The sequence below is a fragment of the Micromesistius poutassou genome, assembly GCF_964030765.1.
Source record: "Micromesistius poutassou genome assembly, contig: SCAFFOLD_2873, whole genome shotgun sequence".
NCBI classification, from domain to species: domain Eukaryota; kingdom Metazoa; phylum Chordata; class Actinopteri; order Gadiformes; family Gadidae; genus Micromesistius; species Micromesistius poutassou.
The window spans coordinates 1-53,194 of record NW_028178317.1 but is presented as its reverse complement, the minus strand read 5'-3'; the positions used below and the strand labels follow the sequence as shown (position 1 = coordinate 53,194).

The 53,194-nt window shown below is 45.8% G+C and overlaps 1 protein-coding gene across 2 annotated transcripts; it reads right to left on the bottom strand.

The window, feature by feature from the left end:
- Positions 1 to 13,418: 13,418 nt before the first annotated feature.
- On the bottom strand, positions 13,419 to 39,684 carry LOC311374626 (protein NLRC3-like; the record flags this gene model as incomplete). Of its 2 annotated transcripts, none has more annotated exons than XM_084490428.1 (7): positions 39,639 to 39,684; positions 33,555 to 35,334; positions 29,889 to 30,062; positions 28,099 to 28,272; positions 19,418 to 19,591; positions 19,197 to 19,243; positions 13,419 to 13,975 (listed from the first exon to the last, which is right to left on the bottom strand). In XM_084490428.1, exons 1-7 carry the CDS (start codon positions 39,673 to 39,675, stop codon positions 13,419 to 13,421), a joined length of 2,943 nt encoding a protein of 980 aa, XP_084346554.1. In that variant the 5' UTR covers positions 39,676 to 39,684. The 2 variants fall into 2 exon arrangements, with proteins under 2 accessions (XP_084346554.1, XP_084346553.1); XM_084490427.1 differs by lacking the exon at positions 39,639 to 39,684 and adding an exon at positions 32,958 to 33,131 and having other exon boundaries at positions 33,555 to 35,293.
- Between the last annotated feature and the right edge of the window lie 13,510 nt (positions 39,685 to 53,194).

The following is a 53,194-nucleotide window of genomic DNA, read 5'->3' as shown; positions in this document are numbered from 1 at the left end:
AGCAAGCTCGTACCTATTTGAATCCAATATAGGCTACAATGTTGTAATGATTGCAAGCAATTGCTAGAAAGTAATCATAAACGTATGCTGTGTTTGTTTCAGATTGTACTCGCTTCGCAACGTCGCCGCACGCCGTTGGTCTGGGCATACAACCGAGCCTCCGAATGGTGGGATTCTATTGTTCCCGGTTTCTCAAACGAGCAGTGGCTAGAGAACTTCCGAATGTCCGAAGAAACGTTCATCTTCCTGTGCAACAAACTGCGTCCAGTAATGCAGCGGGAAGACACAAATTTCCGCGGGTGTGTGTCCCTGAAGAAGAGAGTGGCTATTGCGGTGTGGAAGCTTGCTACCGGCTCAGAGTATAGATCTATTGGACATCTTTTTGGAGTCAGCATCACCACCGTGTGCCGGTGTGTGCAGGAGATGTGTGCTGCAGCAGAGACATTGTTGGTGCCGGAACAAATCCGTTTTCCAACGGAGGAGAAGTTCAGAGAAATGGCGGCCTACATTGAGAACAGATGGGGGCTCCCAAACTGTATTGGTGCAATCGATGGTTCTCATATTCCAATCATTGCACCACAGCAATATCACTGTGACTATTTCAATCGCAAAGGCTGGCACTCCATCCTACTTCAAGCTGCTGTTGATGGAAAGGGAATATTTTGGAATGTGTTTACTGGGGTGCCAGGGAGCTTGCATGATGCCAGGGTTCTGAGACTGTCCAACCTGTGGGAGTTAGCTAGCCGGGGGAGCCACTTCCCAGCTCACAACAGAAACATTGGTGGGGTGACCTCTGGCTATTACATCTTGGGAGACTCTGCATATCCCTTGCAGAGCTGGCTCCTGAAACCATTCCATGACACCGGAAGACTCACAGCTGATCAACAAATGTTCAACCGAAAATTCAGTAGAACACGGGTGGTTGTAGAGAATGCTTTCGGCAGGCTGAAGGGAAGGTGGCGTTGCCTTATGAAGAGAAATGACTCTGATATTTCACTGGTGAAAACTATGGTGATGACTTGCTGTGCTCTGCACAACCTTTGTGAAAGTCATGGAGAGACGTACGAAACGGAATGGGATGTACCTGCAGCAAGAGAAGCTGAGCCTGCAGAGACAGTGGCACAGGGTGTTGAGGAGGAGGGCAGAGATGTACGAGAGGGCCTGATGCATCATTTATTGTTGAATGATTAAATATTCTGCCTTGAACATGTTCATTTTGTATTTGATAGAGATTAAAGTTGTACTTTTCCAGATCTGATGTCTGATGTTTTCTATTTTGACTTTTCCAAACAGTACTGAAAGATGAAACGGGAAATTATGAAATGAATCACAAGTACAGAAATGATTTATTAAAACAAGTATACAAATCAAAAGTGCAAAATCGAAACAACAAATAGTGCAAATATAAAAATAGTGCAAATCCAAACATAAAAGGTGCAAAATGCAGTCAGTGCAAATTCTTCTTCAGATACGCCGGTCCCGCATAGCCTCCACTAGCTGCCCCAGCACGCCTACGAACGACTGGTTCAGTGCAGCGGCATGTGCATTCTCCTCCCTCCTCAGTGCAGCATCCATTTGACGATGCCTCTCCGAGCTCTCCATCATGCGGTTGAATTGGTCCAACCGCATGGCCCGGGTCAGCTCCTCCTGTTTCACATCTTCGTCGTGCATCATTTTCAGGATGCACGCCAGATCATCCGGCTGACTCCTTCTTCTCTTGCCTGGTTAAGCAAAGCAAAGTTAGAATAAAAAAAACACTGAGAAAATACATGTGTACCTTAAAGCTACATGATGTGAAATTACTTCTTACCTGTGGTACCACCCTGCCGTGTGCTGGATGTTCCTGCTGTGTCTGGTGCCACAGTGGGTTCAGCTGGTGGGGCATCTTCTGTTGTTGACTCCTCGTCACTAAAGGACGTGGATTCTTGAACACAAGTATACACACACGACTTTTAGTACAATGTGAAACAGTAAAAAAAAAAATAAGTTAGCCAGAGTTAACGTTTATTCCTACGAAGTAGCTAGCTCACTAGGCCTACAGGCTCCTACAGGCTACTGGCTGTTTGTTCAAACTTTCTAACCAATGGGATATGTAACGTTTAGTGTTTAGTGTTGCTTTTGAGCAGACTACGGACTAAAGTCACAAAACACTTACCATCAAGAGTAGTCTCCAAAATGGAAGTGGCTGAGTCGATGCCACCATCCCTGGCGTTGATGGCCGGTCGGTGGCCGTAGATGCCGTCCATCTTGTCAAACCACTTCCAATTGCGGCGATTCGCACCACTGCGGCCGTTCGAGTCCTTGATTTGTTTGTAGTCTGACTTTAATTTTTTAAGTTTTTCCCTACATTGCTGATATGTGCGGTGGTACCCGCTTTCCAAAAGTTTCTGGGCGATCTCTTTGTACACCTTCTCGTTCCGCGTCGACCCATCCAGTTCTTTCTGGATGTGGTCGTCGCCGACCACACACAAAAGCGTCTCCACCTCGGCCACGGTCCACGGCGTGTTCTTCTTGGTCACTCCTTCCATTTTAGAAAATCAATCGCTATTATGGAGTGACCGCAGATATTAGTGGTCTTTAAAGATGCCGGCCGGGTGTCGGGTTTCACGTTCGGACGTCGCGCTCATCATGACTCATCCAGTGGCGTCACTCTCTGGCCAATCAGTTACCAGCAGCCTGTTTACGTCACACAAAAGTACCTACTCCGCTGGCATGGAACCTCGACGGAGGTAGTACTAAAAAAAAGTACCCGGTACTAGGTACCGGGTACTTTTTTTGCCAGTGGAAACGCAAATAAGGCGTGGCGAGTCGAGTCGAGTCGAGTCGAGTCGAGTAGGTACCGGCGGTGGAAAAGCGGCATAAGTGACGGACTATTGGTTGCAATGGTATTGAAAGGTTTGCCGGAGTCCTTTAAACCATTTACAATCCATGTCACACAACGAGATGAGACGATGCAATTCTCTGAATTCAAAACAAAGCTACGAAGCTACGAGGACACAGAGAAGATGCGGGCTGCAGATGACAACGTGATGAACGTGCAGCAGCGGAGAGCGAGACCCGCCGGAGCAGGTGACCGGGGAGCTGAGAGAACCGCCGCTGTGACATTTTTTAATTGTAATATTCCCTAGCGATACATTTTTACTGTAATACTCTCACATAGCCATATCCAGTAGCACCAAGCATAGTTTAGAGGTAATTTCCCCTCCTAATCGCCTGAGGGCAGCACTGAACACATTTGACAAAGTTATAAAACATTTACACTAGGGGCAGCAACGGACACACACAGGAAGTGAGAAAACCCAAAGAAGAACACCTGGGATACATAAACTCAGACTCCGCCTTTGGAAGACAGAATCTCTCAGCAGCGTATCCTGCATGCTAAGCTCTGAGATGCTCCGCGCGTGTTATTTACGATCCCTCTCCTTTTGTTTCATAGACGATAGACAATAGACCAATAACCTTAACCAAATAAAGTGAGTTAAAAGCGATCCTGTCTCGGCGGCCTTTCCTGGACCAAAATCCACAACACCGCGGAAGTGGTGTGCTTCAGATGCGGCCTGAGGGGACACCTGGCCAGATGCTGCCAGCGCAGACTGTGGTGCAGCCACTGCAAGAGCACCACACACCGGGACACGACCTGCAGGCGGAAACAGCGTGGGGACCGAGACGACGCACGAAAGGTCTCCGGTGAGACAGAGGACCAGGAGGACAAGGAGTACTTCTTCCGAGTGAGCGAGGGAGCAGCAGACGTCGACGTGAGGGGCCTGATGGTTGACTGCGGGGCAACCTCGCACATCGTCACAGACCTGGCGAAGTTCAAGAGGTTTGATGACGGGTTCCAGGCCAAGTCACACTGCGTGGAGCTGGCGGACGGCACGCGGTGCAAGGGCGTCGCAGAGCGCCGAGGTGATGCAGAAGTCTGTCTGATCGACAGTAAAGGAAGACACCTGAACACAACACTGAGGCAGGCGCTGTACATCCCATCCTATCCACAAGACATTCTGTCTGTGAAAGCAGCTACTGCAAATGGAGCCACCGTGGTCTTCAAGAAGGGGAAGGACGTTCTGATCCACAGAGACGGTACCAAATTTCACATACACGTACACGATAGACTTTATTATTTGCACACATTGAACAATGATGATGATGAAGGTGATGATGATCAATGCAAGGGGTGTCATGATATGCAGACCTGGCATGAAATTTTGGGGCACTGTAATTATAATGACATTCAGAAGTTACAAGATGTTGTGGATGGTATGAAAATCAAGGGTTCCACACAGAAACCTCCACATTGTGAAGTGTGCACTCAAGGGACGTTTTTCCAAACTAGAAACAGAGACCCTGATGTAAGAGCTAAGACCCCTCTAGAACTAGTACACACAGACTTGGCAGGGCCAATTCACCCAGAGTCTAGAGATGGTTACAGATATGCACTTTCATTCACTGATGATTTTTCCAGTACTGTGTTTGTGTATTTCTTGAAGAACAAAAGTGACACTGTTCTAGCTACAGAGAAGTTTTTGGCCGATACTGCCCCATACGGCAAAGTGAAATGTTTCAGATCTGATAATGGTACAGAATTTACAGGTAAAGATTACCAGACATTGCTTATTAAAAATGTGATCAAACATCAGACATCAGCACCTTACTCTCCTCACCAAAATGGTACTGCTGAGCGCAACTGGCGCACACTTTTTGACATGGCAAGGTGCATGCTAATTGAAAGTGGTCTGCCGAAACAATGCAGTCCAAACTGCTGCTGTGGTCAGGAATAGGTGTTTCAACAGACGCACAGGGCAGACACCAGTCCAGATGTTGACAGGAAGACGACCCAATTTGTCTAGAATGCAGAGGTTCGGGTCAGAGTGTTTTGCTTATAACCGAGACAAAAGAAAACTTGATCCAAGGTCTGAAAAATGTGTTTTCATTGGGTATGATAAAAACAGTCCTGCATACATGGTCTACTTACCTGTCAGTAAGAAAGTGCAGAAGCACAGGTTGGTAAAGTTTGTGACTAAATCTGGTGTAGAGCAACAGACACAGACTCATTTTACACCTGAAGATGATGACTTCATAAAACCTAGATCTAGAAGTCCAGATCATGTGATAGAACAGAAAGCTGAAGTCAGCCATCACCAACCACAAAGAGTTGAAGTCAAGTGTGAACCTGAGTCAAGCCGTTATCCTTCCAGAGAGAGAAGGAGGCCAGACAGATACACTGATCTAGCCCAGAGTAACATTGATTATTGTTACCGTGTGATATGTAACCTACCTGTGTCGTTTACAGAAGCTGTAACCTCAGACAAATCAAAAGAGTGGGTGAAAGCCATGGATGAGGAAATGCATTCACTTAAAGAGAACAACACATTTACACTGACCAATTTGCCTGAGGGTAAGAAAGCAGTGGGGGGTAGATGGGTGTATGCTATTAAAACTGATGTTGATGGATCTGAGAAATACAAGGCCCGATATGTTGCTAAAGGGTACAGTCAAAAGATGGGTGTGGATTATGAGAAGACATTTTCTCCTACAGCTAACATGACTAGTGTTAGAGTTTTGGTGCAGAAAGCAGCACAAGAAAATTTGATCTTACACCAGATGGATGTGAAAACTGCCTACTTAAATGCACCCATAGACTGTGAGATCTACATGGAACAGCCAGAAGGGTACGAGGTGAGATCTCACACAGACAAGAAGTTAGTCTGCAAACTAGAGAGGTCATTGTATGGGCTCAAACAATCGGGCAGGAATTGGAATAAGTTGTTACATGACCAAGCCTGCAACAAAATTTAAGTTAGCAAGATTTGCTGAATTTATGTTTGGGTATAACTGAAAGAAAATAGACTGTATTGATGTTTTCTGACTGAATGTAAATGAAATGTTTTTTTTTTGTAATGTGAGAGCAAGTGGGGGTGTTGAGTGGTGCTCTCAATTATTCTCACTTATTGATTGTTTATTGTTTATTGATTTATGTTTATTTGTCAGAACATTGATGTGATTATGATTTGATTGTGAAGGTGAAGCCACCTGTCAGGTGGGCGTGGTTGAATAAAAGAGCCCTCCTGCACGCAGCTGAGAGCAGTTGCTGTGCTGAGTGCCATGTGAGGCAAACTGAGCGTCTCTCGTCCTCCTTCCTTCTCCTCCGCGTTCGGTGCCGACTAAGTGGGTTTTTACAGCAGTAGCCGCTGTATGGCTGCTCTGCCAACAGTAACTCCTAGTCTTTTCAGGTCATTAAAATGTTCAATAGTCATCGTCATCGATCAATATGATCAAGTTATATCGTTATATCGTGATATGTCTTTCGGCCATATCACCCAGGCCTAGTCTGTAGCTTTAGACGCTGATGAGGAGGAGAGAGGCGGGTCAAGGTGGAGGCTGGGGGCGTGGCCCTGAGCAGCTAGCGGCCACGGTACAGCGCTAGTGTTTACAGCGGACCTATTGCAACGGCCCGGGTTCATAACGTCACCCAGAGGCACACACAGCTCTTTGGTCTGTGTTCTGTAAATCTTCTAGAACACTCCGGGTTCTCCGGCGGGAGTCCTGGAGCTCTGTGTCTAAATGATATGGTATTATATATAGATATAATATATATTATCACGGACAAAAGCTGTGTATGCCTCCGGATGATATGAAGGACTTTGTGGGGTTCTCTGACGTCTCTGGCCGAGATAACCCCCACTACGAGTCTTGTTGTGGAAGTGCCAGAGACCTCAGAGAAAGAGTCTTTCCACTGAATGGGAGCTTTACGCAAGCTTGCGTTATTGTGTTGTGTGTTATGCGGCAAAACACCAACAGCAGAACGGTTATCCAAATAACAAAGGAGTGTACAACACTTGCGTTACAGTGTGTGTATCCACACACACACACACACACACACATGTGACGCTCGCTACGGTCGTAGCTCATTGTCTCATTGGCGGGGCCGAATTCTGTGGGCGGGCCGAGCAGAGAAAGGGGAGGTAACCTGGCCCCTTATGACGTCATACGGGGCAGATTCCAGACCGGCCCGTCTGAGCTTTCATTTTCTTCAGAGGTGGAGCAGGATACCTGGTGCTCGTTTTACACCTAACGCCATTTCTAGCCACTGGGGGACCCTAGGCAGGCGAGGGGAACTCATATTAACGTCAGAAAACCTCATGAAGTCACTTTTTCTTTTTCATGCCATGGGACCTTTAATGTAAAGGCTATAATCCCTTAAAACTCCCGTAAGAGTTATTTATATTTATGATGATGTAGATATGGTTATCTATCCAGTTTCTAAAGCCAATAGGGCTGTCAAAGAATGTTCTAAATTCGAATATATATTCGAATCGTTTTTAAAAACAAGACATTCAAAGGTGAAAGTTAATATTCAAATGTGTAAACACACACACACCCGCGGCCGCCGCGGTACGGCTGTCTGCTCTGTGAGTGGGCGACCAGAACACGAGAGAGAGAGAGAGAGAGAGAGAGAGAGAGAGAGAGAGAGAGAGAGAGAGAGAGAGAGAGAGAGAGAGAGAGAGAGAGAGAGAGAGAGAGAGAGAGAGAGAGAGAGAGAGAGAGAGAGAGAGAGAGAGAGAGAGAGAGAGAGAGAGAGAGAGAGAGAGATGGCTGTCTGCTTTGTGAGTGGGCGACCAGAACACTGCAAGACAACAGACTAGAGTCAAGAGGGTCGGAGAGAGAGAGAGAGAGAGAGGTCTGCGGTCTTGGCCATTAGTTTATTTACTTATGTTTGTGTAGGTAATATGTTGTCAAATATGTTTCAACTTAAATAAACGACCTATACAAGTAGTTATGTCTCGTCGTATTAGTTTGTCCTGTTATTGACGTAATGCACGTCTTTGACATAACGCGCAAACAGATATTCAAATAGTTTGAATATATGTGTTGTTTTTTTTAGGGAATATTCAAACGTCATTTTTGAGCAATTTGGACAGCCCTAGTGTGTGTGTGTCTCTATTGTAACCACCACAGCTTCTTGATTTGGCCGTGGACTATCTGATAATAAATAAACACTATGGAAACCCCGCCCCATCCGACTCTCCCTCTCGTTGATCTGATCCTCTTTTTAAAGACGTACACAAAGCGGACCCGACCCCCCCCCCGCGGGGCGTCTGGTCCCGTTAAAACGGCCAACGGTGTTGACGTTCTCCACGGTAAAGCGTTAGCCCAGACGTTAGCCACCGGGGGGGCTAACGCCGCGGGGCCACGCCGTGCGTACGGTCTCCGACCTCGCGAGTGTCGTTTGTTTTTACTCTCGTATCGACGGTCGGAAACGACGTCGATCTTCTCCGACGCGGGAGACGGACGCTGAGTTTTTGTGACGTGAGGATGTGGAGGAAAACTGAAACCCAAGAGTCCCCGGCCCTCAGCCAATCGGGCGGCCGTGTCGGCGGCGGGCGGCGGCGGGGGGTCCGCGCACACGCACACCGGGACGCAGCGGTCCGAGAGCAGGACGTGCTCCTCCGCCCGTGACCTTATTAGGACGTGTGTACCTGACTCATCGTGGACGGTTGTTGACGTTGAATCGATTCCATTTATTTCATGCATTCAAAACGTCACGCCACGCCCGTCACGTTACTTTGAGATCTATACTATACTGCTTCTTACTCAAATGTACTAAAAGCCTCACTGAATCGTTTAGAGAGGTATGTCATTAACACGTGTAATTAATGCGCCCCTCCGGATGATATTGTGTTCCTAAACACCTGCGTTGTGTTCTCAGACGTCTCTGGCACTTCAACGACAAGTAAAGACTCGTAGTGACGTTTGTTTTCTTCAGAGTTCATCTGGACTCTGCATAGCCCCCCCCCCCCCCCCCCTTACACCCCTCCTACTTATTGTAAATGGACCTCATTTATATACACACATGCTCTACAGCGTTGACTGACATTCACCCGCTCACGCACACACACACACAGACAAACACGCACACGCACACAAACTCACACACACAGACAAACACGTACACGCACGCACACACACACTCACACACACAGACAAACACGCACGCACACACACACTCACACACACAGACAAACACACACACGCACGCACACACACACACACACGCGCACACACACACACAAGCGCACGCACACACACACAGACAAACACACACATAAACACACAAACATGCGCACACACACACAAACATGCGCACACACACACACACACACACGTGTACACACACACACACACACACATGTACACACACATGTACACACACACACACACACACACACACACGTGTCGACCACTCAGAGCGACAGCCGGCGGGTCGGGAGCGATTCACCTTAACCTGGTTACCAGCCCGGTTACCAGCCGTCGGTTACCAGCCGTCGGTTACCAGCCCGGTTACCAGCCGTCGGTTACCAGCCGTCGGTTACCAGCCCGGTTACCAGCCGTCGGTTACCAGCCCGGTTACCAGCCCGGTTACCAGCCGTCGGTTACCAGTCGTCGGTTACCAGCCCGGTTACCAGCCTGGTTACCAGCCCGGTTACCAGCCTGGTTACCAGCCCGGTTACCAGCCGTCGGTTACCAGCCCGGTTACCAGCCGTCGGTTACCAGCCCGGTTACCAGCCGTCGGTTACCAGCCTGGTTACCAGCCCGGTTACCAGCCTGGTTACCAGCCCGGTTACCAGCCGTCGGTTACCAGCCCGGTTACCAGCCGTCGGTTACCAGCCCGGTTACCAGCCGTCGGTTACCAGCCGTCGGTTACCAGCCCGGTTACCAGCCGTCGGTTACCAGCCGACGCGCTCTACCTCCTGAGCTAACGGCGGCCCCGCCGCTTACTGTATGTTTGGATGTCCTGGCACTGAATGAACCCAGCCGGCCAGGTGACCCACACACCAGGCCACTGCACCGCCTGCAGACAGCCGGCCAGGTGACCCACACACCAGGCCACTGCACCGCCTGCAGACAGGTGGACCACACACACACACAGCGCTCCGTGGCTCCACGTCGCCGTCGTCTCCTTGTCCTTCTCCGCTGACTCCGCCTCCTCCCGGGTCCACCGGTCGACCCCCCCCCCCCCCCCCCTCGCTACTCTCGGCTGCCGACGCCCCCCCCCCCCCCCCCCCCGGTCGAAAACACGTCTTTGACATGAACGCAACTCGCCGCGGCGACGCGTGACGGCCCCGCCCTCACGCCTACACCGCTGGGACGGCTGCTTTTGTCCCCCCCCCCCCCCCCACCTGTGGGAGGGGGGGCGGTTCTGGACTCTGTTTTGTTTCCGCCGTGTTGGGGGGGGGGGGGGGTCACGCCCATCTCCTTTTTTGGGCTGATTCCTGCCCTTTGTTCTTTTTTCCCGCCGTTTTTCTCCGTTCACCTTGTTTGTCGTTCGGGGCGTCGTTGGTTTGAGGATTTAAAGCCGGCCTTTTCAGTGGACCTGGTCACATGGTCACAGCGTTGTGCGTCACCTGACCGCCGCGCGAGCGCCACCAGCTGGAAGCTCTTACTGAAGACGGTTAGAAGGTGAACCTTTTCACCGCTTCTGGACCCCGCCTGTTGTTGACAAAGGCTTTGGCCTGTCGTCTTTGGATCGTCTGCCTGTACCTGTCTGCCTGTACCTGTCTGCCTGTACCTGTCTGTACCTGTCTGCCTGTACCTGTCTGCCTGTACCTGTCTGCCTGTACCTGTCTGTACCTGTCTGCCTGTACCTGTCTGCCTGTACCTGTCTGCCTGTACCTGTCTGTACCTGTCTGTACCTGTCTGCCTGTACCAGTCTGCCTGTACCTGTCTGTACCTGTCTGCCTGTACCTGTCTGCCTGTACCTGTCTGCCTGTACCTGTCTGCCTGTACCTGTCTGCCTGTACCTGTCTGTACCTGTCTGCCTGTACCTGTCTGCCTGTACCTGTCTGTACCTGTCTGCCTGTACCTGTCTGCCTGTACCTGTCTGTACCTGTCTGCCTGTACCTGTCTGCCTGTACCTGTCTGCCTGTACCTGTCTGTACCTGTCTGCCTGTACCTGTCTGTACCTGTCTGCCTGTACCTGTCTGCCTGTACCTGTCTGTACCTGTCTGCCTGTACCTGTCTGTACCTGTCTGCCTGTACCTGTCTGCCTGTACCTGGACTCTGCTCTGCCTGCTGGACTGTTCTGTGAATACATTTCAATCACTCCAAAAGTCATTCTGATTCTGCGCTTGACTCCCGCTCCGAGTCATGACAGATACGTGCTGTCGGGCGCCCCACCAGCCCCACTCAGGGCTCCTAACCTCCTCTGACTCAGCACTCCGTCTCCACGGTAACCTCCTCTGACTCAGCACTCCGTCTCCACGGTAACCTCCTCTGACTCAGCGCCCCGTCTCCACGGTAACCTCCTCTGACTCAGCTCCCCGTCTCCACGGTAACCTCCTCTGACTCAGCTCCCCGTCTCCACGGTAACCTCCTCTGACTCAGCGCCCCGTCTCCACGGTAACCTCCTCTGACTCAGCTCCCCGTCTCCACGGTAACCTCCTGTGACTCAGTGCTTCGTCTCCACGGTAACCTCCTCTGACTCAGCTCCCCGTCTCCACGGTAACCTCCTCTGACTCAGCACTCCGTCTCCACGGTAACCTCCTCTGACTCAGCGCTCCGTTTCCACGGTAACCTCCTCTGACTCAGCGCTCCGTCTCCACGGTAACCTCCTCCTCCAGCAGGGGGACCTCCTCTCTCAGACCTCTCCTCCACAGAGGTACCGTATCTGGACTCAGGGCCGGTCGCTATGGAGACAGGAGTGACGTACGGTCATGAGGTCACGAGGACGCTCCGCGTCATTTATCGGAGTCTGATCCTGTTCAATAATCAATCACTATTGTTGGCTGAACACTGAGGCTAGTGTTTAAACGATGCCGGGGGTCGGGTGTCAGGCTCGGACGTCACGCTCATCATCATCATCCAGTAGCGTCACTCTCTGGCCAATCAGTGGCCAGCCTGTTGACGTCTCACTAAAGTATCAGATTGGCTCTACTGGAACCTGTATCTGTATTTTAGAAAAACTGAAGTTTATATATAAACTAGACTCAGGATTTTCTAAAATACCTAACTATGAAGGCTTGTTGGAATCTGTAACCTGACACCATCAACCTGGTCTCAGTAAGAATCAGATCAGTAGCATTCTGAGCCCTTAGGACTGAGGCTGTACTGTTCAGTTTGGCCGCCAGAGGGCGCCGCTGGCTCTGTGGTTGGTCGGTCAATTAAAGAGGACGGCGTTAGTCGAGATGTCCATTCAAAGGTCAAAAGGAAAAGGAGGGAGATGGAGGGGGGAGAGGGAGACGGAGGGAGACTGGGGGGGAGAGAGGGAGACGGGGGGGAGAGAGAGAGACGGGGGGAGAGAGAGAGACGCAGAGAAAGAGAGAGAGTGGGGAGAGAGAGAGAGAGAGAGAGACGGGGAGAGAAAGAGACAGACAGACAGACAGAGACGGAGAGAGAGAGACAGAGTGTGTGTCCGGCCGTCTGTCTGTGGTTTCTTTCTACAACTGACAGAGACACTGAGGCACCGGCCCCTCCCCCTAACCAAAACCCAGGGAGGAGGTCCCAGAATAATATCAGAACAACATTATTACTATTATTATTATATTCTTATTATTCTTAAGGCACTTATGTAACATTATTTAGTAATAAAAGGAGAATGATGATGGGCTGAACACACGAGAACATTCAGTTGATCCACTGAGTTGTTTATTAAAATTATGCTTCATTCACAAATACAACAGAAAAATAGTCCCTTACATGTACACAATAAAGACAAGGACTGAAACAATAGAAGCAGGAGACTTTACTAATCATAAAGAGGTGTGCACGTATCTTTAATAACTGAACATGTTCTGCTGCTGTTTGGTTCCCAACAGAACACCAGGAATCAATACTCAGTTTAAAGTATTTTACAACATAGACCTCCTGGTTATTATGAATGAAATATAAAATCTGCTTTAAATCAGGTTCCTTGTTAGGACACAAATAATGATATCAGAGTCCTTAAGAACAAAACTGTTCATGCCTGAAAATGTACAAAATTTGTAGCATAAAAAACATGTGATTTACATTCAATAGGTATTTAATATACATTTCAAATAAAAAATTAATTAATTAATTAAATTAATTAATTAAATTAATTAATAAATCTTAATAAAACCTGCTCAGGTAAGCCTATGGAAGATCTTAAAAGTCTCTTCCTTTCATGGTTTATCAGGATCAACTTTTCAGAAGCCCCACATGCCCCGTGTGTGTGTGTGTGTGTGTGTCTGTCTGTCTGTGCTTGTCTGTGTGTGTTGGTTTGTCTGTGTGTGTGCTTGTGTGTGTGTGTGTGTGTGCATGTGTTTGTGTGTGTTTGTCTGTGTGTGTGTGTGTGTGTGTCTGTGTGTGTGCGCGCATGTGTGTGTGTGTGTGTGTGCTCGCATGTGTGTGTGTGTGTGTGCGTGCGTGCGTGTCCGTCCGTCCGTCTGTCTGTTTTTTATCTACAGCCGACACAGAGACACTGATCCCCTTCCCCCTACACCAAACCTAAACCCAGGGAGGAGGTCCTCCTGGGTGAAGGAGGTCCTGAAGGTGTGGATGTGTGTCAGTGTGTCTGAGGACCCTCCTCCACCTGGGGACACTCTGTAGAAGGACAGAGTGCCAGCAGGCCGGTCCAGATACACTCCTACTCTGGTAGAGCCAGCGGGGGGGAGACGTATGACTGTCTGTCTACAGTTGTACCGGGCAGAGTAACGACTATCACGACAATCAAGACTCCAGGACTTGTTGTTCCCTCCAAGTGCGCTGTCATAACCCCGTCCTCTCCTTGTGATTCCTCTGTATGTCACTCCTATATGAACATCTCCTTCCCACTCTACCTCCCAGTAACAGCGGCCAGTCAGAGCCTCTCTACACAACACCTGGAGGGAGGAGTCAAATCTCTCTGGGTGATCCGGATACGACTGGTCCTCTCCAACCTCTGTCACCTTTCTGTTGTCCTCAGACAGAGAGAGGAGTCTGCCGGCTGTGTTTGGGTCCAGTGTGAGTTCACAGGCATCTGACGGAGAACAAGACATGATTATCTGCTCAACCATTCTTCATCATCATCATCATCATCATCATCATCATCACTAGTACTGCTCTCCTGCATTCTTCTTCTTTTTATTCTCTTTCAGACTCTTTTTTGGATCGCTCTCTCCTCTTCAAACATTAATATAGAAAGACAAAAAATATATCCTGTGATAGGTACTATAGTGGAATCATGTGCTGTCGATTTTCTAAGCAATAGTACACATTGTGTTTAAGATAATTAAAGTTAAATTTTGAAAATGAGAAATCCCAATGAAAACATTGAAACCAAGACTAATGTATAAAGTGCATTTACTCTCACAATATGTACACTACATAAACATAATATACATCAAAATGTTTGGTATGATGAGCTTATTACTCACATGTGAACAGTGCTTTAAGTGGGCCGGTACGGAGTACCGGCACTTCTCAATTTTAGCCTCTGGCGTACCGGGACTTTTTACGGCGTACCGGGACTTCCCATGGGCTCACAGTACGCTGTCCTTTTCTATTTCTCTCTTTGCGGTTCACACTCCTATGGCTATAACTACATTTCCCAGTGTGCACTGGTACGCACCGCACTCCCCCCTCGCGAGAACAAAGACGGGTTTCTATGGTGAGAGCAAGTCTCGCGAGTCGAGTTTGCTGGTCGGAAAGGACGTGACGTAAAATCTCATGGACGGCGGCGCTGAATGCAAACAACAACGCTAGTCATTTGCCGGCTGAGTCAGATGGTGTAGCGAACCTCGTTATGTTGGCGTGGCTCCAAAAAGGCCAAAAGAGAACCCGGACTGGTGACGGCGAGGATGACACAGGAGGACAGACAGGCGTTAATTTTGCAAGTGAAGAGCAGCCAGTTAGCAGTGACGTTAGCGCTTCTGCTAACACAGAGGGGGCTTCTGACTCACCTGTTGCTAGTGATGTCAACAATAACCCCACAAGACAAGAATGGCCAGACTGCTGGTCACAGGACCAAATAATGTATTTTTGCTCACAGAATGAGTGGCTTATAAGTAAAGACAAAAAGCTTGGATGCAAGGTATGTAGTAAAGTTAACTCTCTTGCTACCCAAACACAACAGGGACTGAGGTTGTCACATGAATGGAGTGGATGTTTAATCTCTACATTTGGAGCTGACAAGGCAAAACAACTGACATCTTTGCGTAAGAAGATTAAAGAACACAGAATCTAAGTCACACATAAAAGCAGCAGAGATAGAAAAAATCTCATCACGCAATGAGATACAAAAACACATTCAAGATATGCACAAGACTGAGTATGATACCAGTTGCAGAGTGTTCCGAACAGCGTACAAAATTGCTAAGCATGGACGTCCTTTTACGGATATGCCAGTTGATGTGAGATTGCAGGAGCTGAATGGAGTCAACATGGGTCGTGTTCTTCACTCAAATAACACATGTGCTGATATCATCGATCATATTTCAACAGAGATGAAGAAAAAAGTAGCAGATGACATAGTCAAGAACAGCCGAAAATTGTGTGTGTTGATTGATGAATCCACCACAATCAATGGAAAGTCTGTGTTGGTGGTGTGTTTGTGGTCAGCTATTGCCAACGCAGAGCCAGACACAATATTTTTTGACCTGCTGGAGTTGGATGGGACCACAGCAAATGACATAACAGAGACACTCCTAGCATGTCTTCATAAAAATGGCTTTGATGACCACTTCTTGAATGAGTGTTTTGTGGCATTTGGATGTGATGGAGCTTCAGTAATGCTGGGCAGAAGAGCCGGAGTTGCTACACAACTTCACACCAGATTTCCACACCTGTATGTGTGGCACTGCTCAAATCATCGCCTGGAATTGGCAGTTGGTGATGTTGTCAAGGAGGTCAGTGGACTTAACCATTTTAAGATTTTTTTTGACAAGCTCTACACTCTCTATCACGCCTCACCCAAAAACAAAAGAGAACTGTGTCATTGTGCACAGAGTGTTGGACAACATCTCCTTACAATTGGACGAGTTCTATCAGTAAGATGGGTTGCTTCAAGTGAGAGGACTGTGAAAGCTGTATGGGAAAGCTACAGAGCTCTTCAGACCCATTTTTCCAGTGCTGCCAGTGATGTTACAAGGGATTCAACAGAGAGAGCGAAATACAAGGGACTCAATGATGTTTTCACCTCAAAGTCCTTTGTTTTCAATCTTGGTGTGATGTACGATGCCCTCACAGAACTCAGTGATCTGTCAAGGTTGCTCCAAAAGAGAGACATGACGCTGCCTGAAGCAGACAAGCTTCTGGCTCGACAGGTTCGAGTTTTTGAGTCAATGGTTTCCTTACCAGGCCCATACACAAAAAGTGTTCTTCAAGCTCAAACAGAGGGGTCCTTCAAGAATGTAGCCCTGCATGAAAATCAGAGAATTGTGAAGATCAACGCAGGACAGTTCTTCCGCAGCATGGCTGAAAATATTAAATGCAGGATGTCTTCCTCTCATGTCAGCACACAAAAGAGCTCCTCCCACAAAGATGACAGTCAACTGACAACAGACATAAAGGTTCTACAGCCAGACGCTTGGTCGGAGGGAGAACTAAACGTCCTATATGGTGAAGAAGAGGTGCTCCGGTTGTGTGACAGGTTGAAAGTGGAAAAGAGAAGAAGTATTCAAGGATTTAGGGAGTACAAGGAGCTGAGGGGAACCAAGACCCCCGAAGCGCTTGAGCCTCTCCTCAAAGCGGTCAACACCATTGCTGTGTCGACGAGCGAGTGTGAGCGAGCCTTCAGCTGCATGAATAACATTCTAACTGATAAAAGAAACTCCCTGGCTGTCAACAGACTTTCACACTTGATCTTCCTGAAATCTAATGGCCCACCATTAGATCAATTCAGCCCTCAAAGTTATGTGATGTCATGGCTGGCAAAGGGGAGACGCAGCGCAAATGACAGGGAATGTGAAGCTCCAAGCCGTTTAAGGAAAGATGACCCCAAGACCTGCTGGAGCCTTTTTTGAGTAAGTTGAAATATAATCACAATTGTCTTATATACTTATAGTCCACTTCTTTTGACACATCTATACAATATAATGCCGTCCAGAACAGCAACATTGTCATGAATTCTGCTTCAAAAAAGCTCATTAATTTCTAACCATTGTTGTCTGGAAAAAATAATATATATTGTCATGACAGAAACACATGAGTATGTCATGTAATTGATTTACTTGCCAAATGCATAGCTTCTCTAATTTTCTCCATCTCTTCTCCATGTCCATCTTTGATGTGTGTGTCCACAGGCAGGGTATGTTCAGTACCAGACCAGTTGCCTTGAATGTCAACCTCCTTTGCAGGATTTGTTTGTGTAAGTATATGAAGAAGTTATTCATCAATCATATCAGTGTTGTTGGTCCTCCTAAATCTGTGAATTTGTTCATAGTCACACTGCAATTAAATTTAGGTCTAAAATAATAGACAGTTATTGTCTGCTTATTAATTATGATAGAAACAAACACAGGAGTATGTCATTAATTGATTTTCTCCATCTCTTCTCCATGTCCATGATCTTTGATGTGTGTCCACAGGCAGGGTATGTTCAGTACCAGACCAGTTGCCTTGAATGTCAACCTCCTTAGCAGGATTTGTTTGCATTTGTGTAAGTATATGAAGAAGTTATTCATCAATCATATCAGTGTTGTTGGTCCTCCTAAATCTGTGAATTTGCTCATAGTCACACTGCAATTAAATTTAGGTCTAAAATAATAGACAGTTATTGTCTGCTTATTAATTATGATAGAAACAAACACAGGAGTATGTCATTTAATTGATTTACTTGCAACTGCATAGCTTCTCTAATTTTCTCCATCTTTGATGTGTGTGTCCACAGCCAGGGTATGTTCAGTACCAGACCAGTTGCCTTGAATGTCAACCTCCTTTGTGGGATTTGTTTGCATTTGTGTAAGTATATGAATATCTTATTCATCAATCATATCAGTGTTGTTGGTCCTCCTAAATCTGTGAATTTGTTCATAGTCACACTGCAATTAAATTTAGGTCTAAAATAATATACAGTTATTGTCTGCTTATTAATTATGATAGAAACAAACACAGGAGTATGTCATTTAATTGATTTTCTCCATCTCTTCTCCATGTCCATGATCTTTGATGTGTGTCCACAGGCAGGGTATGTTCAGTACCAGACCAGTTGCCTTGAATGTCAACCTCCTTAGCAGGATTTGTTTGCATTTGTGTAAGTATATGAAGAAGTTATTCATCAATCATATCAGTGTTGTTGGTCCTCCTAAATCTGTGAATTTGCTCATAGTCACACTGCAATTAAATTTAGGTCTAAAATAATAGACAGTTATTGTCTGCTTATTAGTTATGATAGAAACAAACACATGAGTATGTCATTTAATTGATTTACTTGCAACTGCATAGCTTCTCTAATTTTCTCCATCTTTAATGTGTGTGTCCACAGCCAGGGTATGTTCAGTACCAGACCAGTTGCCTTGAATGTCAACCTCCTTTGTGGGATTTGTTTGCATTTGTGTAAGTATATGAAGATCTTATTCATCAATCATATCAGTGTTGTTGGTCCTCCTAAATCTGTGAATTTGCTCATAGTCACACTGCAATCAAATTTAGGTAACTGCATAGCTTCTCTAATTTTCTCCATGTCTGTTCTCCATCTCTTCTCCATGTCTGTCTTTGATGTGTGTGTCCACAGGAAATGGTAGGTGCCAGTTAGTTACCTTGTGCATCAGCCTGTATGCTACTTGAGGACTGCTCCCCTGAAAACCTCCCTTGGGCCACATGCAAGTGAACAAATATAATTTGTCTGGAAAGTTGAAAGTTCAATAAAATAATTTTCTTTTTAAAAATCAGCATCATGTTTTAGTATTTGAATATATCACTTAATGATCTGCCGGAACCGACCGCCCACTGCCCACCGCCCACCGCCCAATTTACCTGGCAACAGTTGTATAAGGGGAGTACCGGCACTTATTTCTTTCCACTTAAAGCACTGCATGTGAATATCTAAGCAATATATTGTAATACCTTCCAAGATATGAAACTTTTGGATTTCCAATTTCTACACACACATTACACTCAACCTTCAAAGGGAGTACAGGCTGGAGATGAACTGATGAACCATAGAACTGGTTATTGTATGTATGTATGTATGTATGTATGTATGTATGTATGTATGTATGTATGTATATGTATGTATGTACATGAAGTAAACAGACACTTACACTTGTTTAGAGCTGGTTTCAGCCTCCGCACTCCGCCGTGCTCCACACTGGGGGGAACAAAGTGAGAGCAGCATGTTGAAACATTCACCTTCATCATCTGCTGTCTCATCACTCTCTACACAACATGAGTGACAGCTGCCTTTTCAAACCGCTTCATCTAGCAGCGGCTTGAACCCTTGTAGGAGACTTTGTCCCTGAGTGGTGAGCTGTCCTCTCCATACCTGAGAGTGTCCAGTGTACAGCATGGATCCTCCAGTCCAGCAGAGAGCAGCGCAGCTCCAGAGTCTCCTGGGTGATTGTAGCTCAGGTCCAGCTCTCTCAGATGGGAGGGGTTGGAGCTCAGAGCTGAGGCCAGAGAAGCACAGCCTTCCTGTGTGACCAGGCAGCCAGACAACCTACACACACACACACACACACACACACACACACACACACACACACACACACGCACACACACACACACACACACACACCATTTATTCTATCTAGCAGTTTGTACCAAAGTAAACACATTTAGAAAGTGTATTCATTCCATATGGAGGACAAGTAAAAGCTTTATTGATACTTTGGACTTGAAACAGGATCTTGGACTTGAAACAAATGATTTTTTCTCAATAGCTACTGTAGTGACTTGTTCTTAAATAAAACAACAAAACGAACCTAAGCCACTGAGGGGCTGCTGACTGGAACTTAGTAATTGACGCGTCCGTCGTCTTCCGGGTCCAATGAATCCAACACGTTTTTGCTTTGCAATCATCAACATTTATTCAGCCTTGCGCTCTTGACATGATACGCGCCCTTAACGTACTGTGCATACGAATAACAAAAGGCTCACATATTTGCCACAACACAAACCAAAGTCGACAAAAGACGACGACGGTGACGGTCGAAAAACTGTGTGCTCTTCCCGTCAACAGCACACCTGCTGAGTGATTACCTGTGCCTGTATTTCACACTTCCTGCACACACAGTACAGAGCGCCACCTACTGTGGACTGCAGGCAATAAACAAAAAATAAACAAAACACAAATAACCCCAAAATGGCTCTAACACGCCGGCCCCTAATTGTAAACGGCGGCTGACATTACAATTACCTTCAAAATTAAATTAAAGAGCCATTACACCAAAAAATACATAGAAATTGTATCAAACAATACCCAATATTTGTAGTACCAACACCAAATACTTTGTACCAACAATACCCAATATTTGTACTAGCAATACCCAATATTTGTACTAATGACCTGGGTTCATTCAGAGGTCACCATAAAGTCAACACTAACAACTTGCAGCTTCTTGTAATAGACATAGCTTTGTGACAGGTCTTTCCAAGATGTTTGAACTCAGGAGCATGCAGTTCCTTTCTCCTTTGTCTCAACTGCAGAAGGATCCTCTTCCATTTGAGAAACCACGCAACTGCCACCTTAAGTTTCCTCCAATCTGAGAAGTATGACAGGAGCTGGTCTGTAGCATCAAGAGAGTCCTGGGTGATGATTGCGTTTACTGTGGCATCCCTTTTGACCTCTACATCATCAACTGAAATTGTGGCCGCTGTGATGTCTGTAGGTCAATCCTTTTCTGGGTCAAAGAGAAACCTTGGTCCTTCAATCCAGTTACCACCATTCAGCAGGTCTCCAACCTTCATACCTCTAGAGGCGTAATCAGCAGGGTTGTCTTTGGTATTGATGTACCTCCACTGAGAGACATGAGTTGCATCTCTGATGGTCGACACCCGATTCGCCACAAATGTGTGGAAACGTCTGTCCTCATTTTTTATGTACTTGAGCACTGAAGTACTGTCCGTCCAGAAAGTTGACTGATCCAATGGCAGCTCCAATTCTGCTCTCAACATCTGATCAACTCGAACAGCTAGGACAGCAGCTGTAAGCTCAAGACGGGGAATAGTTATGTTTCAGGGGGGTGACTCTCGCCTTTCCCAACAAGAAGGAGACATGGACCTCACTCTTGCTGTTTTCGATCCTGAGGTAGGTGACAGTACCAAATCCACCTTCACTGGCGTCTGAAAAGTTATGTAGCTGCGCTTGAATGGGCTGTCCAAAGTGCCTGGGCTTGATGCATCTCTCAACTTTGAATGAAGACAACCCTTTCAGATCCTCCAGCCATCCTGTCCACTGATGGCTAATATCTGCAGGTATGTTGTCGTCCCACCCACAACGTCTCCGACAGAGCTCTTGCAGAATAACCTTTGCTGGCAGTGTCACTGGTGCAAGGAACCCCAGGGGATCATAAACTGAACAGATTATGGACAACAATCCTCTTCTACTCTGTGGTTGCTCCTTCACCATCATTTTGAACTTGAATGTATCCGACTCCACGCACCACTGTAGTCCAAGGGCTCTCTCAACTGGAAGCTCGTCTCTATCCAGATCCAGCTCTTTCCAGTCTTTAGCTCTGTGCTCCTCTTCAATGTTTTGCAGCACTGTCCGGCTGTTACTGATCCACTTTGTCAAAGTGAAACCTCCCTTTAGGCAGAGGTCATTGAGAGCTTTAACCATCACAACCGACTCCTCTTCTGAGGGCAGGCTCTTTAAACAGTCATCAACGTAAAAATTTTGCTTGACTGTTTTCACCACTTCTGATGAAAAGTGAGCTTGATTGTCCTCTGCTGTCTTCCTAAGTGCGTAACTGGCACAACTTGGAGATGAGACGGCTCCAAACAAATGAACTGACATCCGATACTCCACAATCCCTGTGCTCACGTTACCATCAGGCCACCACAAGAAGCGAAGGAAGTCTTTGTCCTCTTCGGCCACTTTAACCTGGTAGAACATAGACTGAATGTCTCCCATGAACGCTACTGGCTCCTGCCTGAATCTGACGAGGACTCCTAGCAGCGAACTGGTCAGGTTCGGGCCTTGAAGAAGCTGGCTGTTGAGTGAGGCTCCTTTAAACTCAGCTGAACAATCAAACACAACACGCAAAGTACCTTTTTTGGGATGACGCACACCATGATGGGGAATATACCAAACCTTTCCATTTTCTCCATCCAATTGATGTTGAGGCACTTTCTCTGCATAGCCTTTCTGTATAACATCAGTGAAGAAGTTGGTGTACTCCTGGTGAAACAGTTCATCCTTTCTGAACTTCCCCTTTAATCCCAGCAGCCTTTGCTTGACCATTGAAAGATTATTTGGAAGTGTGAGCTGTTCTTTCCGGAAGGGCATTTTCATGCTGTAATGGCCGTCCTGAAGCTGTGCTGATTCATCCATAATCTTTAAGAATCTGATGTCTTCTCTTGACATTCCTTTTTCCTCTGTACTTCTTTCATTGAAGTCATGATTGTACTGGTTGTTCAACATCTCCTCCAGCTTACACACAGAAATCCTATTGACAGCAGCCACTGAGAATCTTGTTTTAGGTTTACTGTTCTCTCCGTCACGAAGGGGACCATTAACAACCCAACCAAGTACAGTTCTCACTGCATACGGGCCATTTTCTTGGCTGTTGACAACTTCCCAGGGTTCCAATACCTTAGGGACGTTGGTACCAATCAACATGTCAACATTGGCATCTATGCAGGGGATCCGGACGTCAGAGAGGTAAGGCCACTTTGCCAACTCTTCCTGTGTGACAATGTTGTTAGTGGTCACAGGAATTTTTCTTTGTGTGAGGACTTCTGGAAGACTGTAAAAGTGGTTACTGTCAAGGCCAGCCACCTCCAAACCATTCAGAGCATGAGCGAAGACAACCTTTTCTTGCCCCATGGTGCGTAAAAGGAAATTAGTTCTTCTACCATCAATGTTCAACTTTTGCATCAGGTGCTCTGAACAGAACGTAGCGGTACTGCCGGGGTCCAGAAATGCATAGGTTTGTATTATTTTGTCTCCCTTGATGGATTTAACCTGGATTGGCAGAATGGACAAAATGCTATCCTCCTTTCCGGCCCCTGTATGACCACACGTTTCTGAAGAGGGTGCTTTAACATATCCCTTTTCTTTAGAGTGTTCATTTTCTGTGTTGGTTCTTGGCCTTTCAGAAATATGAAGCGCAGTAGGATGATTCCGCCCACACTCTTTGCAGGTCAGGCGCCTGTCACAATCCTTGCTCATGTGTCCACTACACAGGCAGCCAAAACACATCCTTTTTTCCTTTAGAAAGGTAATTTTGTCCCTATGCTTCTTTCTTTTCAGCTTTGGACATTCCTCCAATGTGTGCGACTGGAAGCAACAGACACATGCTTTCTCAGACCTTTCCATTGAGTCCTGCCTCTGTGGGTTTGAGCATGAACCTTTGGCTGTATCAACAACAGTAGTGGCAAAGCTGTTACCTCTGACTCTGCTGAACTTGGGCTGAGACTTGAACTTGTTTACACCCATTAATGTAGGTAAACCACTTGTCGTGTCCTGGATATCCCCAAAGAGTGGATCAGAGATGATCTTAACTTGACGTTCGAGGAATGAAACAAGATCTTTAAAGCAAGCTCTGCGATTGTGCCTCTCCAAGATTTCATGTGCCTTTGTCCTCCATTTCTCTCTGTATTTAAATGACAGCTTTGTCATGATTGCTCTCATGTTGGTTGGCATGTCTAGTTCTTGCATATAGTGAAGCTCCTCCATCACGTTGCAACAACCACGCAAAAACAGAGAAAAGGCCTGAAGTGATTTCACATCCTCTGATTTCACTGTAGGCCAAGCCAGAGCCTTCTCTATATAAGCTGCAGCAATGCTGTATTCATTTCCAAAGTGTTCATGTAGAAGTTCTTTAGCCAGTTGATAGCCTCTGTCCGGAATCATGTGCTGACAGCTCCTCACCAATTCTCTGGGTTGACCCTTTGTAAACTGTTCCAAAAAATAAAGACAGTCAGCTTTGTTAGCCTTTGATTCCACTCCATGCTCAAAAGCTCTGATGAAGTTTCTGTACTGGAGAGGATCACCGTCGAATACGGGAATGTCTCGAGATGGTAAAGACAGTAAGCGTTGTTGTTGAACAAGAGCTGCTGTTATTTCATTCTGTTTATGCATAATGGTGCATAAATCTCCTTGCATTTGTGCAGAATGTAGATGCGGTTGTTCAACTGATGCAGGCTGCTCATTATTTACTGGCAAATAAAGAGTTTGATGTTGTGTGGCTCCATATTGTGTTGTTCCATATGGTTCTGTTGTTTTCCTGTGTGTGTCCTTTATTGATTCAAGGAGGTGCTGTTGCCCTTTTTCCACAGTGTGTGTGTTCTGTGCACTTGAGTCCTTATGACATACTGGGAAATTGGTTTGTGGCATTGCACTCCATGTCCAGGGTTCATATGACTTTGCTGCTGGGTTGAGTCCATTGGAAGTTGTTTTTTGTTCTTTTGACTTTTGTAGATATGAATTCATTCCATTGGATGCTTGAGATTTGCGTGAACACTCTGAAGCAGTTTGCAGCACTGCTAATTTAGCTGTGGATGCAGCAATTTCAGCATCAAGCTCAAGCTGCTCTCTTTGTCTCCTTAGTTCTGCTTCTTGCTTCTCCAGAGCATGTTTTCCCTTTAACGCTGCAGATCGAGCAAGAAGGGCAGCCTTTTCTGCCTCAACTTTAATGCGAGCAGATGTTGTTGTTTGACCACTTTTATTGCTGCTTTTACCACTGCATACGCTTTTTTGGTGAGAACGTTTGCTGGCAACATTTGATATACTATCATCAGGATGAACATCATCAACCACATCACCACCATTTTCATTATTTCTCAACCATTGTTTAACATCATCAATGAAACCATTTTCAACCAACATTTTTGCAGCAAACCATGTATTTTGTTTCCCACTTTCTTCAGCGGACATTAAAGGCACCAAAGAATCATGAGCGTTTTTTGCTTCTTCACACAACACAAGAATTTTTTGCAGTGCACCTTTTACTTCTGCAACACTGATTTCATGCATATACTCTTCAGTTACCTTTCTTAGATTTTTTACCTTGTTTAGTTTATCTTTTCTTACATTTTGTAACCTTTCACATTTTTCAACAAACGCCTTGTGTGTCAATATAACAGTTCTTTTACCTCTACCCAAGTGTGTTTCAATTGCATTTCCCACTTCACTGAAGGCAGTGGCAGCGGTCTTTTCCGCGACCAGATTATCAGATTTACCGTCCATAATGTTCTCTTTTTGTTACAATGTTCCACAATGAAATCCAATATGCACTCGATGAGAAACGTTTTTGTTCTTATGACGCGATCATCATTGTCATTTTAGCGACCAATGCATTGGGATTACGCTCGCAAGGTAGTGTGCACACTTTTATTTTATTTTATTTTATTATGGCCATGAAGCTGTAGCGTTACTGCTCATACCTGCATGCAAGCGGTGGGCGCCGTGAGATGGTCCGGTGGTACCACTACCTCGTTGGATGAATCAGCTGGTGATTGGTGTCACTCCGTGAAGCACGGCTGATGTCGATCTCCTCCCTGCGGCTCGGCAGAGCTGGAACACCCGTGGCTCGCTCCCGCATTGGCACCGGCTCCGGCGACGGCTGCAGCGTTGCTCCGGTGTTGAGTCTGCCTCCGTGCGGTGGCCTCCAGTGGCTCCGAGGCTGTGGCTGACTCCGCCGACGGCTGCAGCGTTGCTCCGGCTGGCTGGCTGGCTGACTGGCTGGCTGACTCCGGCTGGCTCCAGCGTTGCTCCGGTGTCGCTCTTCCTCCGTGCGGTTGCCTTTACGCGACTTACTAAGACTAATTGAAGCGAAGTTTTTCGACTAAATGTAGTGACTTGTTCTTAAATAAAACAACAAAACGAACCTAAGCCACTGAGGGGCTGCTGACTGGAACTTAGTAATTGACGCGTCCGTCGTCTTCCGGGTCCAATGAATCCAACACGTTTTTGCTTTGCAATCATCAACATTTATTCAGCCTTGCGCTCTTGACATGATACGCGCCCTTAACGTACTGTGCATACGAATAACAAAAGGCTCACATATTTGCCACAACACAAACCAAAGTCGACAAAAGACGACGACGGTGACGGTCGAAAAACTGTGTGCTCTTCCCGTCAACAGCACACCTGCTGAGTGATTACCTGTGCCTGTATTTCACACTTCCTGCACACACAGTACAGAGCGCCACCTACTGTGGACTGCAGGCAATAAACAAAAAATAAACAAAACACAAATAACCCCAAAATGGCTCTAACAGCTACAACTTATTGAGATATTGTTTGGTTAGAGTCAGGAGAAGTCTGCTGTGTTTGGTACACTAAGACTGTTTATCCACAGGTTCTAACATTGTGTAGAACCAGGGAGTGTTTTGTCAGCAGAGAAAAGAGCAACAGAAATGCATCGCACATGAGCAGCACTTACTGGAGTCTAGAATAACCAGTTTGAAGAAGAGGCTGATAACTGACCTGAGAGTTTCCAGTGTACAGTGTGGACTCCCCAGTCCAGCAGAGAGCAGCTTCACTCCTGAATCCTGCAGATCATTGGTACTCAGGTCCAGCACTCTCAGACTAGAGGAGTTGGAGCTGAGAACTGAGGCCAGAGCATCACAGCATCTCTCTGACAGATGACAGCCATTCAGCCTTCACACACAATAAACAGAACATGTGTTTAAAATACAAGAATAACAAGAAACTGTGTTTAAAAATAACTCATTTACTTTTAAAATTATGAAAGAATTGTGTTGAAACCTTTATTAGAGGTGTTTTATTAATTTAACAAAAATATATTAGTCAATTCGATCCTTATGTTATTGTATATTGGGTGTAAAATGTATGGTATTTAATAGTTGTTTTGTAGGGTTTGAAAAGCAATTTGTATATTTATGACATTTATTGGAGTATATTGTGTATTTTTTATTCCAATATTTTGTTTTATTCAAAGACAGCATTTGTGGGTGCAGGGTGTCAGTTGTGTGCTGCTTCACTTTACGTGTGTGCTCAATGAATCGTTTCTGCCTCACAGACTTTTTTGTTGCTCTCACGAACAAAGAACTGCTGAGTGCGAGTGCAGTTAAAGTGTTTACAATAATGATTTGTGCGCACGGATGTGTTCGTTGTTCATCCGCGCAAAGTCATGTTTGCTTGCGCCTTTTGTCAGTGAAATGCCGCCATAAACGTTGCAGGCCTGTACGGGCTCAGTGTTGCAACACGATAGACTCTTCGCCCTTAACGCGTGCAAGAAAAAGTCCTGGTACCGTTATAGGGAGTGGAGAAGACTAAGGTTACCATCCAAAACATCCCGACACAAACAGAAACACGAATAAAACCATCCCCATATACACTCTCTCCTGTACTCCTTTAACCGCCAAACAACTAAGAAGTAAATGTTTAAACATCATTCAGCTGGGCGATCTCCACAGAGAATAAAGTACTCTCCTCCTTTGTCTCTTCCCTATCTCTCCTTTTCCTGCTCACTCGTGACCTCTCACCCTTCCCCAGAAGACCCTGAAGTCTCTATATCAACCCATCCTATTGGTTCAACCCAAATAGTGTCCATATAACCAAATGTACTGAACAAGGTTACAAACGTTTTATAATAGTGAGTTATCTCTTCAGCCTGGTTTAACAATATGACAATATTTTTCCAGAACCAATTCATATTTGTGATTAAATGTTTTGTAATTTGAATAATGAATACATTTTGTGTGACAATTGCAAGTTTCAAATATTTATTTTTATATTTTCACAGAGACCCTCCAAAATGTTGCTGTTGAGGCTTTGAGGGGGTCTTAAGTGTCCAACTAGAGGTCCCCTGTATTTCACCCTTATCTTAACTAACCGTCCCGTACACGGGAGACACTATCTTTATATTTTGTGTTCATGTTTGTTTTTATAATTAAAAATTTGCAAGCATATGGATCTATGACTATATCCACCTAAACAACAAGATGTAGCATTTCTATGATACCAAAGTTATGAATGAGTTATCAGCTGAGTAATATAACTGTTCTCTGATATGGAACTTGTAGTGTATTGACCTGAGAGTTTCCAGTGTACAGTGTGGACTCCCCAGTCCAGCAGAGAGCAGCTTCACTCCTGAATCCTGCAGATCATTGGTGCTCAGGTCCAGCTCTCTCAGACTAGAGGAGTTGGAGCTGAGAACTGAGGCCAGAGCTTCACAGCATCTCTCTGACAGATGACAGCCATTCAGCCTTCACACACAATAAACAGAACATGTAGGAACTGTGATTAAATGTTATCCGAATTGTAACCAGTCTCTTTACATATATGAAAAAAATGAAATAATAAGAATAACCTGGAACATTAAATATTAAGATATGGATGTCACATAGATGTTAAATTATCAAACTAAAGTTATCATTATACTTCACTTAACAATACAGTTTTATGAATAGGCAGCAGTGTTGTAGGACTCGAGTCCGACTCATCAGCTAAATTAGAGACTTGTGACTTGACTTGGACTGGAGCACTGAATGACTGGAACTCGGACTCGTGCATTCGGACTCACAAATTAAGACGAGGACTCAACTTTTTTTTGTCATTAGGTTATAATTGTATAATGTCACTAGGCTATAATTTGGTATATGATTTTAATATCTTGTGCAAGGGAATGTTACTGCTTCATGTCATACATTGCACGTAACGTTACATCATGTTCACGTACAAACTAACATTAACTTTACGGCGCCAAAGTGCCTGGAGACAATGCCCTGAAGATTGTCCATTTTGCTTTTAACTGCTTTGATAGTTGGCTAGTGCAGTGGTCCCCAACCACCCGGCTGCGGAGCCAAGATCTGAATCTTAATCGGCTTAAGAGTGAGATCTTAGATTATGGGAGGTGATCCACAAAAGCCTATATGGTTGGAACTATGGGATGTCGGAGCAGAGGGTTTGTTTTTTAAATCTATCTCCAGAACGGTTCAAGCGGTGACTCCTCGTCGCTGGAGTGGTGGACTATAAGTAGACGAATAGTATTCACTTTAGCCTTACGGCATATTTATTCAACGTTCAGAAGAGCATACAGAATACACGACTGGCTGCCGCTTAGTCAGTCATTCAATAACAACGCTCACCCTGACTAGACGCACCAGTCTGGTAGAGCAGTGACATCATGACGTTACTGTATACCATGTAACACATTGTCAACAGGACAATACTGGTAGCCTAATACCACAGTACATGGAGTAAGGGCGCAATCACATATTAACCTATTTTCAAATAATTTGGGGGATAAGGGGGGGCCAACTTCAAACTGATTTGCTACCTTTGATACAATCGCTAAAAGTGTTCCATTCCCTACATTTGCTGGTGGAAAACCATCCAGCGCTAAAATAAGCACACAACATGTGTGCTTACTTTAGTGCTGGACTCAGACTCGACGTGGATCAATAGGAACTCGACTCGGACTTGACTCGTATGAGCAGTGGACTCGACTCGGACTTGACTTGGATTGGATTTTTTTTAATGACTTGGACTTGAACACTGGAGACCTGAACCAGACTTGGACTCGGGGCATAGTGACTCGACTACAACACTGATAGGCAGTTATTCAACTTTTTTTACTGTCTGACTACATGATAATCAGAATAAGAATGTTATACAACATACACATTATACCATCATTAACAAACTAAAAATATAATGTATACCTAAACTGTCATGGCAACACAAATATAAATACTGTACGTTGAGTTATTCTTATGAAAATAATATATTTATGACCTTACCTTTCTGGATGTAAATCTGCTAAACGTCTTCTGATATTTAACCTTGTGGTGTAACTTTTTGACCATTGATTAAAACTGACCTGAGAGTTTCCAGTGTACAGTGTGGACTCCCCAGTCCAGCAGAGAGCAGCTTCACTCCTGAATCCTGCAGATCATTGGTACTCAGGTCCAGCTCTCTCAGACTAGAGAAGTTGGAGCTGAGAACTGAGGCCAGAGCTTCACAGCATATCTCTGACAGATGACAGCCATTCAGCCTTCACACATAATAAACACAACATGTTAGGAACTGCGATTAAATGTTATCAGAATTGTTTTTGTTTTATTCAAAGACATCATTTGTGGATACAGGGTGTCAGTTGTGTGCTGCTTCACTTTACATGTGCGCTCAATGAATCGTTTCTTTATAGACTTTATTGTTGCTCTCGGTACCAGAAAAAGTTCTGGTACCGTTATAGTGAGTGGAGAAGACTGAGGTTACCATCCAAAACATCCCAGACACAAACAGAAACACAAATAAAACCATCCCCACATACACTCTCTTCCGTACTCCTTTAACCGTCAAACAACTAAGAAGTAAATGTTTAAACATCATTCAGCTGGGCGATCTCCACAGAGAATAAAGTACTCTCCTCCTTTGTCTCTTCCCTCTCTCTCCTTTTCCCGCTCACTCGTGACCTCTCACCCTTCCCCAGATGACCCTGAAGTCTCTATATCAACCCATCCTATTGGTTCAACCCAAATAGTGTCCATATAACCAAATGTACTGAACAAGGTTACAAACGTTTTAAAAAAGTGAGTTATCTCTTCAGCCTGGTTTAACAATATGACAATATTTTTCGGGAACAATTCATATTTGTGATTAGATGTTTTGTAATTTGAATAATGAATACTGGACGTATTAAGCTTTTAAAATACATTTTGTGTGACAATTGCAAGTTTCAAATATTTAGGTGCCAAGCACAAAGTGCGAGGCAACCTATTGTAATTGTTAGTTTTATTATTATTATTATTATTATTATTATCAGGTGCCAAGCACAAAGTGCAAGGCAACCTATTGTAATTGTTAGTTTTATTATTAGGTGCCAAGCACAAAGTGTGCGAAGGCAACTTATTGTGATTCTAGTTATTATTATTTATATTCCGCCACGTTTGCATTGCACATTCTACACCGATTGCACGCTTTTTATGAAACTTACTAGACGCATAGAGGTTGACCCAAGATTAGCACACAGCAAATATTACACTGATTGGCCCAAAGGTGGCGCTATACCAACTGCCCAAAAATGCAAATTTTGCACAAGCATAACTCGCAACCGGTTTGACCTACACTCATGAAACTTTGTCCATACATGCATATCCACATGCTGAACAAATATGCCTCAAGAACCTATGACTTCCGGGTGGTCCGATTTTCCGCCATTTAGAATTTAGTTTAAAACAGTAAATTGCCTAACGATCCCAGGTTTAAGAGATAAGATAAACTGAACATATTTTCAAATAGGGCGTGGCATCGAAATGGGCGTGGCCTGTCACTAAAATCGCCACAGTTCATAGACCCAATGTTTGATTTGAGTGGGACCGACACAGTGGCTATTGGGGTCCAAAGTTTCAACTGCTCGGTTAATATGAAGTTAATTGCCCAAACAACATGGCCGCCAGAGGCTAAAATCCATCGAAAATCGTCTAAAATTAACTTAACGCCAAAAGGCTGGATTAACTTAACCCAATCATCATCAAACTTAAATGTTAGGTTAGGGTTAGGTTTATGGACTGCGTCATGGTCTGGTTAGGGTTAGGTTTGATGGTTTATTGGTCGGTAGGGTTAGGTTTGATGGTTTATTGGTCGGTAGGGTTAGGGTTAGGTTTGATGGTTTATTGGTCAGTAGGGTTAGGTTTGCTGGTTTTGTGACTGTACGTTGAAGGGCGTGTTCGTGCCGGGGCGGTCGGCTCAGCGGGGCGGTCGGCTCAGGCTTGGCACCTTAAACGCTGCTCACAGTTTTAATTCTTATTCTTATTTTTAGGCCACTTCGACTGCATTTTTCCCCTCCTGAACATATACGAAAACTCTTTTTTTTTTGGTGCATTTGTGGGGACTGGTGAAAAATTTGATATTCTAGCCGTAAAATTCACATTCGCCCCAAGGTGGCGCTATACCAACTGTTCAAAAGTGCAAACTTAGAAAAGCCTATTGGACCCATGCCCCAAAACCCACCGGAAGTCGGCTATTTGCATTTAAAATTTTCACTCTCCGTGGAAATTTTAACTTTTTCGCCTTGTATTTCAACAAACTCCTCCTAGGGAAATTATCGGATCTGCTTCAAAAATTTTCTGTACTGTCAAAAAATGGTGCTCAACCAACGCTGTGTTATTTGTGACTGTACGTTGAAGGCTGTGTCCGTGGCGTGCCGTCAAAGTTGGCCATTTTGAATTCCGTGGTCTTATTTTCGCTTTTTTCGCCTTGTATTTGAACGAACTCCTCCTAGGGAATTTATCGGATCTGCTTCACAATTGGTGAATACAGTCAAAAAATGGGCCTCAAGCAATGCCGTGTTATTTGTGACTGTACGTTGAAGGGCGTGTCCGTGGCGTGCCGTCAAAGTTGGCCATTTTGAATGGAATTTTTTCACTTTTTCACCTTGTATTTCAGGGAATTTATCTCATCTGCTTCTACAGATTACATAAATTTGCGAAAAATTAAAATTAAAACTGCACGCAGTGATGAATGGGACCTCGCACCGGCTTGCGGCCGCGTCACGTGCCGGCGTAACATGTGTGCTGCCACGTGCGCACATGTCATGACGGCACGCAACGCGGCCGCAAGCCGGTGCGAGGTCCTGTTCATCACTGCGCACAGTTTTAATTATTTTTATATTTTCCCAGAGAACCTCCAAAATATTGCTGTTGAGGCTTTGAGGGGGTCTTTGAGACAGCCATTCAGCCTTTACACACAATAAACACATGTTAGGAACTGTGATTAAATGTTATCAGAATTTTCTTTACATATGTGAAAAAAATGAAATTATTAGAATAACATTAAATATTAAGACATGGATGTCACATAGATGTTAAATTATCAAGCAAAAGTTATGAATGAGTTATCAGCTGAGTAATATAACTGTTCTCTGATATGGAACTTGTAGTGTATTGACCTGAGAGTTTCCAGTGTACAGTGTGGACTCCCCAGTCCAGCAGAGAGCAGCTCCACTCCTGAATCCTGCAGATCATTGGTACTCAGGTCCAGCTCTCTCAGACTAGAGGAGTTGGAGCTGAGAACTGAGGCCAGAGCTTCACAGCATGTCTCTGACAGATCACAGCCATTCAGCCTTTACACACAATAAACAGAACATGTCAGAAACTGTGATTAAAATAACATGCATATTTAAGTTATTCCATAATGAAGAAATGTTATTAGTTTACAAAATTACTAAATAATTAGATGTATAAATGTTCATTATATATTCAATATAAAATGTTAAGTAGTTGAGTTTCTAACTGAATACTACTATTGTTCTGAATATTCTCTTATTTTAACTGTAATACATTATACAATAATAGTACACTTACAGAGATTATTTGTATATTATAACTTTTATATTCTACTAGTATGTTTATTATTTTGTGAGTAGAATAGTAATACATGTTGTTATAAACCTACAGAGATGTTTTGCATATTATTTTAACATTATATTTCAGTTTTATGTATATTGTGTTGCATGTATTTTAATTCATGTTACTAGTGAACCTACATAGATGTTTTGGAGGCTTTGACCACTGGCAGCAGCCTCAGAAGACCCTCCTCTGAAGCAGAGTATTTCTTCAGGTCAAACACGTCCAGCTCCTCTTCTGATGTCATTAGGATGAAGGCCAGAGCTGACAGTTGAGCAAGAGAGAGTGTTTTTTGGGGGACACTTCCTGATGTCAGGTACTGTTCGATCTCCTTCACTAGAGAACTGTCGTTCAGCTCATTCAGACAGTGGAACAAGTTGATGCTTCTCTCTGGAGAGAGATCTCCATCTATCTTCTTCTTGATGTAAGACACTGTTCCCTCATTGGTCAGTGAGCTAGTTCCTGTCTGTCCCAGCAGACCTTGTAGGACAATCTGATTGGTCTCCAGAGAGAGGCCCAGGAGGAAGCGGAGGAACAAGTCCAGGTGTCCGTTCTCACTCTGTAAGGCCTTGTCCACAGCACTCTGGTAGAGGAGGAGGAGTTTATCTTCCCCAGAGGTGGGTTGTTCTTCTGAGAGCAGATTGATACCAGTATCGATGAAGATCAGAAAGACATAAAGGGCAGCCAGAAACTCCTGGATGCTCAGATGGACAAAGCAGAACACCTTCTCCTGGTACAGCACACATTCCTCTTTAAAGATCTGGGTGAACACTCCTGAGTGCACTGAGGCTGCTCTGATATTGATGCCACACTCTGCCAGGTCTGCCTCATAGAAGATCAGGTTGCCTTTCTCCAGCTGGTTAAAAGCCAGTTTTCCCAGAGTAACAATGATCTCCCTGCTCTCTGAACTCCAGTGTGGATCTGTTTCAGCTCTCCTATGATACTTCCTGTCCCCCTGTATGGACTGAACCCTCAGGAAGTGGCTGTACATCTGAGTCACGGTCTTGGGCATCTCTTCTATCTGGGATTTTTTGAAGCAGTCCTCCAGAACTGTAGCAGTGATCCAACAGAAGACTGGGATGTGACACATGATGTGGAGGCTTCGCGATTTCTTGACGTGGGAGATGATTGTGTTGGCCAGCGTCTCCTCTTTGAATCTTTTCCTGAAGTACTCCTCTTTCTGTGGGTCGGTGAACCCTCTCACCTCTGTCACCATGTCAACGCACTCAGAAGGGATCTGATTGGCTGCCGCAGGGCGTGTGGTTATCCAGATGCGAGCAGAGGGAAGCAGGTCGCCCCTGATGAGGTTTGTCAGCAACACATCCACTGAGGTGGACTCTGTGACATCAGTACAGATTGGGTTGTTCTGGAAGTTCAGAGGAAGTCGACACTCATCCAGACCATCCAAGATGAAGACGACTTGGAACTGGTGGTATCTGCAGATTCCTGCTTCTTTGGTCTCAATAAAGAAGTCATGAAGAAGTTCCTCCAAGCTAAACTTCCCTTTCAGTAAATTTAGCTCTCTGAAAGTTAAGAGAAATGTGAAGTCTATGTTGTGGTTGGCTTTGCCTTCAGCCCAGTCCAGAGTGAACTTGTTTGTTAAGACGGTTTTACCAATGCCGGCCACTCCAGTTGTCATTATTGTTCTGATTGGTGGATCTTGTCCAGGTAAGGGTTTAAAGATGTCTTCACATTTGATTGGTGTTTCCTTCTTGGCTGGTTTCCTGGAAGCTGTTTCAATCAGTCTGACCTCATGTTCCTTGTTGACCTCTCCACAGCCTCTCTCTGTGATGAAGAGCTCTGTGTAAAAGTCATTCAGACCTGTTTGCTGTCCTGCTTTAGCGATTCCCTCAAACACATGCATGAGCTTCTTCTTCAAATGAGACTTGAATTTACGTTGGCACTCGACAGCAGCAGATCCTAAATGAGAAAACAACAGAAGACATCAGTCAGTGGATGGTGAAATCAGTGGAAACATGTCAATTACTTGTGGTTCGAGAAGCTTTTTGTTTGTTATTTCCACAGCAATATGATTGGTCTAATGATAATAATAATAATAATGATAGTGAATCAGTCTAAAGTGACTTGATATGCTGATATAACAAGATAGTGCTGCACAGGGATGGACTGGGACAAACATTTGGCCCGGGACTTTGGGATGGAGAGGCCTTTTATGAGACTGCGGGAATAGCGTGCGTAGAATTTTGCCACTGTGTAAAATAATAAAAACTAGTCCTTATCCGTGGATATGTGCATTGCAACTACATGTCAATGTTGGGATGTGCATGTGTTTAGAATTTTGTGAAGATCACTGGGAAATATTTTATAAGCAATCTTGTCCATGTACAAAATATTAGAAATTGCATGTGCCTAGAAAGGTAAACCAAGGCTGAAAATGTTCTAAATAGTGCAAGATACAATTATTTTAGTGGAATGAAAAAAAGTGGGAAAGAATTGTCATATCTAACAACATACAAAGATGTCACATTGTCTGCCCCTCACTGCTGGTTACTGCTTCACATAAATCACAAATCAAGCTTTTATTTAACCAATGTTTGCAATGACAATATAGAAAAATGGCTCTGTCAGTCTCTGGCCAGGTATATATTGAGGGGCTATGTGACATTTCAGAGTGATAGGTAAAGCCGTTTAGGAGAAAAATGAGGACACACACACACACACACACACACAGACAGACATTCCTTGATTGATATAGTTGGATTTATATAGTTAGAGAAAACAAACAGCTTGTCATCAAAATAATCTGGATGTACAGCTCGCTCTGCTTCCTCTCTGCTGGACCCTGAATCTGCCGGTGTAGAGCTACATCTGCATGAAAAATACTATAGTTCTACACGTTAAACGTTTATTATACGGTTGTGCTCACTGAGCAAACCCAGGTTTAAACTTTAATACTTTTAGCTGGGGGGGGGCGGAGAACTCTCATGGGGATTGGGCTTCACAGGGTTTGTTGGGGTTACCGGCGTTGCTGTGGTTACCGGTGTTGAAGTGTTCCAATGGTTTATTAGCGGTGGTATCTAATAAATCGCTGTCTAATCAATACTTCATTCACTGCCTCTTCCGTGGTCATTACAATATTATGAATAGACTGCGTCGGGTTCTCCGACATCTCTGGTACTTTTCCATAATTAGTTTAAGTCTTATTATATTGCCAAACATGCCCGCTAGCGCACCTGTCATAGCTATGCTGCTGTGTCCTGTTCCTGCCTTATCATTGGTCTCGCTGACAGGGGCGTCAACCTTGGCTTTTCCACGGAAAAGGTCGGTTAATTTAGCACATTTGGCTGTGTCTTGCTCTAACATTTTTTTTCTTTTCAACCTCAACTTCTGAGCGCCACCCAATTCTTTTTCCTCTCCACCACCTTTTTCTCCTTTTTGACATTTTACGTATTTCTGTGTAACTGAGATTAACTGGAAGTAAGTGACCGCCGTGTGTCAGACTGAGCCAATTAGAAATGACAGACCGCGGAGCAGTCCAAGTTTGGAGGGGCTGTTCGGCTGCTCACTTTGGCCGCTCGCTTTGCCCCCATACACTCTAAATTGACAGTAATACATCGGCCCCGTTTTACTGTCAGGCCAGAGCTCCGTTTCGCGCTGTAAGCAAATATCCAGCAGGCCAGCCCAAATCACGGCTTACTTAACTTGTTCTCTTTTTTTACATCTTCAATTGAAAAAAATATAATAATATAATATTATATTATATTATAAAACGGGGGGCCTAAATCAAGCAATCTGATTGGTTCCCAACCGTTGTATATTGAGCGTATACACACAGCTATGACGCCCGTTCAGTTTACAGAGTTCAGTATCACTCCGCGCCTAACTCTAACTGTTGTTTATGTATATATAAAAGCGATAGCGTAGTTCACTGAAGCCTAAAAAACATGTTGATTGCTGGAGAGGGTGGAAATGTTGTAAAGCAATAGGCACACGGTCGGCAATTTAGCCTTCTATCGAGTTCGAGTGAACTCGATAGAAGGCTAAATTGCCGGCGAACCAAGCTACCGTCTTTAGCCTAGCCTTCTCTCTGAAGGACGCTACAGTGTGTTGCATAGCAACCGCCGTACACTTTGCCGGCAGCCAGGAGGGACTACTTTTTTGTATTCGTTAAAAAAAATGCTTTTCCGACTTTCTATCTTTTTCAAAATTGAGGGTGTCTATGACTTTCATTTCGCCATATTTACATAACCGTTTTATAAAAGCAATAGATCACTTCAGTCAGTGATATACGGTCATTATACCACAGTGAAGGGGGTCGCCGCCCCTCCGCTGCGCGTCGGGACGGACAACGCCCCTTAACTGGTATAATGAGCGTATACCACAGCCTGTCGTGATCTATTGCTTAAATATAAAATAAAAAATAAATAAAAAATTACGGCCGGCCGACTCGGCCTGAAATCGTCCGGCCGTTCAGGAAATCTCCCGAACCTCCCGATGGCCAGTCCGCCCCTGGTGTTGCATCTCTTGAGTTATTCTGCCGTTGATTTGCAGTTTATTGTTTAACATTCTTTAACCTGATGGACCCACAATAACCGGATCAAACCATTGACCATAAGGCCCTACAATAACCCTACATATCTGGATCAAACCATTTAACCTGATAGTCCCACAATAACCCTACAATAACCCTACATGTTTGATCCTGATATGTAGGGTTATTGTAGGGTTATTGTGGGACTATCAGGATCAAACCATTTAACCTGATAGATCCACAATAACCCTACAATAACACTACATATCTGGATCAAACCATTTAACCTGATAGACCCACAATAACCCTACATATCTGGATCAAACCATTTAACCTGATAGACCCACAACAACCCTACATATCTGGATCAAACCATTTAACCTGAGGGGTATTCCATCAAAGTCGCTAACGAAAGCGGCAATTAGTTGGTTTAAGCCTGGTTAGAACTAGCGCCAACTTCCACTTGAGGCTAAAGCCGTTCCATCAACGCAGTTCAGCCGCGCCTTGCTTAGGTCAGTTCAAGCCAGGCTAATGTTATCCTGGATTACGCAAGTTCACAAGATATGTAACCAGCCCATAACCGTGAATGTCGAATCATGGATCAAATGTCCGAAAAGGACAGAGTGGGATCTTTACACGCATATAATAACTCAAAAAGGCAACACCGTAACCATTAATAGAAACAGGGAGGCTGCCTGGCACAAAAATCGGCGATCTGTTGAATGCATAAGTAGTATTAAGCGTAACATATTTTAATTTAATATTGACCATGGATTTAAAAGCAGGGAGTTAGTCTCGAGTTAACGTATCAGACTTGCACCCGGTCGTCCGGGGTTCTATCCCCACGCAGGTAATATAGGAAGGATTACTAGAGAAATCAAATAACTTTTCATGCCATTTATTTTCCATTCCTTTGAATATTCTTAATTAGGGAATTAATAAAATTAATAAAGGGAATTACAAAATGAAGCCAATGCCAAGAATACTACGCATTAGTCTGGACGCGAACTCGGGTCGCACGTATGACAGGGCAAGTGCTAGACCATTCACCCAGCCGCTGATTACTGATTACGCGATAATACATAGATTTGTGTAAAAATGTGTTGAAAAAATAGCCACAGTAATAATAGATAGCAATTCATTGAATTATTTCATTTGCATCATTTAATCTTAGACCCTTAGTGAAAATATACGCTGTTTGTACTTCATATATGTACATTTATGACAAAATTGTGAGGACTAGGTTTGGTGGAACCTTCTGATGGTACACTTGTTGCTGACAGATGGATTTCTCTGAAACACCGCTCAAGTTAGCCTGACAGTTAACCTGCTCCCGACCAGGTTAGTTTGGTCGGATAAATTGCCATGGTTACTTCTTGGAAATTCCCTTAAGTGACATTCATGGAACGCAAATCTAGCTGAAAGAAGCCCGGCTTTGCGTTTAGCTTGATGGTTATTTTGGTCGGATAAGTTGCCATGGTTACTTAAGCCACATAAATGCAACTCTAGCTGAAAGAAGCCAGGCTAAGCAAAATAAGCTTGGCTTTGCATTTAGCTTGGTTGATGGAATACCCCCCAGATACCCTTACCCTAACCCGAGGAAAGATATGTTGACATTGAAAAGATAGGGATGTAAAAAATCTCTATAATTTAGTGTGAGCAGAACAAATAAGAGTCTCTTCTGCACTTCAAAATAGTTATTCATTCTGTTTTCAAAATAAGAGTCTCTTACCTCCCCACAGTGTGTCAGCTGGTTCCTCCTGGTTCATCTGGCAGAGCTTTGTGCCTGCAGACTATTAGCAGATGGAGATGCTATTTAATGTTCATGTAGAGCTTAAGTAAAATATCTTGTTGGACATTTACACACCTTGATCAGCTCTGTTTGATGCTGTACAGACTGAGCCCTGGTAACCTTTGACCTCTGGTGGTGCCTGTGGAGAAAACACACACAGTAAACATAAACACACGTATACAAGAGGAGAGAGAGAGAGAATACTCTTCCTAACTTAGTAATGGTAGAGTCTGATAACAACCAACTGGTCTGTTGTCATGGTCTGTTTGAAACTCCTACCTCTCCTCTCTGGAGGGGCGTCCATCTTTAAAGTGAGGAAGATGATCCATAGACCAGTCACTCTTCATGGAGACACAGCTGGGTCCAGGGGAGTCTGCTCTCTGCTGCTGGACTCTTCTATAAAAACATGAACCGGGATCACCATGTCGACTACATCACTAAAACAGCCTTATCCCTCCTCTCATTATCGCCATGTCAACCACATCACTAAAACAGCCTTACACCTCCTCTCATTCACACCATCTCTGACGGTTCACTGTTTGAATCCTCACCTCTTCTCAATTGACTTATTTCCATCTTTAAATGTAATAGGATGATCCATAGAGTGGTCAATCTTCATGGAGACACAGCTGGGTCCAGGGGAGTCTGCTCTCTCCTGTTGCTCTGGTCTTCAACACAACACACACACAGCTGTTACTCAGACTAATGATGGAGTCGTGATATATCACCGCTGAGCTCTGAGATGGACAACAGTCACAGACAGAGAGATCCTCTTCTTACCTCTTAGCTTTGCTCTGGCGGCCATGTTCCTCAGACAGAGTGGTTTCAGAGGTAGGAACCCTCCTCCTCTTTCTCCTTTCCATAGCAGACTGGAGACCTGGACACAAACACAACTCCATATTGTTTCTACGGCCATTCAGCGTTTTAATTCTGCTTTTATATAAGTTGCTTACTGCCGGTCACAGGGGGCTGTTGTCTGTGGGACGAGAGGCAGGGTGGTCTTTCCTGGAGGCATAGACCCTCTTATTCTCAATCAGTGCGTTTACATGACACTCAAGAAAGTCGACTTATTGGCTTAGTCCAACTATGATTGGATTACTAAGATGCATGTATACACCTTAGTCGAGCTATACTCGAATCAAATTGGGTTACTCATAGTCGAATTCACCCAAGGCTGAATTAAAAGTACATGTTTTTCTAAATGTGGGTCGTCAACAAGGTTGTAAAGTAGTAACTTCGGGCACATCTGTCAAAATAAATGTTTTTTTTTTCTCCCGACGTGTTTACGACGTCTTTATTCATTCATTGCGCCGCGGCGGGGAATGCCGTATACAGACGGGCGGTGGAGGGCCTGCTCCGGAGGGAGAAATATGTTTTCAGTAGACAGCTGTCAACTCACTTTGGGTCGGCGATTTATTTAAAAAGCTGGCACAGAAGATTGAGGAAGCCGGTGTCGTGCCAATGTAGTTACCCCCTATAAGGAGTGTATCATCATATACATGCATTCACTACACACTACGCTTCGATTTAACCCAAGGCTGAATTAAAAGTCCATGTTTTTCTAAATGTTGCTCATCAACAAGGTTGTAAAATAACTACAATCTTTATTCATTCATTGCGCTGCGGCCGAACTGACGGGGGTATTCTCTGATATTATGAATCTTACAGACTGTGTCGGGTTCTCCGACTCTCTGGTAATTCCACAACAAGTAAAGACTCCTAGTCGGGTTTATCTCGCCCATGGGGAAAAGGAATTGGGGGAAATTAACTTTGGCTTTGACTCTCTGAAGTCCAGATTGAAACGCGACATGGAGGAGAAAGCGATGTTTCAGTAGACAGCTGTCAGTTCACTTCGGGTAATTTCTCCAACGCTCCATTGTTCCTCTCGGTCGTATGCGGACTGCTCCGCCGGCAGAGCAGCCGGAGGAGTCGGCATACAACCGAGAGGTCGGAACAATGGAGCGTCGGAGAAATGATATCGACCCAAAGTGAACTGACAGCTGTCTGCTGAAAACATCTTTCTCGAATGAGTTTGTTGTTGCTGGTGACGTAAAGAGGTCAACCGGTGGCTCTATTACCACTAGTTGAAATGGGCACAGCGCCACCTATCGTAGTGGGGCATGACACGCTTCGACCAATGAATCGATTTACTCACCACCATGTATACGCGGACAATTGCAGTTATCCAATTGAGGCGCATAGTCGAGCTATGGCTTTAATCTAATTAAGCTGTGCATGTAAATGTACTGATTGAGGGTAAAGATGTGGAGATGCCTCCCAGATGTTTCTAATAACTATTTAATAACTATTTATCTTTCCACACAGAGGGTCTCTAAGGGCTTCAAATGTGTCTGATCAAGATCAAGCTCACCATGCGGATATCATACCTACTGTTCCCTGTGCTGGTTAAACCGCTCTGAAGGTAGGACCATATAAGGACTTCCTCATGTCCTATGACATCACAACCAGATCTGCGATGCGGGCCCACAGGGAACAAGTCCCAGGACAAGATGACCTTTAAACACCCTCACTAACCAAGATGGCCGTCTTCCTGACTAATGACAATAATAATCATAACATCACAAATATAACAACTGGACATAATATCCACAGTACCTTTTAAGTTACCCAAGAACACTGAATCTGAAGAAAAAATATATAATAAGTATTTAAACATTAACCTCACACTTGAATCCAAGCTGAAAGGTTCTGGGTTCAATCCACAATGTCCACAGTCTTACCTGTAGCATCCTATAGAGCAGAACTCCCCCTAACCCCTACCTGCTCCTTAATGACCTGTCTCTGTACTGTCTAACCCCTACCTGCTCCTTAATGACCTGTCTCTGTACTGTCTAACCCCTACCTGCTCCTTAATGACCTGTCTCTGTACTGTCTAACCCCTACCTGCTCCTTAATGACCTGTATCTGATTTCACTGTCAGTAACTTTGAATAAAGATAGTAGTTTTGACAAATAGCAATGCAACCATATATTTACTATAGTTTTAAACCATGTGTTTTTCCAGAAAACTAACCATCAACCTATTGATAAGATTCAAAGTTATACAGTTTATGATATATCACAGATCAGAGCTGAGTACAGTACCTTAGTCTTCTCCCCACTGTAGTGAAGTGAGCCACGCCAAACCGTCCCACTCATTACAAGGAAATGATCCTGTGAACCAACCAGTTGGACCAGTTCCCCTCCCAGTTCACCCTCCTCTCAGACTAGCCTCCTATTGGCTGCTGTTCCATGACAGTACTGTACAGGTGTCAGGTGTCCTGCTCCATGTGGGACTGCCCAGCATTTCTAACCCTTGTCCCGCCTCCAACATGTTGAGAGGATGTCCTGCATTCTGATTGGCTCTAGTTTTAAATAGTCAAAGCACTACAGGACAGACGCCTTTCTGAAATCTGGACTGAAGCCAAAGGCTGTGAAGAAGGTGGGGAGAGCTGTCCTCACAGGGGTGTGTCTGATGTCAGAACAGACAGGTACAGGGGCAGTGTGAGGGCAGCAGAGCAAAAACAACCAGCGACGTCTCTCCCCTCTGATTGGTTGGGCAGCGTACAGCCCGCCCCCTCCTGTAGTCTTGTTGACAAAACACAGACACAGCGTCTCTGGAAAACGCCTGAAGGGAACGGTTGCTATGACAACTCAGACCTCTGAAGGCTCAGACTGCACACACACACACACACACACACACACAGGGCGTGGCAGGTAGAAGCACACACACTCCCTGCTTTGAATAATCACAAATGTCCTCTGGAGCCGATTGGACCAGCTGTGAGAGTTCAAATGGGGCAAGGGAGGGAAATATTATAGAATTATTGAGTATTTGAACGTTAACCGGATGCTTGAATCCAAGCTGAAAGGTTCTGGGTTCGATCCCCAATGTCCACAGTCTTACCTGTAGCATCCTATAGAGCAGAACTCCCCCTAACCCCTACCTGCTCCTTAATGACCTGTCTCTGTACTGTCTAACCCCTACCTGCTCCTTAATGACCTGTCTCTGTACTGTCTAACCCCTACCTGCTCCTTAATGACCTGTCTCTGTACTGTCTAACCCCTACCTGCTCCTTAATGACCTGTCTCTGTACTGTCTAACCCCTACCTGCTCCTTAATGACCTGTCTCTGTACTGTCTAACCCCTACCTGCTCCTTAATGACCTGTCTCTGTACTGTCTAACCCCTACCTGCTCCTTAATGACCTGTCTCTGTACTGTCTAACCCCTACATGCTCCTTAATGACCTGTCTCTGTACTGTCTAACCCCTACCTGCTTCCTAATGACCTGTATCTGATTTCACTGTCAGTAACTTTGAATAAAGATAGTAGTTTTGACAAATAGCAATGCAACCATATATTTACTTTAGTTTTAAACCATGTGTTTTTCCAGAAAACTAACCATCAACCTATTGATAAGATTCAAAGTTATACAGTTTATGATATATCACAGATGAGAGCTGAGTACAGTACCTGAGTCTTCTCCCTGCTGTAGTGAAGTGAGCCACACCAAACCGTCCCACTCATTACAAGGAAATGATCCTGTGAACCAACCAGTTGGACCAGTTCCCCTCCCAGTTCACGCTCCTCTCAGACTAGCCTCCTATTGGCTGCTGTTCCATGACATTACTGTACAGGTGTCAGGTGTCCTGCTCGTTTCTAACCCTTGTCCCGCCTCCAACATGTTGAGAGGATGTCCTGCATTCTGATTGGCTCTAGTTTTAAAAAGCCAAACCACTACAGGACAGATGCCTTTCTGAAATCTGGACTGACGTCAAAGGCTGTGAAGAGGGCGGGGCTGTCCTCACAGGGGTGTGTCTGACGTCAGAACAGACAGGTACAGGGGCAGTGTGAGGGCAGCAGAACAAAAACAACCAGCCACGTCTCTTCCTTCTGATTGGTTGGGCAGCGTACAGCCCGCCCCCTCCTGTAGTCTTGTTGACAAAACACAGACACAGCGTCTCTAGAAAACGCCTGAGGGGAACGGTTGCTATGACAACTCAAACCTCTGAAGGCTCAGACTGCGCACACACACACACACACACACACACACACACACACACACGCACACACACACACACACACACACACACACACACACACACACACACACACGGGGCGTGGCAGGTATAAGGACATGCACTCCCTGCTTTGAATAATCACAAATGTCCTCTGGAGCCGATTGGACCAGCTGTGAGAGTTCAAATGGGGCAAGGGAGGGAAATATTATAGAATTATTGAGTATTTTAACATTAACCGGAACCAGAACCGAAAGGTTCTGGGTTCGATCCCCAATGTCCACAGTCTTACCTGTAGCATCCTATAGAGCAGAACTCCCCCTAACCCCTACCTGCTCCTTAATGACCTGTCTCTGTACTGTCTAACCCCTACCTGCTCCTCAATGACCTGTCTCTGTACTGTCTAACCCCTACCTGCTCCTTAATGACCTGTCTCTGTACTGTCTAACCTCTACCTGCTCCTCAATGACCTGTCTCTGTACTGTCTAACCCCTACCTGCTCCTCAATGACCTGTCTCTGTACTGTCTAACCCCTACCTGCTCCTTAATGACCCGTCTCTGTACTGTCTAACCCCTACCTGCTCCTTAATGACCCGTCTCTGTACTGTCTAACCCCTACCTGCTCCTTAATGACCCGTCTCTGTACTGTCTAACCCCTACCTGCTCCTTAATGACCCGTCTCTGTACTGTCTAACCCCTAACTGCTCCTTAATGACCCGTCTCTGTACTGTCTAACCCCTACCTGCTCCTTAATGACCCGTCTCTCTACTGTCTAACCCCTACCTGCTCCTTAATGACCCGTCTCTGTACTGTCTAACCCCTACCTGCTCCTTAATGACCCGTCTCTGTACTGTCTAACCCCTACCTGCTCCTTAATGACCCGTCTCTGTACTGTCTAACCCCTACCTGCTCCTTAATGACCCGTCTCTGTACTGTCTAACCCCTACCTAACTGCTCCTTAATGACCCGTCTCTGTACTGTCTAACCCCTACCTGCTCCTCAATGACCCGTCTCTCTACTGTCTAACCCCTACCTGCTCCTTAATGACCCGTCTCTGTACTGTCTAACCCCTACCTGCTCCTTAATGACCTGTCTCTGTACTGTCTAACCCCTACCTGCTCCTTAATTACCTTTCTCTGTACTGTCTAACCCCTACCTGCTCCTTAATGACCTGTCTCTGTACTGTCTAACCCCTACCTGCTCCTTAATGACCTGTCTCTGTACTGTCTAACCCCTACCTGCTCCTCAATGACCAGTCTCTGTACTGTATAACCCCTACCTGCTCCTCAATGACCTGTCTCTGTGCTGTCTAACCCCTACCTGCTCCTTAATGACCTGTCTCTGTACTGTCTAACCCCTACCTGCTCCTTAATGACCTGTCTCTGTACTGTCTAACCCCTACCTGCTCCTTAATGACCTGTATCTGTACTGTCTAACCCCTACCTGCTCCTTAATGACCTGTCTCTGTACTGTCTAACCCCAACCTGCTCCTTAATGACCTGTAGCTGAATTCACTCTCAGTCTCTTTGGATAAAGAATCTGCTAAATTATTCATTAGCAAAATAGTCGTTAGAATTTGACTAACAGTAGTTAACAGTGAGAGGTTTCAAGTATGCTACAGTTAAAAAATGTATTAAACATATTCACAAACGTTTTTCAACCCACATGATGACAGTAAAATAGTACTCTCTATTGATATAATTCATAAGTTATACATATTTATGATGAATCACGGATCAGAGTGGAGTACAGTACCTGAGTCTTCTCCCCGCTGTAGTGAAGTGAGCCACACCAAACCGTCAGACTCTGTAACAAGGAAATTATGTTTGTGAACCAACCAGTTGGACCACTTCCCCTCCCAGTTCACACTAGCCTCCTATTGGCTGCTGTTCTAGCGATGCAGTGATAATGACTAATCCCTTTATTGAAATATGATCTCTGGACAGAGAGCTCTGAAAACAAAGAGACACCTGACAGGTCCAACAGCACGTAGAAACATGACTGATTCTCCTTCTTTACAGCAGAACCCACAGGAACACAGATACCATGTTATCAATAAAGAGACTGATCAACATAATGAACAGAAGCACACTCAGAGTCAGGGCAGGCGTGTCTGTACTGGAGTGTGATCTTGTCGGGCTGGATTGGGTTGGGTTCATCTTGTTACACCCTTTACAGGCGCACGCACACACACGCGTGTGCGTACGTATTCACACACACACACACACACACACACACACACACACACACACACACACACACACACACACACACACGCACACACACACACACAGACAAATAACCACAGTTCAAATCATACACTCCTATGGTGACCCCCTTAAACAGGAGAGAGAGACGGGGAGAGACGGGAGAGAGAGAGAGAGGGGGGGGAGAGAGAGACGGAGGGGCAGAGGGAGAGAGAGAGAGAGACGGGGAGAGAGAGAGATAGAGAGACGGGTAGAGAGAGACAGACGGGTAGAGAGAGAGAGAGACGGGGAGAGAAAGAGAGAGAGAGACGGTGAGAGAGAGAGGGAGACGGGGAGAGACAGACGGAGAGAGAGAGAGAGACGGGGAGACAGAGAGAGAGATGGGGAGAGAGAGAGGGAGACGGGGAGAGAGAAAGAGAGCCGGAAGAGAGAGAGAGAGGGAGAGAGAGAGAGACGGGGAGAGAGAGAGACGGGGAGAGATCGCACCACACTGTCACTGTCCTCCACAGCCCACAAGGCGCATGCGTTGAGCCGTTCCATTATCTTTGTAATCACACCGTGGGGAGAGAGGCGCTGAGGTTGTGTTGTTTTACTCACCTTGTTGCGGTTGCTGTCGGTCAGACTGTGTGTGTCCCAAAACGTGTTGTGTTGTTCTCCTGAGGGAGAGAACTGCTTCCTCCTCGTCGGGTTTCTGTGATCCTTAAGTCTCCCGAACAACACGTCCTCTCCTGGCCCCGCCGCTAACTTCTGGCTCCAACCCCACGGACACGCAGGTGTGTGTGTGTGTGTGTGTGTTTTTAAACATGTGTTTTTACTGTGTAACATAATACATATTATTATTATTAAATTCAAGGCTATATAAATGCATATGGAAGTCTTTTAAACAAATGCTACGCACCATTACCCCAGGTGATGCATAACAGAGCGTACATGCTCGGGTTTTAAACATAAAACACCACAAATAGTGCAGATAACTTCACCACTCTCAGAGGGAATATTGCATTGGGAATCAAACCCAGAACCTCTGAGACGAGAGAGAGAGAGAGAGAGAGAGAGAGAGAGACAGAGAGAGAGACAGAGAGAGAGAGAGAGTAACCCCACTGTGGATCAGAGTGAGCGTCCGTTAACCTGCTGACCACTGATTGGTCAACGAGCAGCAAGTGTGCCGCCTCCCCCAGCCCCAGCGTCCAATCAGACTCAGACCAGGTGAGGCTGCTGAGACCACACCCAGTTTGGTTTTCAATTGTCCTGTGATCATGTCTCATGAGAACCCTCCCTCTCTCTCTCCCTCCCTCCCTCACTCACTCCCGCCCTCTCTCTCTCCCTCCTCTCTCTCTTGCCCACCCCCCCCCCCCCCCTTCCTCCTCTCTCCCTCCCTCCCTCCCTCCCTCTCCCTCCCCCTCTCCCTCTCTCTGAACAGAAGCACACTCAGAGTCAGGGCAGGCGTGTCTGTACTGGAGTGTGATCTTGTCGGGCTGGATTGGGTTGGGTTCATCTTGTTACACCCTTTACAGGCACACACACACACACACACACACACATAGTGTACACACGCATGCACGCACGCATGCACTCACTCACTCACTTACTCATAGAGAGAGAGAGAGGGAGAGAGAGAGAGAGAAGAGGAGAGAGAGAGAGAGAGAGACAAGAGGAGAAAGAGACAGACAGACAGAGAGAGCTCACCTCGTAGGCAGGGATCCTGTTGGACACCAGCAGCACGGGACGGGGAGGGGGGGGGGGTCAGCTCTCCCTCTCTCCTGCTCCGTCTGGGGGGGAGGGAGAGAGAGAGAGAGAGGTACAAGAGGGACGAAGAGAGAGAGAGAGAGAGACAGAGAGAGAGAGAGAGAGAGGTACAAGAGGGACGAAGAGAGAGAGAGAAAGAGAGAGAGAGAGAGAGGTGGCCGCTAGCCGTGAGGCTAACCCAAACATGGCCGCTAGCCACACACACAGTGAGATACACACACACACACACACAGTCAGTCAGACCAAGACACACACACACAGACACACACACTGTTATAATGTATGAATATAATTTAATGTAAAATAGTCATGTAATACAATGCTGTAATGGAATCCATAGGGTACCTTTAATGCTGTAATGTGCCTTTACCTTTAAGACTCTAATGTGCCTGTACCTACTGTACTATCGGCTCTAAGGGCTCTCGGTGCGAGGCTAACCCAAACACGGCCGCTAGCCACCACACCGCAAGGCTAACCCAAACACGGCCGCTAGCCACCGCAAGGCTAACCCAACCACTGCCGCTAGCCACCTCAAGGCTAACCCAAACACGGCCGCTAGCCACCGTGTTGCAAGGCTAACCCAAGCACGGCCGCTAGCCACCACGCCGCGAGGCTAACCCAAACACGGCCGCTAGCCACCACGCCGCGAGGCTAACCCAAACACGGCCGCTAGCCACCACGCCACAAGGCTAACCCAAACACGGCCGCTAGCCACCGTGTTGCAAGGCTAACCCAAACACGGCCACTAGCCACTGCGCCGTGAGGCTAACCCAAACACGGCAACTAGCCACCGTGTTGCTAGGCTAACCCAAAGACGGCTGCTAGCCACCGCAAGGCTAAACCCAAAACGGCAGCTAGCCACCACGCCGCAAGGCTAACTCAAACACGGCCGCTAGCCACCATGCCACAAGGCTAACCCAAACATGGCCGCTAGCCACTGTGTTGCAAGGCTAACCCAAACACGGCCGCTAGCCACCGCGCCGTGAAGCTAACCCAAACACGGCCGCTAGCCACCATGAGGCTAACCCAAACACGGTCACTAGCCACCGCGCCGCGAGGCTAACCCAAACATGGCTGCTTGCCACCGCGCCGCGAGGCTAACCCAGAAACGGCCACTAGCCACCGCGCCGTGAGGCTAACCCAAACACGGCCGCTAGCCACCGTGAGGCTAACCCAAACACGGCCGCTAGCCACCACGCCGCAAGGCTAACTCAAACACGGCCGCTAGACACCGTGTTGCAAGGCTAACCCAAAAACAGCCGCTAGCCACCGCAAGGCTAACCCAAACACGGCTGCTAGCCACCACGCCGCGAGGCTAACCCAAATACGGCCACTAGCCACCGCGCCGCGAGGCTAACCCAAACACGGCTGCTTACCACCGCGCCGTGAGGCTAACCCAAACACGGCCGCTAGCCACCATGCCGCAAGGCTAACCCAAACACGGCGGCTAGCCACCACGAGGCTAACCCAAACACGGCCGCTAGCCACCGTGAGGCTAACCCAAACACGGCCGCTAGCCACCACGCCACAAGGCTAACTCAAACACGGCCGCTAGCCACCGTGTTGCAAGGCTAACCCCAAAACAGCCGCTAGCCACCGCAAGGCTAACCCAAACACGGCTGCTAGCCACCATGCCGCGAGGCTAACCCAAATACGGCCACTAGCCACCGCGCCGCGAGGCTAACCCAAACACGGCTGCTTGCCACCGCGCCGCGAGGCTAACCCAAACACGGCCGCTAGCCACTGCGCCGCGAGGCTAACACAAACACGGCCGCTAGCCACCGCGAGGCTAACCCAAACATGGCTGCTAGTCACCGCACCGCGAGGCTAACCCAAACACGGCCACTAGCCACCACGAGGCTAACCGAAACACGGCCGCTAGCCGCTGCGCCGTGAGGCTAACCCAAACACGACCGCTAGCCACCGCGCCGTGAGGCTAACCCAAACACGGCCGCTAGCCACCGTGCCGCGAGGCTAACCCAAACATGGCCGCTAGCCACCGCGCGGCGAGGCTAACCCAAACACGGCCGCTAGCCACCGCTGTCAATCTGATTGGACGCTGGGGCTGGGGGAGGCGGCACACCTGCTGCTCGTTGACCAATCAGTGGTCAGCAGGTTAACGGACGCTCACTCTGAGCCACAGTGTCGTCCAATCACAGGGAGACGGGGGGAGAGGGAGATGGGGGAGGAGAGAGGGAGACGGGCGGAGGGAGACAGAGAGAGACAGAGAGTGTGTGTCCGGCCGTCTGTCTGTGGTTTCTTTCTACAACGGACACAGAGACACTGAGGCACCCCCCCCCCCCCACCCCCCTAACCAAAACCCAGGGAGGAGGTCCAGAATAATATCAGAACAACATTTGTTGTTTTATTTATAATTTCTGATTAACAAATTATTATTCTTAAGGCACTTATGTAACATTATTTAGTAATAAAAGGAGAATGATGATGGGCTGAACACACGAGAACATTCAGTTGGATCCACTGAGTTGTTTATTAAAATTATGCTTCATTAACAAATGCAACAGAAAAATAGTCCCTTACATGTACACAATAAACACAAGGACTGAAACAATAGAAGCTGCAGACTTTACTAATCATAAACAGGTGTGCACGTATCTTTAATAACTGAACATGTTCTGCTGCCGTTTGGTTCCCAACAGAACACCAGGAATCAATACTCAGTTTAACGTCATTTACAACACAGACCTCCTGGTTATTATGAATGAAATATAAAATCTGCTTTAAATCAGGTTCCTTTGGCACCGAGCTGCTCTATTCACACTAACACTGAAGTAATGCATACTAGCCTTTCATGGCTCACAGTAAAACAAACAATCTCTCTTAACCTCTTGTTGTTCCTAAGGTCAGTCTTAAACTGCAAAAGACCCGCCTTCTTTGCTGAAGGTCTAGTCAGTGTGTCTGACAGACACGGTCATAGCACTAGAGGAGCAAGTAAAGGACAGCTAGCTTTACCCAGACCAAGGTCCAATCTACTGAAAAATACCATCATTTACACAACTATTTCATTATGGAATGAACGACCAAAAAGACATACGTTCTAGCAAAATAGCATAATGTTGTCATTTTTTTGTAGCCTTCATATCTTTTTAAAACTTTTTTATTAGTCTATTTCTATTTGAGTTTGACATAAGGTCAAACAAGTGATTGTCTGTTGTCTATATTTGATGTTTGGGACCCAGGAAGACTAGCTCTCTCTCTGGTGTGTTGCTAATCGGGATCCTAATGAATCTAATCTCATCTAAATCATCCTTGTTAGGATTAGGACAAAAGTGATGATCAGAGCCCTGGAGAATAAAATATGTTAATGTCTGAAAATGGACAAATATTGTAGCATAAAAAAACATGTGATTTACCATCAATAGGTATTTAATATACATTTCAAATTAAAAATGAAATCTTAATAAAACCTGCTCAGGTAACCCTATGGAAGATCTTAAAAGTCTCTTCCTTTCATGGTTTACCAGCATCAACTTTTAGGAAGCCCCATAAAAAGGAGGGGGAGAGGGAGACGGGGGGGGGGGGGGGAGGGGGAGACGGGGGGGGGGGGGGGTAGGAGTTTTTTCCTGTTCCACAACGTCACGTTTGAAGTACGGGACGAAGGGAGGGCTAATCATTTCATCTGTCTTCGATGTTCATCGGCCGATCAGTTTTACGGGATGGAGAATACCAGCCTGAGACGGTAAACGTTACGTAGACGCACACACCGTGTGTGTGTGTGCGTCGTCGTCTGGGGGTCCGGGGGTGACCGCTTTTTATTTTTCTACAACCGACACAGAGACACTGAGGATCCCTCCCCCCATACCCTAAACCCAGGGAGGAGGTCCTCCTGGGTGAAGGTGGACCTGAAGGTGTGGATGTGTGTCAGTGTGTCTGAGGACCCTCCTACACCTCGGGACACTCTGTAGAAGGACAGAGTGCCAGCAGGCCGGTCCAGATACACTCCTACTCTGGTAGAGCCAGCGGGGCGGAGACGTATGGCTGTCTGTCTACCGTTGTACCGGGCATAGTAACCATCATCATAACAATAAAGACTCCAGGACTTGTTGTTCCCTCCAAGCCTACTGTCATCACCCCTCCTCTCCTTGTGATTCCTCTGTATGTCACTCCTATCTCAACATATCCTTTCCTCTCTACCTCCCAGTAACAGCGGCCAGTCAGAGCCTCTCTACACAACACCTGGAGCCGGGAGTCAAATCTCTCTGGGTGATCCGGATACGACTGGTCCTCTACAACCCGCGTCACCTTTCTGTTGTCCTCAGACAGAGAGAGTCGTCTGTGGGCTGTGTTTGGGTCCAGTGTGAGTTCACAGGCATCTGACGGGAGAACAAGACATGATATTATTCATAATTCCCGAGATATTCCAGGTTATTCGCCCAAAATCCCCCATTCATTCTCATTGGAAAATTTAAAAAATGCTGATTCATGCTTGAGCCCCGCGACCCGACCCGACCCCGGATAAGCGGATGAGGATTTGTTTTCAGTTGGTATATATATATATATATA